The sequence below is a fragment of the Nicotiana tabacum genome, unplaced genomic scaffold, assembly GCF_000715075.1.
Source record: "Nicotiana tabacum cultivar K326 unplaced genomic scaffold, ASM71507v2 Un00016, whole genome shotgun sequence".
In the NCBI taxonomy this organism is placed as follows: domain Eukaryota; kingdom Viridiplantae; phylum Streptophyta; class Magnoliopsida; order Solanales; family Solanaceae; genus Nicotiana; species Nicotiana tabacum.
In genome coordinates, this window is record NW_027438254.1 from 256,895 (window position 1) to 328,983 (window position 72,089).

Here is a 72,089-nt window from a genome sequence, read left to right on the forward strand (position 1 = left end):
CATAGTAACCACCCCGCCATGATCGTTCCTCATTTTTTGCATTTTTCGGCCAGACAACTAGAATTCCGCGCGATTCCCATATTTTTGTGTGTTATAGCCTATGCCTTCCGAGTGGTCCCGGGACCTCCTGACCCCTATCGCCTAAAATTTTTCCGGACTATCAAATACGACCTAAGGAACCATAGTATCCGCCCCGCCATGATCGTTCCTTATGTTTTGTGTTTTTCGGCCAAACAACTAGAATTCCGCGCGTTTCCCATATTTTTGTGTGTTATAGCCCAAGCCTTCCGAGTGGTCCCGGGACCTCTGGACCCCTATCGCCTAAAATGTTTCAGGACTATCAAATACGACCTAAGGAACCATAGTATCCGCCCCGCCATGATCGTTCCTTATTTTTTGCGTTTTTCGGCCAAACAACTAGAATTCCGCGCGATTCCCATATTTTTGTGTATTATAGACCACACCTTCTGAGTGGTCCTGGGACCTCCGGACCCCTATCGCCTAATACTTTTCCGGACTATCAAATACAACCTAAGGAACCATAGTATCTGCCCCGCCATGATCGTTCCTCATTTTTTGTGTTTTTCGGCCAAACAACTAGAATTCCGCGCGATCCCATATTTTTGTGTGTTATAGACCCACGCCTTTCGAGTGGTGCCGGGTCTCCGGACCCCTATCACCTAAAATTTTTCCGGACTATCAAATACGACCTAAGGAACCATAGTATCCGTCCCGCCATGATCGTTCCTCATTTTTTGCATTTTTCGGCCAAACAACTAGAATTTCGCGCAATTCCCATATTTTCGTGTCCTATAGCCCACGCCTTCCAAGTGAACCCGGGAACTCCGGACCCCTATCGCCTAAAATTTTTCCGGACTATCAAATACGACCTAAGGAACCATAGTCACCGTCCAGCCATGATAATTCCTCTTTTGTTGCGTTTTTCGGCCAAAAAACTAGAATTCCGCCGGATTACAATATTTTTGTGTGCTATTGTCCACCCTTCCATGTGGTTCCGGGACCCCAGGGCACCGATTGCCTAAATTTTTTCCGGGCCATCAAATACGACCTAAGGAACCATAGTAACCGCCCCTCCATCATCGTTTCTCATTTTTTGCATATTTCGGCCAAAAAACTAGAATTACGCCCGATTCCCATATTTTCGTGTGCTATACCCACGCCTTCCAAGTGGTCCGGGGACCCACGCATTGCGAGTGGTCCCAAGTGCCGCGGACCCCGATCGCCTAAAATTTTTCCGGGCAATCAAATACGACCTAAGGAACCATAGTATCCTCCCCGCCATGATCGTTCCTTATTTTTTGCATTTTTCGGCCAAACAACTAGAATTCCGCGCGATTCCCATATTTTTGTGTGTTATAGCCCACACCTTCCGAGTGGTCCCGGGACCTCCGGACCACTATTGCCTAAAATATTTCCGGACTATCAAATATGACCTAAGGAACCATAGTCACCGCCCAGCCATGATCTTTCCTAGTTTTTTTCGTTTTTCGGCCAAAAAACTAGAATTCCGCGCGATTCCCATATTTTCGTGTCCTATTGCCCAAGCCTTCCAAGTGAACCCGGGAACTCCGGACCCCTATCGCCTAAAAATTTTCCGGACTATCAAACACGACCTAAGGAACCATAGTCACCGCCTAGCCATGATCATTCCTCATTTGTTGCGTTTTTCGGCCAAAACACTAGAATTCCGCCCGATTACAATATTTTTGTGTGCTATTGCCCACCCTTCCAAGTTGTTCCTGGACCCCCGAACCCCGATCGCCTAAAATTTTTCCGGGCCGTCAAATACGACCTAAGGAACCATAGTAACCGCCCCGCCATCATCGCTTTTAATTTTTTGCATATTTCGGCCAAAAAACTAGAATTACGCCCGATTCCCATATTTTCGTGTGCTATACCCACGCCTTCCAAGTGGTCCGGGGAGCCGCAGACCCCGATCGCCTAAAAGTTTTCCGGACTATCAAATACGTTCTAAGGTACCATAGTCACCGCCCCACCATGATCATTCCAAATGCTTTGCATTTTTCGGCCAAAAAATTAGAACTCCGCGCGATTTGCATATTTTAGTGTGCTATAGCTTACGCCTTCCGAGTGGTCCCGGGAGCCCTGGACCCCGATCGCCTAAAATTTTCTGGGCCATCAAATACGACCTAAGGAACCATAGTCACCGCCCCGCCATGATCGTTCCTCATTTATTGCGGTTTTCGTCCAAAAAACTAGAATTCCGCTCGATTACCATATTTTTGTGTGCTATTGCCCACGCCTTCCGAGTGGGCCAGGCCGCCGGACTCGGATCGCCTAAAAAAATTTCGGGCCATCAATTAGGACCTAAGGAACCATAGTCACCGCCTCGCCATGATCGTTCCTCATTTTTTGCATTTTTTGGCCAAAAAACTAGAATTCCGCGCGATTCCCATATTTTCGTGTCCTATTGCCCAAGCCTTCCAAGTGAACCCGGGAACTCCGGACCCCTATCGCCTAAAAATTTTCCGGACTATCAAATACGACCTAAGGAACCATAGTCACCGCCTAGCCATGATCATTCCTCATTTGTTGCGTTTTTCGGCCAAAACACTAGAATTCCGCCCGATTACAATATTTTTGTGTGCTATTGCCCACCCTTCCAAGTTGTTCATGGACCCCCGAACCCCGATCGCCTAAAATTTTTCCGGGCCGTCAAATACGACCTAAGGAACCATAGTAACCGCCCCGCCATCATCGCTTTTAATTTTTTGCATATTTCGGCCAAAAAACTAGAATTACGCCCGATTCCCATATTTTCGTGTGCTATACCCACGCCTTCCAAGTGGTCCGGGGAGCCGCAGACCCCGATCGCCTAAAAGTTTTCCGGACTATCAAATACGTTCTAAGGTACCATAGTCACCGCCCCACCATGATCATTCCAAATGCTTTGCATTTTTCGGCCAAAAAATTAGAACTCCGCGCGATTTGCATATTTTAGTGTGCTATAGCTTACGCCTTCCGAGTGGTCCCGGGAGCCGTGGACCCCGATCGCCTAAAATTTTCTGGGCCATCAAATACGACCTAAGGAACCATAGTCACCGCCCCGCCATGATCGTTCCTCATTTATTGCGGTTTTCGTCCAAAAAACTAGAATTCCGCTCGATTACCATATTTTTGTGTGCTATTGCCCACGCCTTCCGAGTGGGCCAGGCCGCCGGACTCGGATCGCCTAAAAAAATTTCGGGCCATCAATTAGGACCTAAGGAACCATACTCACCGCCTCGCCATGATCGTTCCTCATTTTTTGCATTTTTTGGCCAAAAAACTAGAATTCCGCCCGATTCCCATATTTTTGTGTGCGAGTGGGTCGGGCCCCCCGGAGCCGGATCACCTAAAAATTTTCCGGACTATCAAATACGACCTAAGGAACCATATTCACCGCCCCGCCATGATCTTTTCTAGTCTTTTGCATTTTTCAGCCAAAAAACTAGAATTTCGCGCGATTTCCATATTTTCGTGTGCTTTAGCCCACGCCTTCCAAGGGGTCCCGGGAACCCCGAACCCCGATCGCCTAAAATTTTTCCGGGCCATCAAATACGACTTAAGGAACCATAGTAACCACCCCGCCATGATCGTTCCTCATTTTTTGCATTTTTCGGCCAGACAACTAGAATTCCGCGCGATTCCCATATTTTTGTGTGTTATAGCCTATGCCTTCCGAGTGGTCCCGGGACCTCCTGACCCCTATCGCCTAAAATTTTTCCGGACTATCAAATACGACCTAAGGAACCATAGTATCCGCCCCGCCATGATCGTTCCTTATGTTTTGTGTTTTTCGGCCAAACAACTAGAATTCCGCGCGTTTCCCATATTTTTGTGTGTTATAGCCCACACCTTCCGAGTGGTCCCGGGACCTCCGGACCCCTATGGCCTAAAATTTTTCCGGACTATCAAATATGACCTAAGGAACCATAGTATCCGCCCCGCCATGATCGTTCCTCATTTTTTGCGTTTTTCGGCCAAACAACTAGAATTCCGCGCGATCCCATATTTTTGTGTGTTATAGCCCACGCCTTCCGAGTGGTCCCGGGTCTCCGGACCCCTATCGCCTAAAATTTTTCTGGACTATCAAATACGACCTAAGGTACCATAGTCACCGCCCCACCATGATCGTTACTCAATTTTTGCGTTTTTCGGCCAAACAACTAGAATTCCGCGCGATTCCCATATTTTTATGTGTTATAGCCCACGCGTTCCGAGTGTTCCCGACACCTCCGGACCCCTATCGCCTAATATTTTTCCGGACTATCAAATAAGACCAAAGGAACCATAGTCACCGCCCTGCCAAGATCTTTCCACATTTTTTGCATGTTACTGAAAATGACCTAGAATTTCGCCTCGATTCCCATATTTTTCTGTGTTATAGCCCACGCCTTCCGAGTGGTCCCGGGACCTCCTGACCCCTTTCGCCTAAAATTTTTCCGGACTATCAAATAAGACCTAAGGAACCATAGTATCCGCCCCGCCATAATCGTTCCTCATTTTTTGCGTTTTTCGGTCAAACATCTAGAATTCCGCGCGATCCCATATTTTTGTGTGTTATAGCCCACGCCTTCTGAGTGGTCCCGGGCCTCCGGACCCCTATCGCCTAAAATTTTTCCGGACTATCAAATACGACCTAAGGAACCATAGTATCCGCCCCGCCATGATCGTTCCTCATTTTTTGCGTTTTTCGGCCAAACAACTAGAATTCCGCGCGATCCCATATTTTTGTGTGTTATAACCCACGCGTTCCGAGTGTTCCCGTATCCTCCGGACCCCTATAGCCTAATATTTTTCCGGACTATCAAATAAGACCAAAGGAACCATAGTCACCGCCCTGCCAAGATCTTTCCACATTTTTTGCATGTTACTGAAAAAGACCTAGAATTTCGCCCGATTCCCATATTTTCGTGTGCTATACCCACGCATTCCGAGTGGTCCCAAGAGCCGCGGACCCCGATCGCCTAAAATTTTTCCGAGAAATAAAATACGACCTAAGGAACCATAGTATCCACCCCGCCATGATCGTTCCTTATTTTTTGTGTTTTTCGGCCAAACAACTAGAATTCCGCGCGATTCCCATATTTTCGTGTGCTATAGCCCACGCTTTCCGAGTGGGTCGTGCCCCCCGAACTCGGATCACCTAAAAAGTTTTTGGGCCATCAAATAAGACCTAAGGAGCCATATTCACCTTCCCGCCATGATCGTTTCTCATTTTTTGCATTTTTGGGCAAAACAACTAGAATTCCGCCGGATTCCCATATTTTCGTGTGCTATACCCATGCCTTACAAGTGGTCCCGCGTCTCCGGACCCCTATCGCCTAATATTTTTCCGGACTATCAAATAAGACCAAAGGAATCATAGTCACCGCCCTGCCAAGATCTTTCCACATTTTTTGCATGTTAATGAAAAAGACCTAGAATTTCGCTCGATTCCCATATTTTCGTGTGCAATACCCACGCATTCCGAGTGGTCCCAAGAGCCGCGGACCCCGATCGCTTAAAATTTTTCCGGGCAATCAAATACGACCTAAGGAACCATAGTATCCGCCCCGCCATGATCGTTCCTTATTTTTTGCGTTTTTCGGCCAAACAACTAGAATTCCGCGCGATTCCCATATTTTTGTGTGTTATAGCCCACACCTTCCGAGTGGTCCCGGGACCTCCGGACCCCTATCGCCTAAAATTTTTCCGGACTATCAAATACGACCTAAGGAACCATAGTATCCGCCCCGCCATGATTGTTCCTCATTTTTTGCGTTTTTCGGCCAAACAACTAGAATTCCGCGCAATCCCATATTTTTGTGTGTTATAACCCACGCCTTCCGAGTGGTCCCGGGTCTCCGGACCCCTATCGCCTAAAATTTTTCCTGACTATCAAATACGAGCTAAGGAACCATAGTATCCGCCCTGCCATGATCGTTACTCAATTTTTGCGTTTCTCGGCCAAACAACTAGAAGTCCGCGTGATTTCCATATTTTCATGTGCTTTAGCCCACGCCTTCCAAGGGGTCCCGGTAACCCCAAACCCCGAACCCCGAACCATTTTTGGGCCATCAAATACGACCTAAGGAACCATAGTAATCACCCCGCCATGATCGTTCCTCATTTTTTGCGTTTTTCGGCCAAACAACGAGAATTCCGCTCGATTCCCATATTTTTCTGTGTTATAGCCCACGCCTTCCGAGTGGTCCCGGGACCTCCTGACCCCTTTCGCCTAAAATTTTTCCGGACTATCAAATACGACCTAAGGAACCATAGAATCCACCCCGTCATGATCGTTACTCAATGTTTGCGTTTTTCGGCCAAACAACTAGAATTTCGCGCGATTCCCATATTTTTGTGTGTTATAGCCCACGCGTTCTGAGTGTTCCCGGGACCTCCAGACCCCTATCGCCTAATATTTTTCCGGACTATCAAATAGGACCAAAGGAACCATAGTCACCGCCCTGCCAAGATCTTTCCACATTTTTTGCATGTTACTGAAAAAGACCTAGAATTTCGCCCGATTCCCATATTTTCGTGTGCTATACCCACGCATTCCGAGTGGTCCCAAGAGCCGCGGACCCCGATCACCTAAAAGTTTTCCGGGCAATCAAATACGACCTAAGGAACCATAGTATCCGCCCCGCCATGATCGTTCCTTATTTTTTGCATTTTTCGGCCAAACAACTAGAATTCCGCGCTATTCCCATATTTTTGTGTGTTAGCCCACACCTTCCGAGTGGTCGCGGGACCTCCGGACCCATATCGCCTAAAATTTTTCCGGACTATCAAATACGAACTAAGGAACCATAGTATCTGCCCCGCCATAATCGTTCCTCATTGTTTGTGTTTTTCGGCCAAACAACTATAATTCCGCGCGATCCCATATTTTTGTGTGTTATAGCCCTCACCTTCCGAGTGGTCCCGGGTCTCCGGACCCCTATCGCTTAAAATTTTTCTGGACTATCAAATACGACCTAAGGAACCATAGAATCCACCCCGTCATGATCGTTACTCAATTTTTGCGTTTTTCGGCCAAACAACTAGAATTCCGCGTGATTCCCATATTTTTGTGTGTTATAGCCCACGCGTTCCGAGTGTTCCCGGGACCTCCGGACCCCTATCGCCTAATATTTTTTCGGACTATCAAATAAGACCAAAGGAACCATACTCACTGCCCTGCCAAGATCTTTCCACATTTTTTGCATGTTGCTCAAAAAGACCTAGAATTTTGCCCGATTCCCTTATTTTCGTGTGCTATACCCACGCATTCCGAGTGGTCCCAAGAGCCGCGGACCCTGATCGCCTAAAATTTTTCCGGGCAATCAAATACGACCTAAGGAACAATAGTATCCGCCTCGCCATGATCGTTCCTTATTTTTTGCATTTTTCGGCCAAACAACTAGAATTCCGCGCTATTCCCATATTTTTGTGTGTTAGCCCACACCTTCCGAGTGGTCCCGGGACCTCCGGACCCCTATTGCCTAAATTTTTTCCGGACTATCAAATACGACCTAAGGAACCATAGTATCCACCCCGCCATGATCGTTCCTCATTTTTTGTGTTTTTCGGCCAAACAACTAGAATTCCGCGCGATCCCATATTTTTGTGTGCCCACGCCTTCCGAGTGGTCCCGGGTCTCCGGACCCCGATCCCCTAAAAATTTTCCGAGCCGTCAAATACGACCTAAGGAACCATAGTAACCACCCCGCCATCATCGTTTCTCATTTTTTGCGTTTTTCGGCCAAACAACTAAAATTCCGCGCGATTCCCATATTTTTGTGTGTTATAGCCCACGCCTTCCGAGTGGTCCCGGGAACTCCGAACCCCTATCGCCTAATATTTTTCCGGACTATCAAATAAGACCAAAGGAACCATAGTCACCGCACTGCCAAGATCTTTCCACATTTTTTGCATGTTACTGAAAAAGACTTAGAATTTCGCCCGATTCCCATATTTTTGTGTGCTATACCCACGCATTCCTAGTGGTCCCAAGAGCCGCGGACCCCGATCGCCTAAAATTTTTCCGAGCAATAAAATACGACCTAAGGAACCATAGTATCCGCCCCGCCATGATCATTCCTTATTTTTTGCGTTTTTCGGCCAAACAACTAGAATTCCGCGCGATTCCCATATTTTCGTGTGCTACAGCCCACGCCTTCCGAGTGGGCCGTGCCCCCCGCACTCGGATCACCTAAAAGGTTTTTGGGCCATCAAATAAAACCTAAGGAACCATATTCACCTTCCCGCCATGATCGTTTCTCATTTTTTGCATTTTTCGGCAAAACAACTAGAATTCCGCCCGATTCCTATATTTTCGTGTGCAATACCCACGCCTTACAAGTGGTCCCGCGTCTCCGGACCCCTATCGCCTAATATTTTTCCGGACTATCAAATAAGATCAAAGGAATCATAGTCACCGCCCTGCCAAGATCTTTCCACATTTTTTGCATGTTACTAAAAAAGACCTAGAATTTCGCTCGATTCCCATATTTTCGTGTGCTATACCCATGCATTCCGAGTGGTCCCAAGAGCCGCGGACCCCGATCGCCTAAAATTTTTCCGGGCAATCAAATACGACCTAAGGAACCATATTATCCGCTCCGCCATGATCGTTCCTTATTTTTTGCGTTTTTCGGCCAAACAACTAGAATTCCGCGCGATTCCCATATTTTTGTGTGTTATAGCCCAAACCTTCCGAGTGGTCCCGGGACCTCCGGACCCCTATCGCCTAAAATTTTTCCGGACTATCAAATACGACCTAAGGAACCATAGTATCCGCCCCGCCATGATCGTTCCTCATTTTTTGCATTTTTTGGCCAAAATACTAGAATTCCTCCCGATTCACATATTTTTGTCTGCTATCGCCCACGCCTTCCGAGTGGGTCGGGTCCCCGGAGCCGGATCGCCTAAAAATTTTTCGGACTATCAAATACGACCTAAGGAAGCATAGTCACCGCCCTGCCATGATCGTTCCTAGTCTTTTGTGTTTTTCAGCCAAAAAATTAGAATTCCCCGCGATTTCCATATTTTTGTGTGCTTTAGCCCACCCCTTCCAAGGGGTCCCGGGAACCCCGAACCCCGATTGCCTAAAAAATTTTCGGGCCATCAAATACGACCTAAGGAACCATAGTATCCGCCCCGCCATGATCGTTCCTCATTTTTTGCATTTTTCGGCCAACCAACTAGAATTCCGCGCAATCTCATATTTTTGTTTGCTATAACCCACGCCTTCCGAGTGGTCTCGGGTCTCCGGACCCCTATCGCCTAAAATTTTTCCGGACTATCAAATAAGACCTAAGGAACCATAGTCACCGCCCAGCCAAGATCGATCCTAGTTTTTTTCGATTTTCGGCCAAAAACCTAGAATTCCGCGCGATTCCCATATTTTCGTGTCCTATAGCCCATGCCTTCCAAGTGAACCCGGGAACTCCGGACCCCTATCTCCTAAAATTTTTCCAGACTATCAAATACGACCTAAGGAACCATAGTCACCGCCCAGCCATTATCATTCCTCATTTGTTGCATTTTACGGCCAAATAACTAGAATTCCGCGCGATTCCCATATTTTTGTGTGTTAGCCCACACCTTCCGAGTGGTCCCGGGACATCCGGACCCCTATCGCCTAAAATATTTCCGGACTATCAAATACGACCTAAGGAACCATAGTATCTACCCCGCCATGATCGTTCCTCATTTTTTGTGTTTTTCGGCCAAACAACTAGAATTCCGCGCGATCCCATATTTTTGTGTGTTATAGCCCACGCCTTCCGAGTGGTCCCGGGTCTCCGGACCCCTATCACCTAAAATTTTTCCGGACTATCAAATACGACCTAAGGAACCATAGTATCTACCCCGCCATGATCGTTCCTCATTTTTTGTGTTTTTCGGCCAAACAACTAGAATTCCGCGCGATTCCCATATTTTTGTGTGTTATAACCCACGCGTTCGAGTGTTCCCGGGACCTCCGGACCCCTATCGCCTAATATTTTTCCGGACTATCAAATAAGACCCAAGGAACCATAGTCACCGCCCTGCCAAGATCTTTCCACATTTTTTGCATGTTACTGAAAAAGACCTAGAATTTCGCGCGATTCCCATATTTTCGTGTGCTATACCCACGCATTCCGAGTGGTCCCAAGAGCCGAGGACCCCGATCGCCTAAAAATTTTCCGGGCAATCAAATACGATCTAAGGAACCATAGTATCCGCCCTGCCATGATCATTCCTTATTTTTTGCGTTTTTCGGCCAAACAACTAGAATTCCGCGCGATTCCCATATTTTCGTGTCCTATTGCCCACGCCTTCCAAGTGAACCCGGGATCTCCGGACCCCTATCGCCTAAAATTTTTCCGGACTATCAAATACGACTTAAGGAACCATAGTCACCACCCAGCCATGATCATTCCTCAATTGTTGAGTTGTTCGGCCAAAAAACTAGAATGCCGCCCGATTACAATATTTTTGTGTGCTATTGCCCCCCCTTCCAAGTGGTTCCGGGACCCCCGGACCCCGATCGCCTAAAATTTTTCCGGGCCGTCAAATACGACCTAAGGAACCATAGTAACCGCCCTGCCAAGATCTTTCAACATTTTTTCGTTGTTACTGAAAAAGACCTTGAATTTCGCCCGATTCCCATATTTTCGTGTGCTATACCCACGCATTTCGAGTGGTCCCAAGAGCCGCGGACCCCGATCGCCTAAAATTTGTCCGGGCAATCAAATACGACCAAAGGAACCATAGTATCCGCCCCGCCATGATCGTTCCTTATGTTTTGCGTTTTTCGGCCAAACAACTAGAATTCCGCGCGATTCCCATATTTTTGTATGTTATAGCCCACCCCTTCCGAGTGGTCCCGGGTCTCCGGACCCCTATCGCCTAAAATTTTTCCGGACTATCAAATACGACCTAAGGAACCATAGTATCCGCCCCGCCATGTTCGTTACTCAATTTTTGCGTTTTTCGGCCAAACAACTAGAATTCCGCGCGATTCCCATATTTTTGTGTGTTATAGCCCACACGTTCCGAGTGTTCCCGGGACCTCCGGACCTCTATCACCTAATATTTTTCTGGACTATCAAATAAGACCAAAGGAACCATAGTCACCGCCCTGCCAAGATCTTTCCACATTTTTTGCATGTTACTGAAAAAGACCTAGAATTTCGCCCGATTCCCATATTTTCGTGTGCTATACCCACGCATTCCGAGTGGTCCCAAGAGCCGCGGACCCCGATCGCCTAAAATTTTTCCGGGCAATCAAATACGACCTAAGGAACCATAGTATCTGCCCCGCCATGATCGTTCCTTATTTTTTGTGTTTTTCGGCCAAACAACTAGAATTCCGCGCGATCCCATATTTTTTGTGTTATAGCCCACGCCTTCCGAGTGGTCCCAAGAGCCGCGGACCCCGATCGCCTAAAATTTTTCCGAGCCGTCAAATACGACCTAAGGAACCATAGTCACCGCCCAGCCATGATAATTCCTCATTTGTTGGGTTTTTCGGCCAAAAAACTAGTTTTCCGCCCGATTACAATAGTTTTGTTTGCTATTGCCCACCCTTCCAAGTGGTTCCGGGACCCCCGGACCCCGATCGCCTAAAATTTTTTCGGGCCGTCAAATACGACCTAAGGAACCTTAGTAACCGCCCCGCCATCATCGTTTCTCATTTTTCGGCCAAAAAACTAGAATTACGCCCGATTCCCATATTTTCGTGTGCTATACCCACGCCTACCAAGTGGTCCGAGGAGCCGCGGACCACGATCGCCTAAAAAATTTTTGGACTATCAAATACGACCTAAGGTACCATAGTCACCGCCCCACCATGATCGTTCCAAATGCTTTGCATTTTTCGGCCAAAAAACTAGAACTCCGAGCGATTTGCATATTTTACTGTGCTATCTATAGCTTACGCCTTCCGAGTGGTCTCGGGAGCCGTGGACCCCGATCGCCTAAAATTTTCTGGGCCATCAAATACGACCTAAGGAACCATAGTCACCGCCCCACCAAGATCTTTCCTCATTTATTGCATTTTTCGGCCAAAAAACTAGAATTCCGCTCGATTACCAAATTTTTGTGTGTTGTTGCCCACGCCTTCCGAGTGGGCCGGGCCGCCGGACTCGGATCGCCTAAAAACTTTTCGGGCCATCAATTAGGACCTAAGGAACCATAGTCACCACCTCGCCATGACCTTTCCTCATTTTTTGCATTTTTTGGCTAAAAAACTAGAATTCCGCCCGATTTCCATATTTTTGTGTGTTATAGCCCACGCCTTCCGAGTGGTCCCGGGTCTACGGACCCCTATCGCCTAAAATTTTTCCGGACTATCAAATACGACCTAAGGAACCATAGTATCCGCCCCGCGATGATCGTTACTTAATTTTTGCATTTTTCGGCCAAAAAACTAGAATTCCGCGCGATTCCCATATTTTTGTGTGTTATAACCCACGCGTTCGAGTGTTCCCGGGACCTCCGGACCCCTATCGCGTAATATTTTTCCGGACTATCAAATAAGACCAAAGGAACCATAGTCACCGCCCTGCCAAGATCTTTCCACATTTTTTGCATGTTACTGAAAAAGACCTAGAATTTCGCCCGATTCCCATATTTTCGTGTGCTATACCCACGCATTCCGAGTGGTCCCAAGAGCCGAGGACCCCGATCGCCTAAAAATTTTCCGGGCAATCAAATACGATCTAAGGAACCATAGTATCCGCCCCGCCATGATTGTTCCTTATTTTTTGCATTTTTCGGCCAAACAACTAGAATTACGCGCGATTCCCATATTTTCGTGTCCTATTGCCCACGGCTTCCAAGTGAACCCGGGAACTCCGGACCCCTATCGCCTAAATTTTTTCCGGACTATCAAATACGACATAAGGAACCATAGTCACCGCCCAGCCATGATCATTCCTCATTTGTTGAGTTGTTCGGCCAAAATACTAGAATTCCGCCCGATTACAATATTTTTGTGTGCTATTGCCCACCCTTCCAAGTGGTTCCGTGACCCCCGAACCCCGATCGCCTAAAATTTTTCCGGGCCGTCAAATACGACCTAAGGAACCATAGTAACCGCCCCGCCATCATCGTTTCTCATTTTTTGCATATTTTGGCCAAAAAACTAGAATTACGCCCGATTCCCATATTTTCATGTGCTATACCCACGCCTTCCAAGTGGTCCGGGGAGCCACGGACCCCGATCGCCTAAAATTTTTCTGGACTATCAAATACGACCTAAGGAACCATAGTCACCGCCCCGCCATGAGCGTTCCTCATTTTTTGCGTTTTTCGGCCAAACAACTAGAATTCCGCTCGATTCCCATATTTTTGTGTGTTATAGCCCACGCCTTCCGAGTGGTCCCGGGTCCTCCTGACCCCTATCGCCTAAAATTTTTCCGGACTATCAAATACGACCTAATGAACAATAGTATCCGCCCCGCCATGATTGTTACTCATTTTTTGCGTTTTTTGGCCAAACAAGTAGAATTCCGCGCGATTCCCATATTTTTGTGTGTTATAGCCCACGCCTTCCGAGTGGTCCGGGGACCTCCGGACCGCTATCGCCTAATATTTTTCCGGACTATCAAATAAGACCAAAGGAACCATAGTCACTTCCCTGCCAAGATCTTTCCACATTTTTGCATGTTACTGAAAAAGACCTAGAATTTCGCCCAATTCCCATATTTTCCTGTGCTATACCCACGCATTGCGAGTGGTCCCAAGAGACGCGGACCCCGATCACCTAAAATTTTTCCGGGAAATCAAATACGACCTAAGGAACCATAGTATCCGCCCCGCCATGATCGTTCCTTATTTTTTGCGTTTTTCGGCCAAACAAATAGAATTCCGCGCGATTCCCATATTTTTGTGTGTTATAGCCCACACCTTCCGAGTGGTCCCGGGACCTCCGGACCCCTATCGCCTAAAATTATTCCAGACTATCAAATACGACCTAAGGAACCATAGTCACCGCCTAGCCATGATCTTTCCTAGTTTTTTCCATTTTTCGGCCAAAAAACTAGAATTCCGCGCGATTCCCATATTTTCATGTCCTATAGCCCACGCCTTCCAAGTGAACCCGGGAACTCCGGACCCATATCGCCTAAAATTTTTCCGGACTATCAAATACGACTTAAGGAACCATAGTCACCGCCCAGCCATGATCATTCCTCATTTGTTGAGTTGTTCGGCCAAAAAACTAGAATTCCGCCCGATTACAATATTTTTGTGTGCTATTGCCCACCCTTCCAAGTGGTTCCGGGACCCCCGGACCCCGATCGCCTAAAATTTTTCCGGGCCGTCAAATACGACCTAAGGAACCATAGTAACCGCCCTGCCAAGATCTTTCAATATTTTTTCGTTGATACTGAAAAAGACCTAGAATTTCGCCCGATTCCCATATTTTCGTGTGCTATACCCACGCCTTCCGAGTGGTCCCAAGAGTCGCGGACCCCGATCGCCTAAAATTTTTCCGGGCCGTCAAATACGACCTAAGGAACCATAATCACCGCCCAGCCATGATCATTCCTCATTTGTTGCGTTTTTGGGCCAAAAAACTAGTTTTCCGCCCGATTACAATATTTTTGTTTGCTATTGCCCACCCTTCCAAGTGGTTCCGGGACCCCCGGACCCCGATCGCCTAAAATTTTTCCGGGCCGTCAAATACGACCTAAGGAACCTTAGTAACCCCCCCGCCATCATCGTTTCTCATTTTTCGGCCAAAAAACTAGAATTACGCCCGATTCCCATATTTTCGTGTGCTATACCCACGCCTTCCAAGTGGTCCGAGGAGCCGCGGACCACGATCGCCTAAAAATTTTTTGGACTATCAAATACGACCTAAGGTACCATAGTCACCGCCCCACCATGATCGTTCCAAATGCTTTGCATTTTTCGGCCAAAAAACTAGAACTCCGAGCGATTTGCATATTTTACTGTGCTATAGCTTACGCCTTCCGAGTGGTCTCGGGAGCCGTGGACCCCGATCGCCTAAAATTTTCCGGGCCATCAAATACGACCTAAGGAACCATCGTCACCGCCCCACCAAGATCTTTCCTCATTTATTGCATTTTTCGGCCAAAAAACTAGAATTCCGCTCGATTACCATATTTTTGTGTGCTGTTGCCCACGCCTTCCGAGTGGGCCGGGCCGCCGGACTCGGATCGCCTAAAAACTTTTCGGGCCATCAATTAGGACGTAAGGAACCATAGTCACCACCTCGCCATGATCGTTCCTCATTTTTTGCATTTTTTGGCCAAAAAACTAGAATTCCGCCCGATTTCCATATTTTTGTGTGTTATAGCCCACGCCTTCCGAGTGGTCCCGGGTCTATGGACCCCTATCGCCTAAAATTTTTCCGGACTATCAAATACGACCTAAGGAACCATAGTATCCGCCCCGCCATGATCGTTACTTAATTTTTGCATTTTTCGGCCAAACAACTAGAATTCCGCGCGATTCCCATATTTTTGTGTGATATAACCCACGCGTTCGAGTGTTCCCGGGACCTCCGGACCCCTATCGCCTAATATTTTTCCGGACTATCAAATAAGACCAAAGGAACCATAGTCATCGCCCTGCCAAGATCTTTCCACATTTTTTGCATGTTACTGAAAAAACCTAGAATTTCGCCCGATTCCCATATTTTCGTGTGCTATACCCACGCATTCCGAGTGGTCCCAAGAGCCGAGGACCCCGATCGCCTAAAAATTTTCCGGGCAATCAAATACGATCTAAGGAACCATAGTATCCGCCCCGCCATGATCGTTCCTTATTTTTTGCGTTTTTCGGCCAAACAACTAGAATTCCGCGCGATTCCCATATTTTCGTGTCCTATTGCCCACGCCTTCCAAGTGAACCCGTGAACTCCGGACCCCTATCGCCTAAAATTTTTTCGGACTATCAAATACGACTTAAGGAACCATAGTCACCACCCAGCCATGAACATTTCTCATTTGTTGAGTTGTTCGGCCAAAATACTAGAATTCCGCCCGATTACAATATTTTTGTGTGCTATTGCCCACCCTTCCAAGTGGTTCCGGGACCCCCGGACCCCGATCGCCTAAAATTTTTCCGGGCCATCAAATACGACCTAAGGAACCATAGTAACCGCCCTGCCAAGATCTTTCCACATTTTTTGCATGTTACTGAAAAAGACCTAGAATTTCGCCCAATTCCCATATTTTCCTGTGCTATACCCACGCATTGCGAGTGGTCCCAAGAGACGCGGATCCCGATCACCTAAAATTTTTCCGGGAAATCAAATACGACCTAAGGAACCATAGTATCCGCCCCGCCATGATCGTTCCTTATTTTTTGCATTTTTCGGCCAAACAAATAGAATTCCTCGCGATTCCCATATTTTTGTGTGTTATAGCCCACACCTTCCGAGTGGTCCCGGGACCTCCGGACCCCTATCGCCTAAAATTATTCCGGACTATCAAATACGACCTAAGGAACCATAGTCACCGCCCAGCCATGATCTTTCCTAGTTTTTTCCATTTTTCGGCCAAAAAACTAGAATTCCGCGCGATTCCCATATTTTCGTGTCCTATAGCCCACGCCTTCCAAGTGAACCCGGGAACTCCGGACCCATATCGCCTAAAATTTTTCCGGACTATCAAATACGACTTAAGGAACCATAGTCACCGCCCAGCCATGATCATTCCTCATTTGTTGAGTTGTTCGGCCAAAAAACTAGAATTCCGCCCGATTACAATATTTTTGTGTGCTATTGCCCACCCTTCCAAGTGGTTCCGGGACCCCCGGACCCCGATCGCCTAAAATTTTTCCGGGCCGTCAAATACGACCTAAGGAACCATAGTAACCGCCCTGCCAAGGTCTTTCAACATTTTTTCGTTGTTAGTGAAAAAGACCTAGAATTTCGCCCGATTCCCATATTTTCGTGTGCTATACCCACGCCTTCCGAGTGGTCCCAAGAGTCGCGGACCCCTATCACCTAAAATTTTTCCGGACTATCAAATACGACCTAAGGAACCATAGTATCCGCCCCGCCATGATCGTTCCTCATGTTTTGCGTTTTTCGGCCAAACAACTAGAATTCCGCGCGATCCCATATTTTTGTGTGTTATAACCCACGCGTTCCGAGTGTTCCCGTATCCTCCGGACCCCTATCGCCTAATATTTTTCCGGACTATCAAATAAGACCAAAGGAACCATAGTCACCGCCCTGCCAAGATCTTTCCACATTTTTTGCATGTTACTGAAAAAGACCTAGAATTTCGCCCGATTCCCATATTTTCGTATGTTATACCCACGCATTCCGAGTGGTCCCAAGAGCCGCGGACCCCGATCGCCTAAAATTTTTTCGGGCAATCAAATACGACCTAGGGAACCATAGTATCTGCCCCGCCATGATCGTTCCTTATTTTTTGTGTTTCTCGGCCAAACAACTAGAATTCCGCGCGATCCCATATTTTTCTGTGTTATAGCCCACGCCTTCCGAGTGGTCCCAAGAGCCGCGGACCCCGATCGCCTAAAATTTTTCCGGGCCGTCAAATACGACCTAAGGAACCATAGTCACCGCCCAGCCATAATCATTCCTCATTTGTTGCGTTTTTCGGCCAAAAACCTAGTTTTCCGCCCGATTACAATATTTTTGTTTGCTATTGCCCACCCTTCCAAGTGGTTCCGAGACCCCCGGACCCCGATCGCCTAAAATTTTTCCGGGCCTTCAAATACGACCTAAGGAACTATAGTAACCGCCCCGCCATAATCGTTTCTCATTTTTTGCATTTTTCAGCCAAAAAACTAGAATTACGCCCGATTCCCATATTTTCGTGTGCTATACCCACGCCTTCCAAGTGGTCCGAGGAGCCGCAGACCACGATCGCCTAAAATTTTTTTGGACTATCAAATACGACCTAAGGTACCATAGTCACCGCCCCACCATGATCGTTCCAAATGCTTAGCATTTTTCGGCCAAAAAACTAGAACTCCGAGCGATTTGCATATTTTACTGTGCTATAGCTTATGCCTTCCGAGTGGTCTCGGGAGCCGTGGACCCCGATCGCCTAAAATTTTCCGGGCCATCAAATATGACCTAAGGAACCATAGTCACCGCCCCGCCAAGATCTTTCCTCATTTATTGCATTTTTCGGCAAAAAAACTAGAATTCCGCTCGATTACCATATTTTTGTGTGCTGTTGCCCACGCCTTCCGAGTGGGCCGGGCCGCCGGACTCGGATCGCCTAAAAACTTTTCGGGTCATCAATTAGGACCTAAGGAACCATAGTCACCACCTCGCCATGATCGTTCTTCATTTTTTGAATTTTTTGGCCAAAAAACTAGAATTCCGCCCGATTCCCATCTTTTTGTGTGCTATCGCCCACGCCTTCCGAGTGGTCCCGGGACCTCCGGACCCCTATCGCATAATATTTTTCCGGACTATCAAATAAGACCAAAGGAACCATAGTCACCGCCCTGCCAAGATCTTTTCACATTTTTTGCATGTAACTGAAAAAGACCTAGAATTTCGCCTGATTCCCATATTTTCGTGTGCTATACCCACGCATTCCGAGTGGTTCCAAGAGCCGCAGACCGCGATCGCCTAAAAGTTTTTCGGGCAATCAAATATGACCTAAGGAACCATAGTATCCGCCCTGCCATGATCGTTGCTCATGTTTTGCGTTTTTCGGCCAAACAACTAGAATTCCGCGCGATTCCCATATTTTTGTGTGTTATAGCCCACACCTTCCGAGTGGTCCCGGGACCTCCGGACCCCTATCGCCTAAAATTTTTTGGACTATGAAATACGACCTAAGGAACCATAATCACCGCCCAACCATGATCGTTCCTAGTTTTTTCCATTTTTCCGCCAAAAAACTAGAATTCCGCGCGATTCCCATATTTTCGTGTCCTATAGCCCACGCCTTCCAAGTGAACCCGGGAACTCCGGACCCCTATCGCCTAAAATTTTTCCGGACTATCAAATACGACCAAAGGAACCATAGTCACCGCCCAGCTATGATCATTCCTCATTTGTTGCGTTTTTCGGCCAAAAAACTAGAATTCCGCCCGATTACAATATTTTTGTTTGCTATTGCCCACCCTTCCAAGTGGTTCCGGGAACCCCGGACCCGATCGCTTAAAATTTTTCCGCGCCGTCAAATACGACCTAAGGAACTATAGTAACCGCCCCGCCATCATTGTTTCTCATTTTTTTCATTTTTCGGCCAAAAAACTAGAATTACACCCGATTCCCATATTTTCGTGTGCTATACCCATGCCTTCCAAGTGGTCCGGGAAGATGCGGACCCCGATCGCCTAAAATTTTTCCGGACTATCAAATACGACCTAAGGTACCATAGTCACCGCCCCACCATGATCGTTCCAAATGCTTTGCATTTTTCGGTCAAAAAACTAGAACTCCGCGCGATTTGCATATTTTAGTGTGCTATAACTTACGCCTTCCGAGTGGTCCCAGGAGCCGTGGACCCCGATCGCCTAAAATTTTTCGGGCCATCAAATACGACCTAAGGAACCATAGTCACTGCCCCGCCATGATCGTTCCTCATTTATTGCGTTTTTCGGCCAAAACACTAGAATTCCGCTCGATTACCATATTTTTGTGTGCTATTGCCCACGCCTTCCGAGTGGGCCGGGGCGCCGGACTCGGATCGCCTAAAATATTTTCGGGACATCTATTAGGACCTAAGGAACCATAGTCACCGCCTCTCCATGATCGTTCCTCATTTTCTGCATTTTTTGGCCAAAAAACTAGAATTCAGCCCGATTTCCATAATTTTGTGTACTACGCCCACGCCTTTCGAGTGGGTCGGGCCCCTCGGAGCCGGATCGCCTAAAAATTTTCCGAACTACCAAATAGGACCTAAGGAACCATAGTAACCACCCCGCCATGATCATTCCTCATTTTTTGCGTTTTTCGGCCAAACAGCTAGAATTCCGCGCGATTCCCATATTTTTGTGTGATATAGCCCACGCCTTCCGAGTGGTCCCGGGTCTCCGGACCCCTATCGCCTAAAATTTTTCCGGACTATCAAATAAGACCTAAGGAACCATAATCAATGCCCAGCCATGATCGTTCCCAGTTTTTTCTATTTTTCGGCCTAAAAACTAGAATTCCGTGCGATTCCCATATTTTCGTGTCCTATAGCCCACGCCTTCCAAGTGAACCCTGGAACTCCGGACCCCTATCGCCTAAAATTTTTCTGGACTATTAAATACGACCTAAGGAACCAAAGTCACCGCCCAGCCATGATCATTCCTCATTTGTTGCGTTTTTCGGCCAAACAACTAGAATTCCGCCCGATTACAATATTTTTGTGTGCTATTGCCCACCCTTCCAAGTGGTTCCGGGACCCCCGGACCCCGATCGCTTAAAATTTTTCCGAGCCGTCAAATACGACCTAAGGAACCATAGTAACCGCCCCGCCATCATCGTTTCTCATTTTTTGCATTTTTCGGCCAAAAAACTAGAATTACGCCCGATTCCCATATTTTCGTGTGCTATACCCACGCCTTCCAAGTGGTCCGGGGAGCCGCGGACCCCGATCGCCTAAAATTTTTCCGGACTATCAAATACGACTTAAGGTACTATAGTCACCTCCCCACCATGATCGTTCCAAATACTTTGCACTTTTCGGCCAAAAAACTAGAACTCCGCGCGATTTGCATATTTTAGTGTGCTATAACTTACGCCTTCCGAGTGGTCCCAGGAGCCGTGGACCCCGATCGCCTAAAATTTTCCGGGCCATCAAATACGACCTAAGGAACCATAGTCACCGCCCCGCCATGATCGTTCCTCATTTATTGCGTTTTTCGGCCAAAAAACTAGAATTCCGCTCGATTACCATATTTTTGTGTGCTATTGCCCACGCCTTCTGAGTGGGCCGGGCCGCCGGACTCGGATCGCCTAACAAATATTCGGGCCATAAATTAGGACCTAAGGAACCATAGTCACCGCCTCGCCATGATTGTTCCTCATTTTTTGCATTTTTTGGCCAAAAAACTAGAATTCCTCCGATTCCCATATTTTTGTGTGCTATCGCCCACGCCTTCCGAGTGGGTCGGGGCCCCCGGAGCCGGATCGCCTAAAAATTTTCCGGACTATCAAATACGACCTAAGGAACCATAGTTAACGCCCCGCCATGATCGTTCCTAGTCTTTTGCGTTTTTCAGCCAAAAAATTAGAATTCCGCGCGATTTCCATATTTTCGTGTGCTTTAGCCCACGCCTTCCAAGGGGTCCCGGGAACCCCGAACCCTGAACCCCGATCGCCTAAAAATTTTTCGGGCCATCAAATACGACCTAAGGAACCATAGTAACCACCCCGCCATGATCGTTCCTCATTTTTTGCGTTTTTCGGCAAAACAACTAGAATTCCGCGCGATTCCCATTTTTTTGTGTGTTATAGCCCACGCCTTCCGAGTGTTCACGGGACCTCCTGACCGCTATCGCCTAAAATTTTTCCGGACTATCAAATACGACCTAAGGAACTATAGTATCTGCCTCGCCATGATCGTTCCTCATTTTTTGCATTTTTTGGCCAAATAACTAGAATTCCGCGCGATTCCCATATTTTTGTGTGTTATAGCCCACGCCTTCCGAGTTGTCCCGGGACCTCCTGACCCCTATCGCCTAAAATTTTTTCGGACTATCAAATACAACCTAAGGAACCATAGTATCCGCCCCACCATGATCGTTCCTCATTTTTTGCATTTTTCGGCCAAACAACTAGAATTCCGCGCGATTCCCATATTTTTGCCCAAGCCTTCCGAGTGGTCCCGGGACCTCCGGACCCCTATCGCCTAATATTTTTCCGGACTATCAAATAAGACCAAAGGAACCATAGTCACTGCCCTGTCAAGATCTTTCCACATTTTTTGCATGTTACTGAAAAAGACCTAGAATTTTGCCCGATTCCCATATTTTCGTGTGCTATACCCACGCATTCCGAGTGGTCCCAAGAGCCGCGGACCCCGATCGCCTAAAAATTTTCCAGGCAATCAAATACGACCTAAGGAACAATAGTATCCGTCCCGCCATGATCGTTCCTTATTTTTTGCATTTTTCGGCCAAACAACTAGAATTCCGCGCGATTGCCATATTTTTGTGTGTTATAGCCCACACCTTCCGAGTGGTCCCGGGACCTCCGGACCCCTATTGCCTAAAATTTTTCCGGACTATCAAATATGACCTAAGGAACCATAGTATCCGCCCCGCCATGATCGTTCCTCATTTTTTGTGTTTTTCGGCCAAACAACTAGAATTCCGCGCGATCCCATATTTTTGTGTGTTATAGCCCACGCCTTCCGAGTGGTCCCGGTTCTCCGGACCCCTATCGCCTAAATTTTTTCCGGACTATCAAATAAGACCTAAGGAACCATAATCAATGCCCAGACATGATCGTTCCCAGTTTTTTCTATTTTTCGGCCTAAAAACTAGAATTCCGTGCGATTCCCATATTTTCGTGTCCTATAGCCCACGCCTTCCAAGTGAACCCTGGAACTCCGGACCCCTATCGCCTAAAATTTTTCCGGACTATCAAATACGACCTAAGGAACCAAAGTAACCGCCCAGCCATGATCATTCCTCATTTGTTGCGTTTTTCGGCCAAAAACCTAGAATTCCGCCCGATTACAATATTTTTGTGTGCTATTGCCCACCCTTCCAAGTGGTTCCGGGACCCTCGGACCCCGATCGCTTAAAATTTTTCCGAGCCGTCAAATACGACCAAAGGAACCATAGTAACCGCCCCGCCATCATCGTTTCTCATTTTTTGCATTTTTCGGCCAAAAAACTAGAATTACGCCCGATTCCCATATTTTCGTGTGCTATACCCACGCCTTCCAAGTGGTCCGGGGAGCCGCGGACCCCGATCGCCTAAAATTTTTCCGGACTATCAAATACGACTTAAGGTACTATAGTCACCGCCCCACCATGATCGTTCCAAATACTTTGCACTTTTCGGCCAAAAAACTAGAACTCCGCGCGATTTGCATATTTTAGTGTGCTATAGCTTACGCCTTCCGAGTGGTCCCGGGAGCCGTGGACCCCGATCGCCTAAAATTTTCCGGGCCATCAAATATGACCTAAGGAACCATAGTCACCGCCCCGCCATGATCGTTCCTCATTTATTGCGTTTTTTGGCCAAAAAACTAGAATTCCGCTCGATTACCATATTTTTGTGTGCTATTGCCCACGCCTTCCGAGTGGGCCGGGCCGCCGGTCTCGGATTGCCTAAAAACTTTTCGGGCTATCAATTAAGACCTAAGGAACCATAGTCACCGCCCCGCCATGATCGTTGCTCATTTTTTGTGTTTTTCGGCCAAACAACTAGAATTCCGCGCGAACCCATATTTTTGTGTGTTATAGCCCACGCCTTCCGAGTGGTCCCGGGTCTCCGGACCCCTATCGCCTAAATTTTTTCCAGACTGTCAAATAAGACCTAAGGAACAATAGTCACCGCCCAGCCATGATCGTTCCTAGTTTTTTCTGTTTTTCGGCCAAAAGACTAGAATTCCTCGCGATTCCCATATTTTCGTGTCCTATGGCCCACGCCTTCCAAGTGAACCCGGGAACTCCGGACCCCTATCGCCTAAACTTTTTCCGGACTATCAAATACGACCTAAGGAACCATAGTCACCGCCCAGCCATGATCATTCCTCATTTGTTGCGTTTTTCGGCCAAACAACTAGAATTCCGCCCGATTACAATACTTTTGTGTGCTATTGCCCACCCTTCCAAGTGGTTCCGGGACCCCCGGACCCTGATCGCTTAAAATTTTTCCGGGCCGTCAAATACGACCTAAGGAACCATAGTAACCGCCCCGCCATCATCGTTTCTCGTTTTTTGCATTTTTCGGCAAAAAAACTAGAATTACGCCCGATTCCCATATTTTCGTGTGCTATACCCACGCCTTCCAAGTGGTCCGGGGAGCCGCGGACCCCGATCGCCTAAAATTTTTCCGGACTATCAAATACGACCTAAGGTACCATAGTCACCGCCCCACCATGATCGTTCCAAATGCTTTGCATTTTTCGGCCAAAAAACTAGAACTCCGTGCGATTTGCATATTTTAGTGTGCTATAGCTTACGCCTTCCGAGTGGTCCCGGGAGCCGTGGACCCCGATCGCCTAAAATTTTCCGGGCCATCAAATATGACCTAAGGAACCATAGTCACCACCCCGCCATGATCGTTCCTCATTTATTGCGTTTTTCGGCCAAAAAACTAGAATTCCGCTCGATTACCATATTTTTGTGTGCTATTGCCCACGCCTTCCGAGTGGGCCGGGCCGCCGGTCTCGGATTGCCTAAAAACTTTTCGGGCTATCAATTAAGACCTAAGGAACCATAGTCACCGCCCCGCCATGATCGTTCCTCATTTTTTGTGTTTTTCGGCCAAACAACTAGAATTCCGCGCGAACCCATATTTTTGTGTGTTATAGCCCACGCCTTCCGAGTGGTCCCGGGTCTCCGGAGCCGGATCGCCTAAATTTTTTCCGGACTATCAAATAAGACCTAAGGAACCATAGTCACTGCCCAGCCATGATCGTTCCTAGTTTTTTCTGTTTTTCGGCCAAAAGACTAGAATTCCTCGCGATTCCCATATTTTCGTGTCCTATGGCCCACGCCTTCCAAGTGAACCCGGGAACTCCGGACCCCTATCGCCTAAAATTTTTTCGGACTATCAAATACGATCTAAGGAACCATAGTCACCGCCCAGCCATGATCATTCCTCATTTGTTGCATTTTTCGGCCAAACAACTAGAATTCCGCCCGATTACAATATTTTTGTGTGCTATTGCCCACCCTTCCAAGTGGTTCCGGGACCCCGGACCCCGATCGCTTAAAATTTTTCCGGGCTGTCAAATACGACCTAAGGAACCATAGTAACCGCCCCGCCATCATCGTTTCTCATTTTCTGCATTTTTCGGCCAAAAAACTAGAATTACGCCCGATTCCCATATTTTCGTGTGCTATACCCACGCCTTCCAAGTGGTCCGGGGAGCCGCGGACCCCGATCGCCTAAAATTTTTCCGGACTATCAAATACGACCTAAGGTACCATAGTCACCACCCCACCATGATCGTTCCAAATGCTTTGCATTTTTCGGCCAAAAAACTAGAACTCCGCGCGATTTGCATATTTTAGTGTGCTATAGCTTACGCCTTCCGAGTGGTCCCGGGAGCCGTGAACCCCGATCGCCTAAAATTTTCCGGGCCATCAAATATGACCTAAGGAACCATAGTCGCTGCCCCGCCATGATCGTTCCTCATTTATTGCGTTTTTCGGCCAAAAAACTAGAATTCTGCTCGATTACCATATTTTTGTGTGCTATTGCCCACGCCTTCCGAGTGGGCCGGGCCACCGGTCTCGGATCGCCTAAAAAATTTTCGGGCCATCAATTAAGACCTAAGGAACCATAGTCACCGCCTCGCCATGATCGTTCCTCATTTTTTGCATTTTTTGGCAAAAAAACTAGAATTCTGCCCGATTCCCATATTTTTGTGTGCTATCGCCCACGCCTTCCGAGTGGGTCGGGCCCCCCGGAGCCGGATCGCCTAAAAATTTTTCGGACTATCAAATACGACCTAAGGAACCATAGTCACCGCCCGCCATGATCGTTCCTAGTCTTTTGCGTTTTTCAGCCAAAAAACTAGAATTTCGCGCGATTTCCATATTTTCGTGTGCTTTAGCCCACGTCTTCCAAGGGGTCCCGGGAACCCCGAACCCCGATCGCCTAAAAATTTTTCGGGCCATCAAATACGACCTAAGGAACCATAGTAACCACCCCGCCAATGATCGTTCCTCATTTTTTGTGTTTTTCGGCCAAACAACTAGAATTCCGCGCGATTCCCATATTTTTGTGTGTTATAGCCCACGCCTTCCGAGTGGTCCCGGGACCTCCGGACCCCTATCGCCTAAAATTTTTCCGAACTATCAAATACGACCTAAGGAACCATAGTATCCGACCCACCATGATCGTTCCTCATTTTTTGCGTTTTTCGGCCAAACAACTAAAATTCCGCGCGATTCCCATATTTTTGTGTGTTATATCCCACGCCTTCCGAGTGGTCCCGGGACCTCCGGACCCCTATCGCCTAATATTTTTCCGGACTATCAAATAAGACCAAAGGAACCATAGTCACTGCCCTGCCAAGATCTTTCCACATTTTTTGCATGTTACTGAAAAAGACCTAGAATTTCGCCCGATTCCCTTTTTTTCGTATGCTATACCCACGCATTCCGAGTGGTCCCAAGAGCCGCTGACCCCGATCGCCTAAAATTTTTCCTGTCAATCAAATACGACCTAAGGAACTATAGTATCCTCCCCGCCATGATCGTTCCTTATTTTTTGCGTTTTTTGTCCAAACAACTAGAATTCCGCGCGATTCCCATATTTTTGTGTGTTATGGCCCACACCTTCCGAGTGGTCCCGGGACCTCCGGACCCCTATCGCCTAAAATTTTTTCGGACTATCAAATACGACCTAAGGAACCATAGTATCCGCCCCGCCATGATCGTTCCTCATTTTTTGCGTTTTTCGGCCAAACAAATAGAATTCCGCGCGATTCCCATATTTTTGTGTGTTATAGCCCACGCCTTCCGAGTGGTCCCGGGACCTCCTGACCCCTATCGCCTAAAATTTTTCCGGACTATCAAATACGACCTAAGGAACCATAGTATCCGACCCACCATGATCGTTCCTCATTTTTTGCGTTTTTCGGCCAAACAACTAGAATTCCGCGCGATTCCCATATTTTTGTGTGTTATATCCCACGCCTTCTGAGTGGTCCCGGGACCTCCGGACCCCTATCGCCTAATATTTTTCCGGACTATCAAATAAGACCAAAGGAACCATAGTCACATTCCTGCCAAGATCTTTCCACATTTTTTGCATGTTACTGAAAAAGACCTAGAATTTCGCTCGATACCCATTTTTTCGTATGCTATACCCACGCATTCCGAGTGGTCCCAAGAGCCGCTGACCCCGATCGCCTAAAATTTTTCCTGGCAATCAAATACGACCTAAGGAACTATAGTATCCGCCCCGCCATGATCGTTCCTTATTTTTTGCGTTTTTTGTCCAAACAACTAGAATTTCGCTCGATTCCCATATTTTTGTGTGTAATGGCCCACACCTTCCGAGTGGTCCCGGGACCTCCGGACCCCAATCGCCTAAAATTTTTCCGGACTATCAAATACGACCTAAGGAACCATAGTATCCGCACCGCCATGATCGTTCCTCATTTTTTGTGATTTTCGGCCAAACAACTAGAATTCCGCGCGATCCCATATTTTTGTGTGTTATAGCCCACGCCTTCCGAGTGGTCCCGGGTCTCCAGACCCCTATCGCCTAAAATTTTTCCAGGCAATCAAATACGACCTAAGGAACCATATTATCCGCTCCGCCATGATCGTTCCTTATTTTTTGCGTTTTTCGGCCAAACAACTAGAATTCCGCGCGATTCCCATATTTTTGTGTGTTATAGCCCAAACCTTCCGAGTGGTCCCGGGACCTCCGGACCCCTATCGCCTAAAATTTTTCCGGACTATCAAATACGACCTAAGGAACCATAGTATCCGCCCCGCCATGATCGTTCCTCATTTTTTGCATTTTTTGGCCAAAATACTAGAATTCCTCCCGATTCACATATTTTTGTCTGCTATCGCCCACCCTTCCAAGTGGTTCCGGGACCCACTGACCCCGATCGCCTAAAATTTTTCCGGGCCGTCAAATACGACCTAAGGAACCATAGTAACCACCTCGCCATGATCGTTCCTCATTTTTTGCATTTTTCGGCCAAACAACTAGAATTCCGCGCGATTCCCATATTTTTGAGTGTTATAGCCCACGCCTTCCGAGTGGTCCCGGGACCTCCTGACCCCTATCGCCTATTTTTTTTCCGGACTATCAAATACGACCTAAGGAACCATAGTATCCGCCCCGCCATGATCGTTCCTCATTTTTTGCATTTTTCGGCCAAACAACTAGAATTTCGCGCGATTCCCCTATTTTTGTGTGTTATAGCCCACGCCTTTCCGAGCGGTCCCGGGTCTCCGGACCCCTATCGCCTAATATTTTTCCGGACTATCAAATAAGACCAAAGGAACCATAGTCACCGCCCTGCCAAGATCTTTCCAAATTATTTGCATGTTACTGAAAGAGACCTAGAATTTCGCCCGATTCCCATATTTTCGTGTGCTATACCCACGCATTCTGAGTGGTCCCAAGAGCCGCGGACCCCGATCGCCTAAAATTTTTCCGGGCAATCAAATATGACCTAAGGAACCATAGTATCCGCCCCACCATGATCGTTCCTTATTTTTTGCGATTTTCGGCCAAACAACTAGAATTCCGCGCGATTCCCATATTTTTGTGTGTTATAGCCCACACCTTCCGAGTGGTCCCGGGACCTCCGGACCCCTATCGCCTAAAAATTTTCCGGACTATCAAATACGACCTAAGGAACCATAGTATCCACCCCGCCATGATCGTTCCTCATTTTTTGTGTTTTTCGGCCAAACAACTAGAATTCCGTGCGATCCCATATTTTTGTATGTTATAGCCCACGCCTTCCGAGTGGTCCCGGGTCTCTGGACCCCTATCGCCTAAAATTTTTTCGGACTATCAAATACGACCTAAGGAACCATAGTCACCGCCCCGCCATGATCGTTCCTCATTTTTTGCGTTTTTCGGCCAAACAACTAGAATTCCGCGCGATTCCCATATTTTTGTGTGTTATAGCCCACGCCTTCCGAGTGGTCCCGGGACCTCCTGACCCCTATCGCCTAAAATTTTTCCGGACTATCAAATACGACCTAAGGAACCATAGTATCCGACCCACCATGATCGTTCCTCATTTTTTGCGTTTTTCGGCCAAACAACTAGAATTCCGCGCGATTCCCATATTTTTGTGTGTTATAGCCCACGCCATCCGAGTGGTCCCGGGAACTCCGGACCCCTATCGCCTAAAATTTTTCCGGACTATCAAATACGACCTAAGGAACCATAGTATCCACCCCGCCATGATCGTTCCTCATTTTTTGTGTTTTTCGGCCAAACAACTAGAATTCCGTGCGATCCCATATTTTTGTGTGTTATAGCCCACGCCTTCCGAGTGGTCCCGGGTCTCTGGACCCCTATCGCCTAAATTTTTTTCGGACTATCAAATATGACCTAAGGAAACATAGTCACCGCCCCGCCATGATCGTTCCTCATTTTTTACATTTTTCGTCCAAACAACTAGAATTCTGCGCGATTCCCAAATTTTTGGCCACGCCTTCCGAGTGGTCCCGGGAACTCCGGACCCCTATCGCCTAAAATTTTTCCGTACTATCAAATACGACCTAAGGAACCATAGTATCCGCCCCGCCATGATCGTTCCTCATTTTTTGCGTTTTTCGGCCAAACAATTAGAATTTCGTGCGATTCCCATATTTTTGTGTGTTATAGCCCACGCCTTCCGAGTGGTCCCAGGACCTCCGGACCCCTATCGCCTAATATTTTTCTGGACTATCAAATAAGACCTAAGGAACCATAGTCACCGCCCTGTCAAGATCTTTCCACATTTTTTGCATGTTACTGAAAAAGACCTAGAATTTTGCCCGATTCCCATATTTTTGTGTGCTATGCCCACGCATTCTGAGTGGTCCCAAGAGCCGCGGACCCCGATCGCCTAAAATTTTTTCGGGCAATCAAATACAACCTAAGGAACCATAGTATCCGCCCTGCCATGATCGTTCCTTATTTTATGCGATTTTCGGCCAAACAACTAGAATTCCGCGCGATTCCCATATTTTTGTGTGTTATAGCCCACACCTTCCGAGTGGTCCCGGGACCTCCGGACCCCTATCGCCTAAATTTTTTCCGGACTATCAAAAATGACCTAAGGAACCATAGTATCCACCCCGCCATGATCGTTCCTCATTTTTTGTGTTTTTCGGCCAAACAACTAGAATTCCGTGCGATCCCAAATTTTTGTGTGTTATAGCCCACGCCTTCCGAGTGGTCCCGGGTCTCTGGACCCCTATCGCCTAAAATTTTTCCGGACAATCAAATAAGAAATAAGGAACCATAGTAACCACCCAGCCATGATCATTCCTAGTTTTTTCTATTTTTCGGCCAAAAAACTAGAATTCCGCGCGATTCCCATATTTTCGTGTCCTATAGCACACGCCTTCCAAGTGAACGCGGGATCTCCGGACCCCTATCGCCTAAAATTTTTCCGGACTATCAAATACGACCTAAGGACCCATAGTATCCGCCCCGCCATGATCGTTCCTCATTTTTTGCGTTTTTCGGCAAAACAACTAGAATTTCGCGCGATTCCCATATTTTTGTGTGTTATAGCCCACGCCTTCCGAGTGGTCCCGGGACCTCCGGACCCCTATCGCCTAATATTTTTCTGGACTATCAAATAAGACCTAAGGAACCATAGTCACCACCCTGTCAAGACTATTCCACATTTTTTGCATGTTACTGAAAAAGACCTAGAATTTCGCCCGATTCCCATATTTTCGTGTGCTATTGCCCACGCCTTCCGAGTGGTCCCAAGAGCCGCGGACCCCGATCGCCTAAAATTTTTCCTGGCAATCAAATACGACCTATGGAACCATAGTATCCGTCACACCATGATCGTTCCTTATTTTTTGCATTTTTCGGCCAAACAACTAGAATTCCGCGCGATTCCCATATTTTTGTGTGTTATAGCCCACACCTTCCTAGTGGTCCCAGGACCTACGGACCCCTATCGCCTAAAATTTTTCCGGACTATCAAATACGACCTAAGGAACCATAGTATCTGCCCCGCCATAATCGTTCCTCAATTTTTTTGTTTTTCGGCCAAACAACTAGAATTCCACACGATTCCCATATTTTTGTGTGTTATTGCCCACGCCTTCCGAGTGGTCCCGGGACCTTCGGACCCCTATCGCCTAATATTTTTCCGGACTATCAAATAAGATCAAAGGAACCATAGTCACCGCCCTGCCAAGATCTTTCCACATTTTTTGCGTGTTACTGAAAAAGACCTAGAATTTCGCCCGATTCCCATATTTTCGTGTGCTATACCCACGCATTCCGAGTGGTCCCGGGAGCCGCGGACCCCGATCGCCTAAAAATTTTCCGGGCCATCAAATACGACCTAAGGAACAATAGTATCCGCCCCGCCATGATCGTTCCTCATTTTTTGCGTTTTTCGGCCAAACAACTTGAATTCCGCGCGATTCCCATATTTTTGCGTGTTATAGCCCACGCCATCCGAGTGGTCCCGGGAACTCCGGACCCCTATCGCCTAAAATTTTTCCGGACTATCAAATACGACCTAAGGAACCATAGTATCCACCCCGCCATGATCGTTCCTCATTTTTTGTGTTTTTCGGCCAAACAACTAGAATTCCGTGCGATCCCATATTTTTGTGTGTTATAGCCCACGCCTTCCGAGTGGTCCCGGGTCTCTGGACCCCTATCGCCTAAATTTTTTTCGGACTATCAAATATGACCTAAGGAAACATAGTCACCGCCCCGCCATGATCGTTCCTCATTTTTTGCGTTTTTCGTCCAAACAACTAGAATTCCGCGCGATTCCCATATTTTTGGCCACGCCTTCCGAGTGGTCCCGGGAACTCCGGACCCCTATCGCCTAAAATTTTTCCGTACTATCAAATACGACCTAAGGAACCATAGTATCCGCCCCGCCATGATCGTTCCTCATTTTTTGCGTTTTTCGGCCAAACAACTAGAATTTCATGCGATTCCCATATTTTTGTGTGTTATAGCCCACGCCTTCCGAGTGGTCCCAGGACTTCCGGACCCCTATCGCCTAATATTTTTCTGGACTATCAAATAAGACCTAAGGAACCATAGTCACCGCCCTGTCAAGATCTTTCCACATTTTTTGCATGTTACTGAAAAAGACCTAGAATTTCGCCCGATTCCCATATTTTTGTGTGCTATGCCCACGCATTCTGAGTGGTCCCAAGAGCCGCGGACCCCGATCGCCTAAAATTTTTTCGGGCAATCAAATACAACCTAAGGAACCATAGTATCCGCCCCGCCATGATCGTTCCTTATTTTATGCGATTTTCGGCCAAACAACTAGAATTCCGCGCGATTCCCATATTTTTGTGTGTTATAGCCCACACCTTCCGAGTGGTCCCGGGACCTCCGGACCCCTATCGCCTAAATTTTTTCTGGACTATCAAAAATGACCTAAGGAACCATAGTATCCACCCCGCCATGATCGTTCCTCATTTTTTGTGTTTTTCGGCCAAACAACTAGAATTCCGTGCGATCCCAAATTTTTGTGTGTTATAGCCCACGCCTTCCGAGTGGTCCCGGGTCTCTGGACCCCTATCGCCTAAAATTTTTCCGGACAATCAAATAAGAAATAAGGAACCATAGTAACCACCCAGCCATGATCATTCCTAGTTTTTTCTATTTTTCGGCCAAAAAACTAGAATTCCGCGCGATTCCCATATTTTCGTGTCCTATAGCACACGCCTTCCAAGTGAACGCGGGATCTCCGGACCCCTATCGCCTAAAATTTTTCCGGACTATCAAATACGACCTAAGGACCCATAGTATCCGCCCCGCCATGAGCGTTCCTCATTTTTTGCGTTTTTCGGCAAAACAACTAGAATTTCGCGCGATTCCCATATTTTTGTGTGTTATAGCCCACGCCTTCCGAGTGGTCCCGGGACCTCCGGACCCCTATCGCCTAATATTTTTCTGGACTATCAAATAAGACCTAAGGAACCATAGTCACCACCCTTTCAAGATCTTTCCACATTTATTGCATGTTACTGAAAAAGACCTAGAATTTCGCCCGATTCCCATATTTTCGTGTGCTATTGCCCACGCCTTCCGAGTGGTCCCAAGAGCCGCGGACCCCGATCGCCTAAAATTTTTCCTGGCAATCAAATACGACCTAAGGAACCATAGTATCCGTCACACCATGATCGTTCCTTATTTTTTGCATTTTTCGGCCAAACAACTAGAATTCCGCGCGATTCCCATATTTTTGTGTGTTATAGCCCACACCTTCCTAGTGGTCCCAGGACCTACGGACCCCTATCGCCTAAAATTTTTCCGGACTATCAAATACGACCTAAGGAACCATAGTATCCGCCCCGCCATGATCGTTCCTCATTTTTTGTGTTTTTCGGCCAAACAACTAGAATTCCGCGCGATCCCATATTTTTGTGTGTTATATAGCCCACGCCTTACGAGTGGTCCTGGGTCTCCGGACCCCTATCACCTAAAATTTTTCCGGACTATCAAATAAGACCTAAGGAACCATAGTCACCGCCCAGCCATGATCGTTCCTAGTTTTTTCTATTTTTCGGCCAAAAAACTAGAATTCCGCGCGATTCCCATATTTTCGTGTCCTATAGCCCACGCCTTCCAAGTGAACCCGGGAAATCCGGACCCCTATCGCCTAAAATTTTTCCGGACTATCAAATACGACCTAAGGAACCATAGTCACCGCCCAGCCATGATCATTCCTCATTTGTTGCGTTTTTCGGCCAAAAAACTAGAATTCCGGCCGATTACAATATTTTTGTGTGCTATTGCCCACCCTTCCAAGTGGTTCCGGGACCCACTGACCCCGATCGCCTAAAATTTTTTCGGGCCGTCAAATACGACCTCATGAACCATAGTAACCACCTCGCCATGATCGTTCCTCATTTTTTGCATTTTTCGGCCAAACAACTAGAATTCCGCGCGATGCCCATATTTTTGTGTGTTATAGCCCACGCCTTCCGAGTGGTCCCGGGACCTCCTGACCCCTATTGCCTAAAATTTTTCCGGACTATCAAATACGACTTAAGGAACCATAGTATCCGCCCCGCCATGATCGTTCCTCATTTTTTGCATTTTTCGGCCAAACAACTAGAATTTCGCGCGATTCCCATATTTTTGTGTGTTATAGCCCACGCCTTCCGAGTGGTCCCGGGACCTCCGGACCCCTATCGCCTAATATTTTTCCGGACTATCAAATAAGACCAAAGGAACCATAGTCACCGCCCTGTAGAGATCTTTCCACATTTTTTGCATGTTACTGAAAAAGACCTAGAATTTCGCCCGATTCCCATATTTTCGTGTGCTATACCCACGCATTCCGAGTGGTCCCAAGAGCCGCGGACCCCGATCGCCTAAAATTTTTCCTGGCAATCAAATACGACCTAAGGAACCATAGTATCCGTCACACCATGATCGTTCCTTATTTTTTGCATTTTTCGGCCAAACAACTAGAATTCCGCGCGATTCCCATATTTTTGTGTGTTATAGCCCACACCTTCCTAGTGGTCCCAGGACCTACGGACCCCTATCGCCTAAAATTTTTCCGGACTATCAAACACGACCTAAGGAACCATAGTATCCGCCCCGCCATAATCGTTCCTCAATTTTTTTGTTTTTCGGCCAAACAACTAGAATTCCACACGATTCCCATATTTTTGTGTGTTATTGCCCACGCCTTCCGAGTGGTCCCGGGACCTTCGGACCCCTATCGCCTAATATTTTTCCGGACTATCAAATAAGATCAAAGGAACCATAGTCACCGCCCTGCCAAGATCTTTCCACATTTTTTGCGTGTTACTGAAAAAGACCTAGAATTTCGCCCGATTCCCATATTTTCGTGTGCTATACCCACGCATTCCGAGTGGTCCCGGGAGCCGCGGACCCCGATCGCCTAAAAATTTTCCGGGCCATCAAATATGACCTAAGGAACAATAGTATCCGCCCCGCCATGATCGTTCCTCATTTTTTGCGTTTTTCGGCCAAACAACTTGAATTCCGCGCGATTCCCATATTTTTGCGTGTTATAGCCCACGCCATCCGAGTGGTCCCGGGAACTCCGGACCCCTATCGCCTAAAATTTTTCCGGACTATCAAATACGACCTAAGGAACCATAGTATCCACCCCGCCATGATCTTTCCTCATTTTTTGTGTTTTTCGGCCAAACAAATAGAATTCCGTGCGATCCCATATTTTTGTGTGTTATAGCCCACGCCTTCCGAGTGGTCCCGGGTCTCTGGACCCCTATCGCCTAAATTTTTTTCGGACTATCAAATATGACCTAAGGAAACATAGTCACCGCCCCGCCATAATCGTTCCTCATTTTTTGCATTTTTCGTCCAAACAACTAGAATTCCGCGCGATTCCCATATTTTTGGCCACGCCTTCCGAGTTGTCCCGGGAACTCCGGACCCCTATCGCCTAAAATTTTTCCGTACTATCAAATACGACCTAAGGAACCATAGTATCCGCCCCGCCATGATCGTTCCTCATTTTTTGCGTTTTTCGGCCAAACAACTAGAATTTCGTGCGATTCCCATATTTTTGTGTGTTATAGCCCACGCCTTCCGAGTGGTCCCAGGACCTCCGGACCCCTATCGCCTAATATTTTTCTGGACTATCAAATAAGACCTAAGGAACCATAGTCACCGCCCTGTCAAGATCTTTCCACATTTTTTGCATGTTACTGAAAAAGACCTAGAATTTCGCCCGATTCCCATATTTTTGTGTGCTATGCCCACGCATTCTGAGTGGTCCCAAGAGCCGCGTACCCCGATCGCCTAAAATTTTTTCGGGCAATCAAATACAACCTAAGGAACCATAGTATCCGCCCCGCCATGATCGTTCCTTATTTTATGCGATTTTCGGCCAAACAACTAGAATTCCGCGCGATTCCCATATTTTTGTGTGTTATAGCCCACACCTTCCGAGTGGTCCCGGGACCTCCGGACCCCTATCGCCTAAATTTTTTCCGGACTATCAAAAATGACCTAAGGAACCATAGTATCCACCCCGCCATGTTCGTTCCTCATTTTTTGTGTTTTTCGGCCAAACAACTAGAATTCCGTGCGATCCCAAATTTTTGTGTGTTATTGCCCACGCCTTCCGAGTGGTCCCGGGTCTCTGGACCCCTATCGCCTAAAATTTTTCCGGACAATCAAATAAGAAATAAGGAACCATAGTAACCACCCAGCCATGATCATTCCTAGTTTTTTCTATTTTTCGGCCAAAAAACTAGAATTCCGCGCGATTCCCATATTTTCGTGTCCTATAGCACACGCCTTCCAAGTGAACGCGGGATCTCCGGACCCCTATCGCCTAAAATTTTTCCGGACTATCAAATACGACCTAAGGACCCATAGTATCCGCCCCGCCATGATCGTTCCTCATTTTTTGCGTTTTTCGGCAAAACAACTAGAATTTCGCGCGATTCCCATATTTTTGTGTGTTATAGCCCACGCCTTCCGAGTGGTCCCGGGACCTCCGGACCCCTATCGCCTAATATTTTTCTGGACTATCAAATAAGACCTAAGGAACCATAGTCACCACCCTGTCAAGATCTTTCCACATTTTTTGCATGTTACTGAAAAAGACCTAGAATTTCGCCCGATTCCCATATTTTCGTGTGCTATTGCCCACGCCTTCCGAGTGGTCCCAAGAGCCGCGGACCCCGATCGCCTAAAATTTTTCCTGGCAATCAAATACGACCTAAGGAACCATAGTATCCGTCACACCATGATCGTTCCTTATTTTTTGCATTTTTCGGCCAAACAACTAGAATTCCGCGCGATTCCCATATTTTTGTGTGTTATAGCCCACACCTTCCTAGTGGTCCCAGGACCTACGGACCCCTATCGCCTAAAATTTTTCCGGACTATCAAATACGACCTAAGGAACCATAGTATCCGCCCCGCCATGATCGTTCCTCATTTTTTGTGTTTTTCGGCCAAACAACTAGAATTCCGCGCGATCCCATATTTTTGTGTGTTATATAGCCCACGCCTTACGAGTGGTCCTGGGTCTCCGGACCCCTATCACCTAAAATTTTTCCGGACTATCAAATAAGACCTAAGGAACCATAGTCACCGCCCAGCCATGATCGTTCCTAGTTTTTTCTATTTTTCGGCCAAAAAACTAGAATTCCGCGCGATTCCCATATTTTCGTGTCCTATAGCCCACGCCTTCCAAGTGAACCCGGGAAATCCGGACCCCTATCGCCTAAAATTTTTCCGGACTATCAAATACGACCTAAGGAACCATAGTCACCGCCCAGCCATGATCATTCCTCATTTGTTGCGTTTTTCGGCCAAAAAACTAGAATTCCCGGCCGATTACAATATTTTTGTGTGCTATTGCCCACCCTTCCAAGTGGTTCCGGGACCCACTGACCCCGATCGCCTAAAATTTTTTCGGGCCGTCAAATACGACCTCATGAACCATAGTAACCACCTCGCCATGATCGTTCCTCATTTTTTGCATTTTTCGGCCAAACAACTAGAATTCTGCGCGATGCCCATATTTTTGTGTGTTATAGCCCACGCCTTCCGAGTGGTCCCGGGACCTCCTGACCCCTATTGCCTAAATTTTTTCCGGGCAATCAAATACGACCTAAGGAACCATAGTATCCGCCCCGCCATGATCGTTCCTTCTTATTTGCGATTTTTGGCCAAACAACTAGAATTCCGCGCGATTCCCATATTTTTGTGTGTTATAGCCCACACCTTCCGAGTGGTCCCGGGACCTCCGGACCCCTATCGCCTAAAATTTTTCCGGACTATCAAATATGACCTAAGGAAACATAGTATCCACCCCGCCATGATCGTTCCTCATTTTTTGTGTTTTTCGGCCAAACAACTAGAATTCCGCGCGATTCCCATATTTTTGTGTGTTATAGCCCACGCCTTCTGAGTGGTCCCGGGTCTCTGGACCCCTATCGCCTAAAATTTTTCCGGACTATCAAATAAGACCTAAGGAACCATAGTCACCGCCCAGCCATGATCGTTCCTAGTTTTTTGCATTTTTCGGCCAAACAACTAGAATTCCGCGCGATTCCCATATTTTTGTGTGTTATATCCCACGCCTTCCGAGTGGTCCCGGGACCTCCGGACCCCTATCGCCTAATATTTTTCCGGACTATCAAATAAGACAAAAGGAACCATTGTCACCGCCCTGCCAAGATCTTTCCAAATTATTTGCATGTTACTGAAAAAGACCTAGATTTTCGCCCGATTCCCATATTTTCGTGTGCTATACCCACGCATTCCGAGTGGTCCCAAGAGCCGCAGACCCCGATCGCCTAAAACTTTTCCGGGCAATCAAATACGACCTAAGGAACCATAGTACCCGCCCCTCCATGATCGTTCCTTATTTTTTGCATTTTTCGGCCAAACAACTAGAATTCTGCGCGATTCCCATATTTTTGTGTGTTATAGCCAACACCTTCCAAGTGGTCCCGGGACCTCCGGACCCCTATCGCCTAAAATTTGTCCGGACTATCAAATACGACCTAAGGAACCATAGTATCCTCCCCGCCATGATCGTTCCTCATTTTTTGTGTTTTTCGGCCAAACAACTAGAATTCCGTGCGATCCCATATTTTTGTGTGTAATAGCCCACGCCTTCTGAGTTGTCTCGGGTCTCCGGACCCCTATAGCCTAAAATTTTTCCGGACTATCAAATAAGACCTAAGGAACCATAGTCACTGCCCAGCCATGATCGTTCCTATTTTTTTCTATTTTTCGGCCAAAAAACTAGAATTCCGCGCGATTCCCATATTTTCGTGTCCTATAGCCCATGCCTTCCAAGTGAACCCGGGAACTCCGGACCCCTATCGCCTAAAATTTTTCCGGACTATCAAATACGACTTAAGGAACCATAGTCACTGCCCAGCCATGATCATTCCTCATTTGTTGCGTTTTTCGGCCAAAAAACTAGAAATTCCGCCTGATTACAATATTTTTGTGTGCTATTGGCCACCCTTCCAAGTGGTTCCGGGACCCCCGGACCCCGATCGCCTAAAATTTTTCCGGGCTGTCAAATACGACCTAAGGAACCATAGTAACCACCCCGCCATCATCGTTTCTCATTTTTTGCAGATTTTGGCCAAAAAACTAGAATTACGCCCGATTCCCATATTTTCGTGTGCTATACCCACGCCTTCCAAGTGGTCCGGGGAGCCGCGGACCTCGATCGCCTAAAATTTTTCCGGACTATCAAATACGACCTAAGGTACCATAGTCAGTGCCCCACCATGATCGTTCCAAATGCTTTGCATTTTTCGGCCAAAAAACTAGAACTCCGCGCGATTTGCATATTTTAGTATGCTATAGCTTACGCCTTCCGAGTGGTCCTGGGAGCCGTGGACCCCGATCGCCTAAAAATTTTTGGGCCATCAAATATGACCTAAGGAACCATAGTCACCGCCCCACCATGATCGTTCCTCATTTATTGCGTTTTTCGGCCAAAAAACTAGAATTCTGCTCGATTACCATATTTTTGTGTGTTATTGCCCCCGCCTTCCGAGTGGGCCGGGCCGCCGGACTCGGATCGCCTAAAAAATTTTCGGGCCATCAATTAAGACCTAAGGAACCATAGTCACCGCCTCGCCATGATCGTTCCTCCTTTTTTGCATTTTTTTGCCAAAAAACTAGAATTCTGCCCGATTCCCATATTTTTGTGTGCTATCGCCCACGCCTTCCGAGTGGGTCGGGCCCCCCGGAGCCGGATCGCCTAAAAATTTTCCGGACTATCAAATAAGACCAAAGGAACCATAGTCACAGCCCTGTCAAGATCTTTCCACATTTTTTGCATGTTACTGAAAAAGACCTAGAATTCCGCGCGATTCCCATATTTTTGTGTGTTATAGCCCACGCCTTTCGAGTCGTCCCGGGACCTCCTAACCCCTATCGCCTATAATTTTTCCGGACTATCAAATACGACCGAAGGAACCATAGTATCCGGCCCGCCATGATCGTTCCTCATTTTTTGCGTTTTTCGGCCAAACAACTAGAATTCCGCGCGATTCCCACATTTTTGTGTGTTATATCCCACGCCTTCCGAGTGGTCCCGGGACCTCCGGACCCCTATCGCCTAAAATTTTTCCGGACTATAAAATACGACCTAAGGAACCATAGTATCCGCCCCGCTATGATCGTTCCTCATTTTTTGTGTTTTTCGGCCAAACAACTAGAATTCCGCGCGATCCCATATTTTTGTGTGTTATAGCCCACGCCTTCCGAGTGGTCCCGGGTCTCCAGACCCCTATCGCCTAAATTTTTTACGGACTACCAAATAAGACCTAAGGAACCATAGTCACCACCCAGCCATGATCGTTCTTTGTTTTTTCTGTTTTTCGGCCAAAAAACTAGAATTCCGCGCGATTCCCATATTTTCGTGTCCTATAGCCCACGCCTTCCAAGTGAACCCGGGAACTCCAGACCCCTATCGCCTAAAATTTTTCCGGACTATCAAATACGACCTAAGGAACCATAGTCACCGCCCAACCATGATCATTCCTCATTTGTTGCGTTTTTCGGCCAAAAAACTAGAATTCCGCCCGATTACAATATTTTTGTGTGCTATTGCCCACCCTTCCAAGTGGTTCCGGGACCCCCGGACCCCGATCGCCTAAAATTTTTTCGGGCCGTCAAATACGACCTAAGGAACCATAGTAACCGCCCCGCCATCATCGTTTCTCATTTTTTGCATTTTTCGGCCAAAAAACTAGAATTACGCCCGATTCCCATATTTTCGTGTGCTATACCCACGCCTTCAAATTGGTCCGGGGAGCCACGGACCCCGATCGCCTAAAATTTTTCCAGACTATCAAATACGACCTAAGGTACCATAGTCACTGCCCCACCATGATCGTTCCAAATGCTTTGTATTTTTCGGCCAAAAAACTAGAACTCCGCGCGATTTTCATATTTTAGTGTGCTATAGCTTACGCCTTCCGAGTGGTCCCGGGAGCCGTGGACCCCGATCGCCTAAAATTTTCCGGGCCATCAAATATGACCTAAGGAACCATAGTCACCGCCCCGCCATGATCGTTCCTCATTTATTGCGTTTTTCGGCCAAAAAACTAGAATTCCGCTCGATTACCATATTTTTGTGTGCTATTGCCCACGCTTTCAGAGTGGGCCGGGCCGCCGGTCTCGGATCGCCTAAAAAATTTTCGGGCCATCAATTAAGACCTAAGGAACCATAGTCACTGCCTCGCCATGATCGTTCCTCATTTTTTGCATTTTTTGGCCAAAAAACTAGAATTCCGCCCGATTTTCATATTTTAATGTGCTATCGCCCACGCCTTCTGAGTGGGTCGGGCCCCGCAGAGCCGGATCGCCTAAAAATTTTCCGGACTGTCAAATACGACCTATGGAACCATAGTCACCACCCCGCTATCATCGTTCCTAGTCTTTTGCATTTTTCAGCCAAAAAACTAGAATTTCGCGCGATTTCCATATTTTCGTGTGCTTTAGCCCACGCCTTCCAAGGGGTCCCGGGAACCCCGAACCCCGATCGCCTAAAAATTTTCCGGGCCATCAAATACGACCTAAGGAACCATAGTAACCACCCCGCCATGATCGTTCCTCATTTTTTGCGTTTTTCGGCCAAACAACTAGAATTCCGCGCGATTCCCATATTTTTGTGTGTTACAGCCCACGCCTTGCGAGTGGTCCCGGGACCTCCTGACCCCTATCGCATAAAATTTTTTCGGACTATCAAATATGACCTAAGGAACCATAGTATCCGCCCCGCCATGATCGTTCCTCATTTTTTGCATTTTTTGGCCAAACAATTAGAATTCCGCACGATTTCTATATTTTTGTGTGTTATAGCCCACGCCTTCCGAGTGGTCCCGGGACCTCCGGACCCCTATCGTCTAATATTTTTCCGGACTATCAAATAAGACCTAAGGAACCATAGTCACCGCCCTGTCAAGATCTTTCCACATTTTTTGCATGTTACTGAAAAAGACCTAGAATTTCGCCCGATTCCCATATTTACGTGTGCTATTGCCCACGCCTTCCAAGTGGTCCCAAGAGCCGCGGACCCCGATCGCCTAAAATTTTTGCGGGCAATCAAATACGACCTAAGGAACCATAGTATCTTCCACGCCATGATCGTTCCTTATTTTTTGCATTTTTCGGCAAACAACTAGAATTCTGCGCGATTCCCATATTTTTGTTTTTTATAGCCCACACATTCCGAGTGGTCCCGGGACCTCCGGACCCCTATCGCCTAAAATTTTTCCGGACTATCAAATATGACCTAAGGAACCATAGTATCCGCCCCGCCATGGTCGTTCCTCATTTTTGTCATTTTTCGGCCAAACAACTAGAATTCCGCGCGATCCCATATTTTTGTGTGTTATATAGCCCACGCCTTCCGAGTGGTCCCGGGTCTCCGGACCCCTATCGCCTAAAAATTTTCCGGACTATCAAATAAGACCTAAGGAACCATAGTCACCGCCCAGCCATGATCGTTCCTAGTTTTTTCTGTTTTTCGGCAAAAAAACTAGAATTCCGCGCGATTCCCATAATTTCGTGTCCTATAGCCCACGCCTTCCAAGTGAACCCGGGAACTCCGGACCCCTATCGCCTAAAATTTTTCCAGACTATCAAATACGACCTAAGGAACCATAGTCACCGCCCAGCCATGATCATTCCTCATTTGTTGCGTTTTTCGGCCAAAAAACTAGAATTCCGCCCGATTACAATATTTTTGTGTGCTATTGCCCACCCTTCCAAGTGGTTCCGGGACCCACTAACCCCGATCGCCTAAAATTTTCCGGGCCATCAAATATGACCTAAGGAACCATAGTCACCACCCCGCCATGATCGTTCCTCATTTATTGCGTTTTTCGGCCAAAAAACTAGAATTCCGCTCGATTACCATATTTTTGTGTGCTATTGCCCACGCCTTCAGAGTGGGCCGGGCCGCCGGTCTCGGATCGCCTAAAAAGTTTTCGGGCCATCAATTAAGACCTAAGGAACCATAGTCACCGCCTCGCCATGATCGTTCCTCATTTTTTGCATTTTTTGGCCAAAAAACTAGAATTCCGCCCGATTCCCATATTTTTGTGTGCTATCGCCCACGCCTTCCGAGTGGGTCGGGCCCCCGGAGCCGGATCGCCTAAAAATTTTCTGGACTATCAAATACGACCTAAGGAACCATAGTCACCGCCCCGCCATAATCGTTCCTAGTCTTTTGCGTTTTTCATCCAAAAAACTAGAATTTCGCGCGATTTCCATATTTTCGTGTGCTTTAGCCCACGCCTTCCAAGGGGTCCCGGGAACCCCGAACCTCGATCGCCTAAAAAATTTCCGGGCCATCAAATACAACCTAAGGAACCATAGTAACCACCTCGCCATGATCGTTCCTCATTTTTTGCGTTTTTCGGCCAAACAACTAGAATTCCGCGCGATTCCCATATTTTTGTGTGTTATAACCCACGCCTTCCGAGTGGTCCCGGGACCTCCTGACCCCTATCGCCTAAATTTTTTCTGGACTATCAAATATGACCTAACGAACCATAGTATCCGCCCCGCCATGATCGTTCCTCATTTTTTGCATTTTTCGGGCAAACAACTAGAATTCCGCGCGATTCCCATATTTTTGTGTGTTATAGCCCACGCCTTCCGAGTGGTCCCGGGACCTCCGGACCCCTATCGTCTAATATTTTTCCGGACTATCAAATAAGACCTAAGGAACCATAGTCACCGCCCTGTCAAGATCTTTCCACATTTTTTGCATGTTACTGAAAAAGACCTAGAATTTCGCCCGATTCCCATATTTACGTGTGCTATTGCCCACGCCTTCCGAGTGGTCCCAAGAGCCGCGGACCCCGATCGCCTAAAATTTTTCCGGGCAATCAAATACGACCTAAGGAACCATAGTATCTTCCACGCCATGATCGTTCCTTATTTTTTGCATTTTTCGGCAAACAACTAGAATTCCGCGCGATTCCCATATTTTTGTTTTTTATAGCCCACACATTCCGAGTGGTCCCGGGACCTCCGAACCCCTATCGCCTAAAATTTTTCCGGACTATCAAATATGACCTAAGGAACCATAGTATCCGCCCCACCATGATCGTTCCTCATTTTTTGTGTTTTTCGGCCAAACAACTAGAATTCCGCGCGTTCCCATATTTTTGTGTGTTATATAGCCCACGCCTTCCGAGTGGTCCCGGGTCTCCGGACCCCTATCGCCTAAAATTTTTCTGGACTATCAAATAAGACCTAAGGAACCCTAGTCACCGCCCAGCCATGATCGTTCCTAGTTTTTTCTATTTTTCGGCAAAAAAACAAGAATTCCGCGCGATTCCCATAATTTCGTGTCCTATAGCCCACGCCTTCCAAGTGAACCCGGGAACTCCGGACCCCTATCGCCTAAAATTTTTCCGGACTATCAAATACGACCTAAGGAACCATAGTCACCGCCCAGCCATGATCATTCCTCATTTGTTGCATTTTTCGGCCAAAAAACTAGAATTCCGCCCGATTACAATATTTTTGTGTGCTATTGCCCACCCTTCCAAGTGGTTCCGGGACCCACTAACCCCGATCGCCTAAAATTTTTTCGGGCCGTCAAATACGACCTAAGGAACCATAGTAACCACCTCGCCATGATCGTTCCTAATTTTTTTCATTTTTCGGCCAAACAACTAGAATTCCGCGCGATTCCAATATTTTTGTGTGTTATAGCCCACGCCTTCCGAGTGGTCCCGGGACCTCCTGACCCCTATCGCCTAAAATTTTTCCGGACTATCAAATATGACCTAAGGAACCATAGTATCCGCCCCGCCATGATCGTTCCTCATTTTTTGCATTTTTCGGGCAAACAACTAGAATTCCGCGCGATTCCCATATTTTTGTGTGTTATAGCCCACGCCTTCCGAGTGGTCCCGGGACCTCCGGACCCCTATCGTCTAATATTTTTCCGAACTATCAAATAAGACCTAAGGAACCATAGTCACCGCCCTGTCAAGATCTTTCCACATTTTTTGCATGTTACTGAAAAAGACCTAGAATTTCGCCCGATTCCCATATTTACGTGTGCTATTGCCCACGCCTTCCGAGTGGTCCCAAGAGCCGCGGACCCCGATCGCCTAAAATTTTTCCGGGCAATCAAATACGACCTAAGGAACCATAGTATCTTCCACGCCATGATCGTTCCTTATTTTTTGCATTTTTCGGCAAACAACTAGAATTCCGCACGATTCCCATATTTTTGTTTTTTATAGCCCACACATTCCGAGTGGTCCCGGGACCTCCGAACCCCTATCGCCTAAAATTTTTCCGGACTATCAAATATGACCTAAGGAACCATAGTATCCGCCCCACCATGATCGTTCCTCATTTTTTGTGTTTTTCGGCCAAACAACTAGAATTCTGCGCGTTCCCATATTTTTGTGTGTTATATAGCCCACGCCTTCCGAGTGGTCCCGGGTCTCCGGACCCCTATCGCCTAAAATTTTTCTGGACTATCAAATAAGACCTAAGGAACCCTAGTCACCGCCCAGCCATGATCGTTCCTAGTTTTTTCTATTTTTCGGCAAAAAAACTAGAATTCCGCGCGATTCCCATAATTTCGTGTCCTATAGCCCACGCCTTCCAAGTGAACCCGGGAACTCCGGACCCCTATCGCCTAAAATTTTTCCGGACTATCAAATACGACCTAAGGAACCATAGTCACCGCCCAGCCATGATCATTCCTCATTTGTTGCATTTTTCGGCCAAAAAACTAGAATTCCGCCCGATTACAATATTTTTGTGTGCTATTGCCCACCCTTCCAAGTGGTTCCGGGACCCACTAACCCCGATCGCCTAAAATTTTTTCGGGCCGTCAAATACGACCTAAGGAACCATAGTAACCACCTCGCCATGATCGTTCCTCATTTTTTTCATTTTTCGGCCAAACAACTAGAATTCCGCGCGATTCCCATATTTTTGCGTGTTATAGCCCACGCCTTCCGAGTCGTCCCGGGACCTCCTGACCCCTATCGCCTAAAATTTTTCCGGACTATCAAATACAACCTAAGGAACCATAATATCCGCCCCGCCATGATCGTTCCTCATTTATTGCGTTTTTCGGCCAAACAACTAGAATTCCGCGCGATTCCCATATTTTTGTGTGTTATATCCCACGCCTTCCGAGTGGTCCCGGGACCTCCGGACCCCTATCGCCTAATATTTTTTTGGACTATCAAATAAGACCAAAGGAACTATAGTCACCGCCCTGCCAAGATCTTTCCAAAGTTTTTGCATGTTACTGAAAAAGACCTAGAATTTCGCCCGATTCCCATATTTTCGTGTGCTATACCCACGCATTCCGAGTGGTCCCAAGAGCAGCGGACCCCGATCGCCTAAATTTTTTCTGGGCAATCAAATACGACCTAAAGAACCATAGTATCCGCCCCGCCATGACCGTTCTTTATTTTTTGCATTTTCGGCCAAACAACTAGAGTTCCGCGCGATTCCCATATTTTTGTGTGTTATAGCCCTCACCTTCTGAGTGGTCCCGGGACCTCCGGATCCCTATCGACTAAAATTTTTCCGGACTATCAAATACGACCTAAGGAACCATAGTTTCCGCCCCGCCATGATCGTTCCTCATTTTTTGTGTTTTTCGGCCAAACAACTAGAATTCCACGCGATCCCATATTTTCCCACGCCTTCCGAGTGGTCCCGGGTCTCCAGACCCCTATCGCCTAAAATTTTTCTGGACTATAAAATAAGACCTAAGGAACCATAGTCACCGCCCAGCAATGATCGTTCCTAGTTTTTTCTATTTTTCGGCCAAAAATATAGAATTTCGCGCGATTCCCATATTTTCATGTCCTATAGGCCACGCCTTCCAAGTGAACCCAGGAACTCCGGACCCCTATCGCCTAAAAATTTTCCGGACTATCAAATACGACCTAAGGAACCATAGTCACTGCCAAGCCATGATCATTCCTCATATGTTGCGTTTTTCGGCCAAAAAACTAGAATTCTGCCTAATTACAATGTTTTTGTGTGCTATTGCCCACCCTTCCAAGTGGTTCCGGTACCCCCGGACCCCGATCGCCTAAAATTTTTCCGGGCCGTCAAATACGACCTAAGGAACCATAGTAACCGCCCCGCCATCATCGTTTCTCATTTTTTGCATTTTTCGGCCAAAAAACTAGAATTACGCCCGATTCCCATATTTTCGTGTGCTATACCCACGCCTTCCAAGTGGTCCGGGGAGCCACGGACCCCGATCGCCTAAACTTTTTCCGGACTATCAAATACGACCTAAGGTACCATAGTCACCGCCCCACCATGATCGTTCCAAATGCTTTGCATTTTTCGGCCAAAAACTAGAACTCCGCGCGATTTGCATATTTTAGTGTGCTATATAGCTTACGCTTTCCGAGTGGTCCCGGGAGCCGTGGACCCCGATCGCCTAAAATTTTTCGGGCCATCAAATATGACCTAAGGAACCATAGTCACCGCCCCGTCATGATCATTCCTCATTTATTGCGTTTTTCGGCCAAAAAACTAGAATTCCGCTCGATTACCATATTTTTGTGTGCTATTGCCCACGCCTTCCGAGTGGGCCGGGCCGCCGGTCTCGGATCGCCTAAAAATTTTTCGGCCCATCAATTAAGACCTAAGGAACCATAGTCACCGCCTCGCCATGATCGTTCCTCATTTTTTGCATTTTTTGACCAAAGAACTAGAATTCCGCCCGATTCCCATATTTTTGTGTGCTATCGCCCACGCCTTCCGAGTGGGTCGGGCCCCCCGGAGCCGGATCGCCTAAAAATTTTCCAGACTATCAAATATGACCTAAGGAACCATAGTAACCGCCCCGCCATGATCGATCCTAGTCTTTTGCATTTTTCAGCCAAAAAACTAGAATTTCGCGCGATTTCCATATTTTCGTGTGCTTTAGCCCACGCCTTCCAAGGGGTCCCAGGAACCCCGAACCCCGATCGCCTAAAAATTGTTCGGGCCATCAAATACGACCTAAGGAACCATAGTAACCACCCCGCCATGATCGTTCCTCATCTTTTGCGTTTTTCGGCCAAACAACTAGAATTCCGCGCGATTCCCATATTTTTGTGTGTTATAGCCCACGCCTTCCGAGTGGTCCCGGGACCTCCTGACCCCTATCGCCTAAAATTTTTCCGGACTATCAAATACGACCTAAGGAACCATAGTATCCGCCCCGCCATGATCGTTCCTCATTTTTTGTGTTTTTCGGCCAAAAAACTAGAATTCCGCTCGATTACCATATTTTTGTGTGCTATTACCCACGCCTTCCGAGTGGGCCGGGCCTCCGGACTCGGATCGTCTAAAAAATTTTCGGGCCATCAATTAGGACCTAAGGAACCATAGTCACCGCCTCACCATGATCGTTCCTCATTTTTTGCATTTTTTGGCCAAAAAACTAGTATTCCGCCCGTTTCCCATATTTTTGTGTGCTTTCGCCCACGCCTTCCGAGTGGGTCGGGCCCCCCGGAGCCGAATCGCCTAAAAATTTTTCGGACTATCAAATACGACCTAAGGAACCATAGTCACCACCCCGCCATGATCGTTCCTAGTTTTTCGTCCAAAAAACTAGAATTCCGCGCGATTCCTATATTTTCGTGTCCTATAGCCCACGCCTTCCAAGTGAACCCGGGAACTCCGGACCCCTATCGTCTAATATTTTTCCGGACTATCAAATAAGACCTAAGGAACCATAGTCACCGCCCCGCCATGATCGATCCTAGTCTTTTGCGTTTTTCAGCCAAAAAACTAGAATTTCGTGCGATTTCCATATTTTCGTGTGCTTTAGCCCACGCCTTTCAAGGGGTCCCAGGAACCCCGAACCCCGATCGCCTAAAAATTTTCCTGACTATCAAATACGACCTAAGGAACCATAGTATCCGCCCCGCCATGATCGTTCCTCATTTTTTGCGTTATTCAGCCAAACAACTAGAATTCCGCGCGATTCCCATATTTTTGTGTGTTATAGCCCACGCCTTCCGAGTGGTCCCGGGACCTCCTGACCCCTATCGCCTAAAAATTTTCCGGACTATCAAATACGACCTAAGGAACCATAGTATCCGCCCCGCCATGATCGTTCCTCATTTTTTGCGTTTTTGGGCCAAAAAACTAGAATTCCGCTCGATTACCATATTTTTGTGTGCTATTACCCACGCCTTCCGAGTGGGCCGGGCCTCCGGACTCGGATTGCCTAAAAAATTTTCGGGCCATCAATTAGGACCTAAGGATTCATAGTCACCGCCTCGCAATGATCGTTCCTCATTTTTTGCATTTTTTGGCCAAAAAACTAGTATTCCGCCCGTTTCCCATATTTTTGTGTGCTTTCGCCCACGCCTTACGAGTGGGTCGAGCCCCCCGGAGCCGGATCGCCTAAAAATTTTCCGCACTATCAAATACGACCTAAGGAACCATAGTCACCACCCCGCCATGATCGTTCCTAGTTTTTCGGCCAAAAAACTAGAATTCCGCGCGATTCCTATATTTTCGTGTCCTATAGCCCACGCCTTCCAAGTGAACCCGGGAACTCCGGACCCCTATCGCCTAATATTTTTCCGGACTATCAAATAAGACCTAAGGAACCATAGTCACCGCCCCGCCATGATCGATCCTAGTCTTTTGCGTTTTTCAGCCAAAAAACTAGAATTTCGTGCGATTTCCATATTTTCGTGTGCTTTAGCCCACGCCTTCCAAGGGGTCCCAGGAACCCCGAACCCCGATCGCCTAAAAATTTTCCTGACTATCAAATACGACCTAAGGAACCATAGTATCCGCCCCGCCATGATCGTTCCTCATTTTTTGCGTTATTCAGCCAAACAACTAGAATTCCGCGCGATTCCCATATTTTTGTGTGTTATAGCCCACGCCTTCCGAGTGGTCCCGGGACCTCCTGACCCCTATCGTCTAAAAATTTTCCGGACTATCAAATACGACCTAAGGAACCATAGTATCCGCCCCGCCATGATCGTTCCTCATTTTTTGCGTTTTTCGGCCAAAATACTAGAATTCCGCTCGATTACCATATTTTTGTGTGCTATTACCCACGCCTTCCGAGTGGGCCGGGCCGCCGGACTCGGATTGCCTAAAAAAATTTTGGGCCATCAATTAAGACCTAAGGAACCATAGTAACCACCCCGCCATGATCGTTCCTCATCTTTTGCGTTTTTCGGCCAAACAACTAGAATTCCGCGCGATTCCCATATTTTTGTGTGTTATAGCCCACGCCTTCCGAGTGGTCCCGGGACCTCCTGACCCCTATCGCCTAAAATTTTTCCGGACTATCAAATACGACCTAAGGAACCATAGTATCCACCCCGCCATGATCGTTCCTCATTTTTTGCGTTTTTCGGCCAAAAACTAGAATTCCGCTCGATTACCATATTTTGTGTGCTATTACCCATGCCTTCCGAGTGGGCCGGGCCGCCGGACTCGGATCGCCTAAAAAAATTTCGGGCCATCAATTAGGACCTAAGGAACCATAGTCACCACCTCGCCATGATCGTTCCTCATTTTTTGCATTTTTTGGCCAAAAAACTAGTATTCCGCCCGTTTCCCATATTTGTGTGTGCTATCGCCCACGCCTTCCGAGTGGGTCGAGCCCCCCGGAGCCGGATAGCCTAAAAATTTTCCGCACTATCAAATACGACCTAAGGAACCATAGTCACCACCCCGCCATGATCGTTCCTAGTTTTTCGGCCAAAAAACTAGAATTCCGCGCGATTCCCATATTTTCGTGTCCTATAGCCCACGCCTTCCAAGTGAACCCGGGAACTCCGGACCCCTATCGCCTAATATTTTTCCGGACTATCAAATAAGACCTAAGGAACCATAGTCACCGCCCCGCCATGATCGATCCTAGTCTTTTGCGTTTTTCAGCCAAAAAACTAGAATTTCGTGCGATTTCCATATTTTCGTGTGCTTTAGCCCACGCCTTCCAAGGTGTCCCAGGAACCCCGAACCCCGATCGCCTAAAAATTTTCCTGACAATCAAATATGACCTAAGGAACCATAGTATCCGCCCAGCCATGATCGTTCCTCATTTTTTGCGTTATTTAGCCAAACAACTAGAATTCCGCGCGATTCCCATATTTTTGTGCGTTATAGCCCACGCCTTCCGAGTGGTCCCGGGACCTCCTGACCCCTATCGCCTAAAAATTTTCCGGACTATCAAATACGACCTAAGGAACCATAGTATCCACCCCGCCAAGATCGTTTCTCATTTTTTGCGTTTTTCGGCCAAAAAACTAGAATTTCGCTCGATTACCATATTTTTGTGTGCTATCACCCACGCCTTCCGAGTGGGCCAGGCCGCCGGACTCGGATTGCCTAAAAAATTTTGGGCCATCAATTAAGACCTAAGGAACCATAGTCACCGCCTCGCCAAGATCGTTCCTCATTTTTTGCATTTTTTGGCCAAAAAACTAGAATTCCGCCCGATTTCCATATTTTTGTGTGCTATCGCCCACGCCTTCCGAGTGGGTCGGGCCCCCCGGAGCCGGATCGCCTAAAAATTTTTCGGACTATCAAATACGACCTAAGGAACCATAGTCACTGCCCCGCCATGATCGATCCTAGTCTTTTGCGTTTTTCAGCCAAAAAACTAGAATTTCGCGCGATTTCCATATTTTCGTGTGCTTTAGCCCATGCCTTCCAAGGGGTCCCGGGAACCCCGAACCCCGATCGCCTAAAAATTTTCAGGGCCATCAAATACGACCTATGGAACCATAGTAACCACCCTGCCACGATCGTTCCTCATATTTTGCGTTTTTCGGCCAAACAACTAGAATTCCGCGCGATTCCCATATTTTTGTGTGTTATCTATCGCCCACGCCTTCCGAGTGGTCCCGGGACCTCCTGACCCCTATCGCCTAAAATTTTTCCGGACTATCAAATACGACCTAAGGAACCATAGTATCCGCCCCGCCATGATCGTTCCTCATTTTTTGCATTTTTCGGCCAAAAAACTAGAATTCCGCTCGATTACCATATTTTTGTGTGCTATTACCCACGCCTTCCGAGTGGGCCGGGCCGCCGGACTCGGATCGCCTAAAAAAATTTCGGGCCATCAATTAGGACCTAAGGAACCATAGTCACCGCCTCGCCATGATCGTTCCTAGTTTTTCGGTCAAAAAACTAGAATTCCGCGCGATTCCCATATTTTCATGTCCTATAGCCCACGCCTTCCATGTGAACCCGGGAACTCCGGACCCCTATCGCCTAATATTTTTTCGGACTATCAAATAAGACCTAAGGAACCATAGTCACCGCCCCGCCATGATCGATCCTAGTCTTTTGCGTTTTTCAGCCAAAAAACTAGAATTTCGTGCGATTTCCATATTTTCGTGTGCTTTAGCCCACGCCTTCCAAGGGGTCCCAGGAACCCCGAACCCCGATCGCCTAAAAATTTTCCTGACTATCAAATACGACCTAAGGAACCATAGTATCCGCCCAGCCATGATCGTTCCTCATTTTTTGCGTTATTCAGCCAAACAACTAGAATTCCGCGCGATTCCCATATTTTTGTGTGTTATAGCCCACGCCTTCCGAGTGGTCCCGGGACCTCCTGACCCCTATCGCCTAAAAATTTTCCGGACTATCAAATACGACCTAAGGAACCATAGTATCCACCCCGCCATGATCGTTCCTCATTTTTTGTGTTTTTCGGCCAAAAAACTAGAATTCCGCTCGATTACCATATTTTTGTGTGCTATTACCCACGCCTTCCGAGTGGGCCGGGCCTCCGGACTCGGATCGCCTAAAAAATTTTCGGGCCATCAATTAGGACCTAAGGAACCATAGTCGCCGCCTCGCCATGATCGTTCCTCATTTTTTGCATTTTTTGGCCAAAAAACTAGTATTCCGCCCGTTTCCCATATTTTTGTGTGCTTTCGCCCACGCCTTCCGAGTGGGTCGAGCCCCCCGGAGCCGGATCGCCTAAAAATTTTCCGCACTATCAAATACGACCTAAGGAACCATAGTCACCACCCCGCCATGATCGTTCCTAGTTTTTCGGCCAAAAAACTAGAATTCCGCGCGATTCCTATATTTTCGTGTCCTATAGCCCACGCCTTCCAAGTGAACCCGGGAACTCCGGACCCCTATCGCCTAATATTTTTCCGGACTATCAAATAAGACCTAAGGAACCATAGTCACCTCCTCGCCATGATCGTTCCTCATTTTTTGCATTTTTTGGCCAAAGAACTAGAATTCCGCCCGTTTCCCATATTTTTGTGTGCTATCGCCCACGCCTTCCGAGTGGGTCGAGCCTCCCTGAGCCGGATCGCCGAAAAACTTTCCGGTCTATCAAATACGACCTAAGGAACCATAGTCACCACCCCGCCATGATCGTTCCTAGTTTTTCGGCCAAAAAACTAGAATTCCGCGCGATTCCCATATTTTCGTGTCCTATAGCCCACGCCTTCCAAGTGAACCCGGGAACTCCGGACCCCTATCGCCTAATATTTTTCCGGACTATCAAATAAGACCTAAGGAACCATAGTCACCGCCCCGCCATGATCGATCCTAGTCTTTTGCGTTTTTCAGCCAGAAAACTAGAATTTCGTGCGATTTCCATATTTTCGTGTGCTTTAGCCCACGCCTTCCAAGGGGTCCCGGGAACCCCGAACCCCGATCGCCTAAAATTTTTCCGGACTATCAAATACGACCTAAGGAACCATAGTATCCGCCCCACCATGATCGTTCCTCATTTTTTGCGTTTTTCGGAAAAAAAACTAGAATTCCGCTCGATTACCATATTTTTGTGTGCTATTACCCACGCCTTCCGAGTGGGCCGGGCCGCCGGACTCGGATCGCCTAAAAAATTTGTGGGCCATCACTTAAGACCTAAGGAACCATAGTCACCGCCTCGCCATGATCGTTCCTCATCTTTTGCATTTTTTGGCCAAAAAACTAGAATTCCACCCGATTTCCATATTTATGTGTGCTATCGCCCACGCCTTCTGAGTGGGTCGGGCCCCCCGGAGCCGGATCGCCTAAAAATTTTCCGGACTATCAAATACGACCTAAGGAACCATAGTCACCGCCCCGCCATCATCGTTCCTAGTCTTTTGCGTTTTTCAGCCAAAAAACTAGAATTTCGCGCGATTTCCATATTTTCGTGTGCTTTAGCCCACGCTTTCCAAGGGGTCCCGGGAACCCCGAACCCCGATCGCCTAAAAATTTTCAGGGCCATCAAATACGACCTAAGGAACCATAGTAACCACCCTGCCATGATCGTTCCTCATTTTTTGCGTTTTTCGGCCAAACAACTAGAATTCCGCACGATTCCCATATTTTTGTGTGTTATTGCCCACGCCTTCCGAGTGGTCCCGTGACCTCCTGACCCCTATCGCCTAAAATTTTTCCGGACTATCAAATACGACCTAAGGAACCATAGTATCCGCCCCGCCATGATCGTTCCTCATTTTTTGCGTTTTTCGGCCAAAATACTAGAATTCCGCTCGATTACCATATTTTTGTGTGCTATTACCCACGCCTTCCGAGTGGGCCGGGCCGCCGGACTCGGATTGCCTAAAAAAATTTTGGGCCATCAATTAAGACCTAAGGAACCATAGTAACCACCCCGCCATGATCGTTCCTCATCTTTTGCGTTTTTCGGCCAAACAACTAGAATTCCGCGCGATTCCCATATTTTTGTGTGTTATAGCCCACGCCTTCCGAGTGGTCCCGGGACCTCCTGACCCCTATCGCCTAAAATTTTTCCGGACTATCAAATACGACCTAAGGAACCATAGTATCCACCCCGCCATGATCGTTCCTCATTTTTTGCGTTTTTCGGCCAAAAAACTAGAATTCCGCTCGATTACCATATTTTTGTGTGCTATTACCCATGCCTTCCGAGTGGGCCGGGCCGCCGGACTCGGATCGCCTAAAAAAATTTCGGGCCATCAATTAGGACCTAAGGAACCATAGTCACCACCTCGCCATGATCGTTCCTCATTTTTTGCATTTTTTGGCCAAAAAACTAGTATTCCGCCCGTTTCCCATATTTGTGTGTGCTATCGCCCACGCCTTCCGAGTGGGTCGAGCCCCCCGGAGCCGGATAGCCTAAAAATTTTCCGCACTATCAAATACGACCTAAGGAACCATAGTCACCACCCCGCCATGATCGTTCCTAGTTTTTCGGCCAAAAAACTAGAATTCCGCGCGATTCCCATATTTTCGTGTCCTATAGCCCACGCCTTCCAAGTGAACCCGGGAACTCCGGACCCCTATCGCCTAATATTTTTCCGGACTATCAAATAAGACCTAAGGAACCATAGTCACCGCCCCACCATGATCGATCCTAGTCTTTTGTGTTTTTCAGCCAAAAAACTAGAATTTCGTGCGATTTCCATATTTTCGTGTGCTTTAGCCCACGCCTTCCAAGGGGTCCCAGGAACCCCGAACCCCGATCGCCTAAAAATTTTCCTGACAATCAAATATGACCTAAGGAACCATAGTATCCGCCCAGCCATGATCGTTCCTCATTTTTTGCGTTATTTAGCCAAACAACTAGAATTCCGCGCGATTCCCATATTTTTGTGCGTTATAGCCCACGCCTTCCGAGTGGTCCCGGGACCTCCTGACCCCTATCGCCTAAAAATTTTCCGGACTATCAAATACGACCTAAGGAACCATAGTATCCACCCCGCCAAGATCGTTTCTCATTTTTTGCGTTTTTCGGCCAAAAAACTAGAATTTCGCTCGATTACCATATTTTTGTGTGCTATCACCCACGCCTTCCGAGTGGGCCAGGCCGCCGGACTCGGATTGCCTAAAAAATTTTGGGCCATCAATTAAGACCTAAGGAACCATAGTCACCGCCTCGCCAAGATCGTTCCTCATTTTTTGCATTTTTTGGCCAAAAAACTAGAATTCCGCCCGATTTCCATATTTTTGTGTGCTATCGCCCACGCCTTCCGAGTGGGTCGGGCCCCCCGGAGCCGGATCGCCTAAAAATTTTTCGGACTATCAAATACGACCTAAGGAACCATAGTCACTGCCCCGCCATGATCGATCCTAGTCTTTTGCGTTTTTCAGCCAAAAAACTAGAATTTCGCGCGATTTCCATATTTTCGTGTGCTTTAGCCCATGCCTTCCAAGGGGTCCCGGGAACCCCGAACCCCGATCGCCTAAAAATTTTCAGGGCCATCAAATACGACCTATGGAACCATAGTAACCACCCTGCCACGATCGTTCCTCATATTTTGCGTTTTTCGGCCAAACAACTAGAATTCCGCGCGATTCCCATATTTTTGTGTGTTATCTATCGCCCACGCCTTCCGAGTGGTCCCGGGACCTCCTGACCCCTATCGCCTAAAATTTTTCCGGACTATCAAATACGACCTAAGGAACCATAGTATCCGCCCCGCCATGATCGTTCCTCATTTTTTGCATTTTTCGGCCAAAAAACTAGAATTCCGCTCGATTACCATATTTTTGTGTGCTATTACCCACGCCTTCCGAGTGGGCCGGGCCGCCGGACTCGGATCGCCTAAAAAAATTTCGGGCCATCAATTAGGACCTAAGGAACCATAGTCACCGCCTCGCCATGATCGTTCCTCATTTTTTGCATATTTTGGCCCAAAAACTAGAATTCCGGCCGTTTCCCATATTTTTGTGTGCTATCGCCTACGCCTTCCGAGTGGGTCGAGCCCCCCGGAGCCGGATCGCCTAAAAATTTTCTGGACTATCAAATACGACCTAAGGAACCATAGTCACCACCCCACCATGATCGTTCCTAGTTTTTCGGCCAAAAAACTAGAATTCCGCGCGATTCCCATATTTTCGTGTCCTATAGCCCACGCCTTCCAAGTGAACCCGGGAACTCCGGACCCCTATCGCCTAATATTTTTCCGGACTATCAAATAAGACCTAAGGAACCATAGTCACCGCCCCGCCATGATCGATCCTAGTCTTTTGCGTTTTTCAGCCAAAAAACTAGAATTTCGTGCGATTTCCATATTTTCGTGTGCTTTAGCCCATACCTTCCAAGGGGTCCCGGGAACCCCGATCGCCTAAAAATTTTCCTGACTATCGAATAAGACCTAAGGAACCATAGTATCCACCCCGCCATGGTCGTTCCTCATTTTTTGCGTTATTCAGCCAAACAACTAGAATTCCGCGCGATTCCCATATTTTTGTGTGTTATAGCCCACGCCTTCCGAGTGGTCCCGGGACCTCCTGACCCCTATTGCCTAAAAATTTTCCGGACTATCAAATACGACCTAAGGAACCATAGTATCCGCCCCGCCATGATCATTCCTCATTTTTTGCGTTTTTGGGCCAAAAAACTAGAATTCCGCTCGATTACCATATTTTTGTGTGCTATTACCCACGCCTTCCGAGTGGGCCGGGCCTCCGGACTCGGATCGCCTAAAAAATTTTCGGGCCATCAATTAGGACCTAAGGATTCATAGTCACCGCCTCGCAATGATCGTTCCTCATTTTTTACATTTTTTGGCCAAAAAACTAGTATTCCGCCTGTTTCCCATATTTTTGTGTGCTTTCGCCAACGCCTTACGAGTGGGTCGAGCCCCCCGGAGCCGGATCGCCTAAAAATTTTCCGCACTATCAAATACGACCTAAGGAACCATAGTCACCACCCCGCCATGATCGTTCCTAGTTTTTCGGCCAAAAAACTAGAATTCCGCGCGATTCCCATATTTTCGTGTCATATAGCCCACACCTTCCAAGTGAACCCGGGAACTCCGGACCCCTATCGCCTAATATTTTTTCGGACTATCAAATAAGACCTAAGGAACCATAGTCACCGCCCCGCCATGATCGATCCTAGTCTTTTGCGTTTTTCAGCTAAAAAACTAGAATTTCGTGCGATTTCCATATTTTCGTGTGCTTTAGCCCACGCCTTCCAAGGGGTCCCAGGAACCCCGAACCCCGATCGCCTAAAAATTTTCCTGACTATCAAATACGACCTAAGGAACCATAGTATCCGCCCCGCCATGATCGTTCCTCATTTTTTGCGTTATTCAGCCAAACAACTAGAATTCCGCGCGATTCCCATATTTTTGTGTGTTATAGCCCACGCCTTCCGAGTGGTCCCGGGACCTCCTGACCCCTATCGTCTAAAAATTTTCCGGACTATCAAATACGACCTAAGGAACCATAGTATCCGCCCCGCCATGATCGTTCCTCATGGTTTGCGTTTTTCGGCCTAAAAACTAGAATTCCGCTCGATTACCATATTTTTGTGTGCTATTACCCACGCCTTCCGAGTGGGCCGGGCCGCCGGACTCGGATCGCCTAAAAAATTTCGGGCCATCAATTAGGACCTAAGGAACCATAGTCACCGCCTCGCCATGATCGTTCCTCATTTTTTGCATATTTTGGCCCAAAAACTAGAATTCCGGCCGTTTCCCATATTTTTGTGTGCTATCGCCTACGCCTTCCGAGTGGGTCGAGCCCCCCGGAGCCGGATCGCCTAAAAATTTTCCGGACTATCAAATACGACCTAAGGAACCATAGTCACCACCCCGCCATGATCGTTCCTAGTTTTTCGGCCAAAAAACTAGAATTCCGCGCGATTCCCATATTTTCGTGTCCTATAGCCCACGCCTTCCAAGTGAACCCGGGAACTCCGGACCCCTATCGCCTAATATTTTTCCGGACTATCAAATAAGACCTAAGGAACCATAGTCACCGCCCCGCCATGATCGATCCTAGTCTTTTGCGTTTTTCAGCCAAAAAACTAGAATTCCGTGCGATTTCCATATTTTCGTGTGCTTTAGCCCACACCTTCCAAGGGGTCCCGGGAACCCCGATTGCCTAAAATTTTTCCTGACTATCGAATAAGACCTAAGGAACCATAGTATCCGCCCCGCCATGATCGTTCCTCATTTTGTGCGTTTTTCGGCCAAACAACTAGAATTCCGCGCGATTCCCATATTTTTGTGTGTTATAGCCCACGCCTTCCGAGTGGTCCCGGGACCTCTGGACCCCTATCGCCTAAAATTTTTCCGGACTATCAAATACGACCTAAGGAACCATAGTATCCGCCTCACCATGATCGTTCCTCATTTTTTGCATTTTTCGGAAAAAAAACTAGAATTCCGCTCGATTACCATATTTTTGTGTGCTATTACCCCCGCCTTCCGAGTGGGCCGGGCCGCCGGACTCAGATCGCCAAAAAAATTTTTGGGCCATCAATTAAGACCTAAGGAACCATAGTCACCGCCTCGCCATGATCGTTCCTGATTTTTTGCATTTTTTGGCCAAAAAACTAGAATTCCGCCCGATTTGCATATTTTTGTGTGCTATCGCCCACGCCTTCTGAGTGGGTCGGGCCCCCCGGAGCCGGATCGCCTAAAAATTTTCCGGACTATCAAATACGACCTAAGGAACCATAGTCACCGCCCCGCCATCATCGTTCCTAGTCTTTTGCATTTTACAGCCAAAAAACTAGAATTTCGCGCGATTTCCATATTTTCGTGTGCATTAGACCACGCCTTCCAAGGGGTGCCGGGAACCCCGAACCCCGATCGCCTAAAATTTTTCCGGACTATCAAATACGACCTAAGGAACCATAGTATCCGCCCCACCATGATCGTTCCTCATTTTTTGCTTTTTTCAGAAAAAAACTAGAATTCCGCTTGATTACCATATTTTTGTGTGCTATTACCCACGCCTTCCGAGTGGGCCGGGCCGCCGGACTCGGATCGCCTAAAAAATTTGTGGGCCATCAATTAAGACCTAAGGAACCATAGTCACCACCTCGCCATGATCGTTCCTCATCTTTTGCATTTTTTGGCCAAAAAACTAGAGTTCCACCCGATTTCCATATTTATGTGTGCTATCGCCCACGCCTTCTGAGTGGGTCGGGCCCCCCGGAGCCGGATCGCCTAAAAATTTTCCGGACTATCAAATACGACCTAAGGAACCATAGTCACCGCCCCGCCATCATCGTTCCTAGTCTTTTGCGTTTTTCAGCCAAAAAACTAGAATTTCGCGCGATTTCCATATTTTCGTGTGCTTTAGCCCACGCCTTCCAAGGGGTCCCGGGAACCCCGAACCCCGATCGCCTAAAAATTTTCAGGGCCATCAAATACGACCTAAGGAACCATAGTAACCACCCTGCCATGATCGTTCCTCATTTTTTGCTTTTTTCGGCCAAACAACTAGAATTCCGCACGATTCCCATATTTTTGTGTGTTATTGCCCACGCCTTCCGAGTGGTCCTGGACCTCCTGACCCCTATCGCCTAAAATTTTTCCGGACTATCAAATACGACCTAAGGAACCATAGTATCCGCCCCGCCATGATCGTTCCTCATTTTTTGCGTTTTTCGGCCAAAAAACTAGAATTCCGCTCGATTACCATATTTTTGTGTGCTATTACCCACGCCTTCCGAGTGGGCCGGGCCGCCGGACTCGGATTGCCTAAAAAACTTTCGGGCCATCAATTAGGACCTAAGGAACCATAGTCACCGCCTCGCCATGATCGTTCCTCATTTTTTGCATATTTTGGCCAAAAAACTAGAATTCCGCCCGTTTCCAATATTTTTGTGTGCTATCGCCCACGCCTTCCGAGTAGGTCGAGCCCCCCGGAGCCGAATCGCCTAAAAATTTTCCTGACTATCAAATACGACCTAAGGAACCATAGTCACCACCCCGCCATGATCGTTCCTAGTTTTTCGGCCAAAAAACTAGAATTCCGCGCGATTTCCATATTTTCGTGTCCTATAGCCCACGCCTTCCAAGTGAACCCGGGAACTCCGGACCCCTATCGCCTAATATTTTTCCGGACTATCAAATAAGACCTAAGGAACCATAGTCACCGCCCCGCCATGATCGATCCTAGTCTTTTGCGTTTTTCAGCCAAAAAACTAGAATTTCGTGCGATTTTCATATTTTCGTGTGCTTTAGCCCACACCTTCCAAGGGGTCCCGGGAACCCCGATCGCCTAAAATTTTTCCTGACTATCAAATAAGACCTAAGGAACCATAGTATCCGCCCCGCCATGATCGTTCCTTATTTTTTGCGTTTTTCGGCCAAACAACTAGAATTCCGCGCGATTCCCATATTTTTGTGTGTTATAGCCCACGCCTTCCGAGTGGTCCCGGGACCTCCGGACCCCTATCGCCTAAAATTTTTCCGGACTATCAAATACGACCTAAGGAACCATAGTATCCGCCTCACCATGATCGTTCCTCATTTTTTGCGTTTTTCGGAAAAAAAACTAGAATTCCGCTCGATTACCATATTTTTGTGTGCTATTACCCACGCCTTCCGAGTGGGCCGGGCCGCCGGACTCGGATCGCCAAAAAAATTTTTGGGCCATCAATTAAGACCTAAGGAACCATAGTATCCGCCTCGCCATGATCGTTCCTCATTTTTTGCATTTTTCGGCCAAACAACTAGAATTCCGCGCGATTCCCATATTTTCGTGTCCTATAGCCCACGCCTTCCAAGTGAACCCCGGAACTCCGGACCCCTATCGCCTAATATTTTTCCGGACTATCAAATAAGACCTAAGGAACCATAGTCACCGCCCCGCCATGATCGATCCTAGTCTTTTGCATTTTTCAGTCAAAAAACTAGAATTTCGCGCGATTTCCATATTTTCGTGTGCTTTAGCCCACGCCTTCCAAGGGGTCCCGGGAACCCCGAACCCCGATCGCCTAAAAATTTTCAGGGCCATCAAATACGACCTAAGGAACTATAGTAACCACCCTGCCATGATCGTTCCTCATTTTTTGCATTTTTCGGCCAAACAACTAGAATTCCGCGCGATTCCCATATTATTGTGTGTTATAGCCCACGCCTTCCGAGTGGTCCCGGGACCTCCTGACCCCTATCGCCTAAAATTTTTCCGGACTATCAAATAAGACCTAAGGAACCATAGTCACCGCCTCGCCATGATCGTTCCTCATTTTTTATCTTTTTTGGCCAAACAACTAGAATTCCGCGCGATTCCCATATTTTTGTGTGTTATAGCCCACGCCTTCCGAGTGGTCCCGGGACCTCCTGACCCCTATCGCCTAAAATTTTTCCGGACTATCAAATACGACCTAAGGATCCATAGTATCCGCCTCACCATGATCGTTCCTCATTTTTTGCGTTTTTCGGAAAAAAAACTCGAATTCCGCTCGATTACCATATTTTTGTGTGCTATTACCCACGCCTTCCGAATGGGCCGGGCCGCCGGACTCGGATCGCCAAAAAAATTTTTGGGCCATCAATTAAGACCTAAGGAACCATAGTCACCGCCTCGCCATGATCGTTCCTCATTGTTTGCATTTTTTGGCCAAAATACTAGAATTCCGCCTGATTTCCATATTTTTGTGTGCTATCGCCCACGCCTTCTGAGTGGGTCGGGTCCCCCGGAGCCGGATCGCCTAAAAATTTTTCGGACTATCAAATACGACCTAAGGAACCATAGTCACCGCCGCCATCATCGTTCCTAGTCTTTTGCATTTTTCAGCCAAAAAACTAGAATTTCGCGCGATTTCCATATTTTCGTGTGCTTTAGCCCACGCCTTCCAAGGGGTCCCGGGAACCCCGAACCCCGATCGCCTAAAAATTTTCAGGGCCATCAAATACGACCTAAGGAACCATAGTAACCACCCTGCCATGATCGTTCCTCATTTTTTGCATTTTTCGGCCAAACAACTAGAATTCCGCGCGATTCCCATATTATTGTGTGTTATAGCCCACGCCTTCCGAGTGGTCCCGGGACCTCCTGACCCCTATCGCCTAAAATTTTTCCGGACTATCAAATAAGACCTAAGGAACCATAGTCACCGCCTCGCCATGATCGTTCCTCATTTTTTATCTTTTTTGGCCAAACAACTAGAATTCCGCGCGATTCCCATATTTTTGTGTGTTATAGCCCACGCCTTCCGAGTGGTCCCGGGACCTCCTGACCCCTATCGCCAAAATTTTTCCGGACTATCAAATACGACCTAAGCAACCATAGTATCAGGCCCGCCATGATCATTCCTCATTGTTTGCGTTTTTCGGCAAAAAAACTAGAATTCCGCTCGATTTCCATATTTTTGTGTGCTATCGCCCACGCCTTCTGAGTGGGCCGGGCCCCCCGAAGCCGGATCGCCTAAAAATTTTCCGGTCCGTCAAATACGACATAAGGAACCATGGTAATCACCCCACCATGATCGTTCCTCATTTTTTGTGTTTTTCGGCCAAAGAACTAGAATTCTGCGCGATCCCATATTTTTGTGTGTTATAGCCCACGCCTTCGAGTGGTCCCAGGTCTCCTGACCCCTATCGCCTAAAATTTTTCCGGACTATCAAATAAGACCTAAGGAACCATAGTCACCGCCCAACCATGATCGTTCCTAGTTTTTTCTGTTTTTTGGCCAGACAACTAGAATTTCGCGCGATTCCCATATTTTTGTGTGTTATAGCCCACACCTTCCGAGTGGTCCCGGGACCTCAGGACCCCTACCGCCTAAAATTTTTCCGGACTATTAAATTCGACTTAAGATACCATAGTCACCGCCCCACCATGATCGTTCCAAATGCTTTGCATTTTCCGGCCAAAAAACTAGAACTCCGCGCGATTTGCATATTTTAGTGTGCTATAGCTTACGCCTTCCGAGTGGTCCCGGGAGCCGTGGACCCCGATCGCCTAAAATTTTTCAGGCCATCAAATATGACCTAAGGAACCATAGTCACCGCCCCGCCATGATCGTTCCTCATTTATTGCATTTTTCGGCCAAAAAACTAGAATTCCGCTCGATTACCATATTTTTGTGTGCTATTGCCCATGCCTTACAAGTGGTCCCGGGTCTCTGGACCCCTATCGCCTAAAATTTTTCCGGACTATCAAATAAAACCTAAGGAACCATAGTCACCGCCCAGCCATGATCGTTCCTTAGTTTTTGCGTTTTTCGGCCAAACAACTAGAATTCCGCGCGATTCCCATATTTTTGTGTGTTATAGCCCACACCTTCCGAGAGGTCCCGGGACCTCAGGACCCCTATCGCCTAAAATTTTTCCGGACTATCAAATACGACCTAAGATACCATAGTCACCGCCCCACCATCATCGTTCCAAATGCTTTGCATTTTTCGGCCAAAAAACTAGAACTCCGCGCGATTTGCATATTTTAGTGTGCTATAGCTTACGCCTTCCGAGTGGTCCCGGGAGCCGTGGACCCCGATCGCCTAAAATTTTCCGGGCCATCAAATATGACCTAAGGAACCATAGTCACCGCCCCGCCATGATCGTTCCTCATTTATTGCGTTTTTCGGCCAAAAAACTAGAATTTCGCTCGATTACCATATTTTTGTGTGCTATTGCCCACGCCTTCCGAGTGGGCCGGGCCGCCTGTCTCGGATCGCCTAAAAAATTTTCGGGCCATCAATTAGGACCTAAGGAACCATAGTCACCGCCTCGCCATGATCGTTCCTCATTTTTTGCATTTTTTGGCCAAAAAACTAGTATTCCGCCCGTTTCCCATATTTTTGTGTGCTATCGCCCACGCCTTCCGAGTGGGTCGAGCCCCCCGGAGCCGGATCGCCTAAAAATTTTCCGGACTATCAAATACGACCTAAGGAACCATAGTCACCACCCCGCCATCATCGTTCCTAGTTTTTCGGCCAAAAAACTAGAATTCCGCGCGATTCCCATATTTTCGTGTCCTATAGCCCACGCCTTCCAAGTGAACCCGGGAAGTCCGGACCCCTATCGCCTAATATTTTTCCGGACTATCATATACGACCTAAGGAACCATAGTCACCGACCCGCCATGATAGTTCCTCATTTTTTGCGTTTTTCGGCCAAACAACTAGAATTTCGCGCGATTTCCATATTTTCGTGTGCTTTAGCCCACGCCTTCCAAGGGGTCCCGGGAACCCCGAACCCCGATCGCCTTAAAATTTTCCGGGACATCGAATACGACCTAAGGAACCATAGTAACCACCCCGCCATGATCGTTCCTCATTTTTTGCATTTTTCGGCCAAATAACTAGAATTCCGCGCGATTCCCATATTTTTGTGTGTTATAGCCCACGCCTTCCGAGTGGTCCCGGGACCTCCTGACCCCTATCACCTAAAATTTTTCCTGACTATCAAATACGACCTAAGGAACCATAGTATCGGCCCCGCCATGATCGTTCCTCATTTTTTGCGTTTTTCGGCCAAACAACTAGAATTCCGCGCGATTCCCATATTTTTGTGTGTTATTGCCCACGCCTTCCGAGCGGTCCCGGGACCTCCGGACCCCTACCGCCTAATATTTTTCCGGACTATCAAATAAGACCTAAGGAACCATAGTCACCGCCCCTCCATGATCGTTCCTCATTTATTGCGTTTTTCGGCCAAAAACTAGAATTCCGCTCAATTACCATATTTTTGTGTGCTATTGCCCCCGCCTTCCGAGTGGTCCCGGGACCTCCTGACCCCTGTCGCCTAAAATTTTTCCGGACTATCAAATACGACCTAAGGAACCATAGTATCTGCCACGCCATGATCGTTCCTCATTTTTTGCGTTTTTCGGCCAAACAACTAGAATTTCGCACGATCCCATATTTTTGTGTGTTATAGCCCACGCTTTCCGAGTGGTCCCGGGTCTCCGGACCCCTATCGCTTAAAATTTTTCCGGACTATCAAATAAGACCTAAGGAACCATAGTCACCGCCCAGCCATGATCGTTCCTAGTTTTTTCCGTTTTTCGGCCAAAAAACTAGAATTTCGCGCGATTCCCATATTTTCGTGTCTTATAGCCCACGCCTTCCAAGTGAACCTGGGAACTCCGGACCCCTATCGCTTAAAATTTTCCGGACTATCAAATACGACCTAAGGAACCATAGTCACCGCCCAGCCATGATCATTCCTCATTTGTTGCGTTTTTCGGCCAAAAAACTGGAATTCCGCCCGATTACAATTGTTTTGTGTGCTATTGCCCACCCTTCCAAGTGGTTCCGGGACACCCGGACCCCGATCGCCTAAAATTTTTCCGGGCCGTCAAATACAACCTAAGGAACCATAGTAACCGCCCCGCCATCATCGTTTCTCATTTTTTGCAATTTTCGGCCAAAAACCTAGAATTACGCCCGATTCCCATATTTTCGTGTGCTATACCCACGCCTTCCAAGTGGTCCGGAGAGCCGCGGACCCCGATCGCCTAAAATTTTTCCGGACTATCAAATACGACCTAAGGTACCATAGTCACTGCCACACCATGATCGTTCCAAATGCTTTGCATTTTTTGGCGAAAAAACTAGAACTCTGCGCGATTTGCATATTTTAGTGTGCTATAGCTTACGCCTTCCGAGTGGTCCCGGATGCCGTGGACCCCGATCGCCTAAAATTTTCCGGGCCATCAAATATGACCTAAAGAACCATAGTCACCGCCCCGCCATGATCGTTCCTCATTTATTGCATTTTTCGGCCAAAAAACTAGAATTTCGCTCGATTACCATATTTTTGTGTGCCATTGCCCACGCCTTCTGAGTGGGCCGGGCCGCCGGACTCGGATCACCTAAAAAATTTTCGGGCCATCAATTAGGACCTAAGGAACCATAGTAACCACCCCGCCATGATCGTTCCTTATTTTTTGCATTTTTCGGCCAAATAACTAGAATTCCGCGCGATTTCCATATTTTCGTGTGCTTTAGCCCACGCCTTCCAAGGGGTCCCGGGAACCCCGAACCCCGATCGCCTTAAAATTTTCCGGGACATCGAATACGACCTAAGGAACCATAGTAACCACCCCGCCATGATCGTTCCTCATTTTTTGCATTTTTCGGCCAAACAACTAGAATTCCGCACGATTCCCATATTTTTGTGTGTTATAGCCCACACCTTCCGAGAGGTCCCGGGACCTCAGGACCCCTATCGCCTAAAATTTTTCCGGACTATCAAATACGACCTAAGATACCATAGTCACCGCCCCACCATGATCGTTCCAAATGCTTTGCATTTTTCGGCCAAAAAACTAGAATTCCGCGCGATTTGCATATTTTAGTGTGCTATAGCTTACGCCTTCCGAGTGGTCCCGGGAGCCGTGGACCCCGATCGCCTAAAATTTTCCGGGCCATCAAATATGACCTAAGGAACCATAGTCACCGCCCCGCCATGATCGTTCCTCATTTATTGCGTTTTTCGGCCAAAAAACTAGAATTCCGCTCGATTACCATATTTTTGTGTGCTATTGCCCACGCCTTCCGAGTGGGCCGGGCCGCCGGTCTCGGATCGCCTAAAAAATTTTCGGGCCATCAATTAGGACCTAAGGAACCATAGTCACCGCCTCGCCATGATCGTTCCTCATTTTTTGCATTTTTTGGCCAAAAAACTAGTATTCCGCCCGTTTCCCATATTTTTGTGTGCTATCGCCCACGCCTTCCGAGTGGGTCGAGCCCCCCGGAGCCGGATCGCCTAAAAATTTTCCGGACTATCAAATACGACCTAAGGAACCATAGTCACCACCCCGCCATGATCGTTCCTAGTTTTTCGGCCAAAAAACTAGAATTCCGCGCGATTCCCTTATTTTCGTGTCCTATAGCCCACGCCTTCCAAGTGAACCCGGGAACTCCGGACCCCTATCGCCTAATATTTTTCCGGACTATCATATACGACCTAAGGAACCATAGTCACCGACCCGCCATGATCGTTCCTAGTCTTTTGCGTTTTTCAGCAAAAAACTAGAATTTCGCGCGATTTCCATATTTTCGTGTGCTTTAGCCCACGCCTTCCAAGGGGTCCCGGGAACCCCGAACCCCGATCACCTTAAAATTTTCCGGGACATCGAATACGACCTAAGGAACCATAGTAACCACCCCGCCATGATCGTTCCTCATTTTTTCTATTTTTCGGCCAAATAACTAGAATTCCGCGCGATTCCCATATTTTTGTGTGTTATAGCCCACGCCTTCCGAGTGGTCCCGGGACCTCCTGACCCCTATCACCTAAAATTTTTCCTGACTATCAAATACGACCTAAGGAACCATAGTATCAGCCCCGCCATGATCGTTCCTCATTTTTTGCATTTTTCGGCCAAACAACTAGAATTCCGCGCGATTCCCATATTTTTGTGTGTTATTGCCCACGCCTTCCGAGTGGTCCCGGGACCTCCGGACCCCTACCGCCTAATATTTTTCCGGACTATCAAATAAGACCTAAGGAACCATAGTCACCGCCCCTCCATGATCGTTCCTCATTTATTGCGTTTTTCGGCCAAAAACTAGAATTCCACTCAATTACCATATTTTTGTGTGCTATTGCCCACGCCTTCCGAGTGGTCCCGGGACCTCCTGACCCCTATTGCCTAAAATTTTTCCGAACTATCAAATACGACCTAAGGAACCATAGTATCTGCCACGCCATGATCGTTCCTCATTTTTTGCGTTTTTCGGCCAAACAACTAGAATTTCGCGCGATCCCATATTTTTGTGTGTTATAGCCCACGCCTTCCGAGTGGTCCCGGGTCTCCGGACCCCTATCGCCTAATATTTTTCCGGACTATCAAATAAGACCTAAGGAACCATAGTCACTGCCCAGCCATGATCGTTCCTAGTTTTTTCCGTTTTTCGGCCAAAAAACTAGAATTCCGCGCGATTCCCATATTTTCGTGTCTTATAGCCCACGCCTTCCAAGTGAACCTGGGAACTCCGGACCCCTATCGCTTAAAATTTTCTAGACTATCAAATACGATCTAAGGAACCATAGTCACCGCCCAGCCATGGTCATTCCTCATTTGTTGCGTTTTTCGGCCAAAAAACTGGAATTCCGCCCGATTACAATTGTTTTGTGTGCTATTGCCCACCCTTCCAAGTGGTTCCGGGACCCCCGGACCCCGATCGCCTAAAATTTTTCCGGGCCGTCAAATACGACCTAAGGAACCATAGTAACTGCCCCGCCATCATCGTTTCTCATTTTTTGCAATTTTCGGCCAAAAACCTAGAATTACGCCCGATTCCCATATTTTCGTGTGCTATACCCACACCTTCCAAGTGGTCCGGAGAGCCGCGGACCCCGATCGCCTAAAATTTTTCCGGACTATCAAATACGACCTAAGGTACCATAGTCACCGCCACACCATGATCGTTCCAAATGCTTTGCATTTCTTGGCGAAAAAACTAGAACTCTGCGCGATTTGCATATTTTAGTGTGCTATAGCTTACGCCTTCCGAGTGGTCCCGGATGCCGTGGACCCCGATCGCCTAAAATTTTCCGGGCCATCAAATACGACCTAAAGAACCATAGTCACCGCCCCGCCATGATCGTTCCTCATTTATTGCATTTTTTGGCCATAAAACTAGAATTCCGCCCGATTCCCATATTTTTGTGTGCTATCGCCCACGCCTTCAGAGTGGGTCCGACCCCCCAGAGCCGGATCGCCTAAAAATTTTCCGGACTATTAAATACCACCTAAGGAACCATAGTCACCGCCCCGCCAAGATCGTTCCTAGTTTTTTGCGTTTTTCAGCCAAAAAACTAGAATTCCGCGCGATTTCCATATTTTCGTGTGCTTTAGCCCACGCCTTCCAAGGAGTCCTGGGAACCCCGAACTCCGATCGCCTAAAAATTTTCCGGGCCATCAAATACGACCTAAGGAACCATAGTAACTACCCCGCCATGATCATTCTTCATTTTTTGCGTTTTTCGGCCAAACAACTAGAATTCCGCGCGATTCCCATATTTTTGTGTGTTACAGCCCACACCTTCCGAGTGGTCCCGGGACCTCAGAACCCCTATCGCCTAAAATTTTTCCGGACTATCAAATATGACCTAAGGTACCATAGTCACCGCCCCACCATGATCGTTCCAAATGCTTTGCATTTTTCGGCCAAAAAACTAGAACTCCGCGCGATTTGCCTATTTTAGTGTGCTATAGCTTACGCCTTCTGAATGGTCCCGGGAGCCGTGGACCCCGATCGCCTAAAATTTTCCGGGCCATCAAATATGACCTAAGGAACCATAGTCACCACCCCGCCATGATCGTTCCTCATTTATTGCGTTTTTTGGCGAAAAAACTAGAATTTTGCCCTATTCCCATATTTTTGTGTGCTATCGCCCACGCCTTCCGAGTGGGTCGGGCTCCCCGGAGCCGGATCGCCTAAAAATTTTCCAGACTATGAAATACGACATAAGGAACCATAGTCACCGCCCCGCCATGATCGTTCCTAGTCTTTTGCATTTTTCAGCCAAAAAACTAGAATTTCGGGCGATTTTCATATTTTCGTGTGCTAAAGCCCACGCCTTCCAAGGGGTCCTGGGAACCCAGAACCCCGATCGCCTAAAAATTTTCCGGGCCATCAAATACGACCTAAGGAACCATAGTAACCACACCGCCATGATCGTTCCTCATTTTTTGCGTTTTTCGGCCAAACAAGTAGAATTTCGCGCGATTCCCATATTTTTGTGTGTTATAGCCCACGCCTTCCGTGTGGTCCCGGGACCTCCTGACCCCTATCGCCTAAAATTTTTTCGGACTATCATATACGACCTTAGGAACCATAGTATCCGCCCTGCCATGATCGTTCCTCATTTTTTGCGTTTTTCGGCCAAACAACTAGAATTCCACGCGATTCCCATATTTTTGTATCTTTTAGCCCACGCCTTCCGAGTGGTCCCGGGACCTCCGGACCCCTATCGCCTAATATTTTTCCGGACTATCAAATAAGACCTAAGGAACCATAGTCACCGCCCCGCCATGATCGTTCCTCATTTTTTGCGTTTTTCGGAAAAAAAACTCGAATTCCGCTCGATTACCATATTTTTGTGTGCTATTACCCACGCCTTCCGAATGGGCCGGGCCGCCGGACTCGGATCGCCAAAAAAATTTTTGGGCCATCAATTAAGACCTAAGGAACCATAGTCACCGCCCTGTCAAGATCTTTCCACATTTTTGGCTTGATACTGAAAAAGACCTAGAATTTCGCCCGATTCCCATATTTTTGTGTGCTATACCCACGCATTCTGAGTGGTCCCAAGAGCCGCGGACCCAGATCGCCTAAAATTTTTCCGGGCAATCAAATACGACCTAAGGAAACATAGTATCCGCCCCGCCATGATCGTTCCTTATTTTTTGCGTTTTTCGGCCAAACAACTAGAATACCGCGCGATTCCCATATTTTTATGTGTTATAGCCCACACCTTCCGAGTGGTCCCGGGACCTCCTGACCCCTATCGCCTAAAATTTTTCCGGACTATCAAATAAGACATAAGGAACCATAGTCACCGCCCAGCCATGATCGTTCCTAGTTTTTTCTGTTTTTCGGCCAAAAAACTAGAATTCCGCGCGATTCCCATATTTTCGTGTCCAATAGCCCACGCCTTCCAAGTGAACCCGGGAACTCCGGACCCCTATCGCCTAAAATTTTTCCGGACTATCAAATAAGACCTAAGGAACCATAGTCACCTTCCCGCCATGATCGTTTCTCATTTTTTTCATTTTTCGGCCAAACAACTAGAATTTAGCCCGATTCTCATATTTTTTTGTGCTATACCCACGCCTTCCGAGTGGTCCCGGGACCTCCGGACCCCTATCGCCTAATATTTTTCCGGACTATCAAATAAAACCTAAGGAACCATAGTCACCGCCCAGCCATGATCGTTCCTTAGTTTTTGCGTTTTTCGGCCAAACAACTAGAATTCCGCGCGATTCCCATATTTTTGTGTGTTATAGCCCACACCTTCCGACTGGTCCCGGGACCTCAGGACCCCTATCGCCTAAAAATTTTCTGGACTATCAAATAAGACCAAAGGAACCATAGTCACCGCCCTGTCAAGATCTTTCCACATTTTTAGCATATTACTGAAAAAGACCTAGAATTTCGCCCGATTCAAATATTTTCGTGTGCTATACCCACGCATTCTAAGTGGTCCCAAGAGCCGCGGACCCCTATCGCCTAAAATTTTTCCGGACTATCAAATACGACCTAATGAACCATAGTATCCGCCCCGCCATGATCGTTCCTCATTTTTTTATGTTTTTCGGCCAAACAACTAGAATTCCGCGCGATCCCATATTTTTGTGTGTTATATCCCACGCCTTCCGAGTGGTCCCGGGTCTCCGGACCCCTATCGCCTAAATTTTTTCCGGACTATCAAATAAGACCTAAGGAACAATAGTCAACTCCCAGCCATGATCGTTCCTAGTTTTTTCTGTTTTTCGGCCAAAAACTAGAATTCCGCGCGATTCCCATATTTTCGTGTCCTATAGCCCACGCCTTCCAAGTGAACCCGGGAACTCCGGACCCCTATCGCCTAAAATTTTTCCGGACTATCAAATATGACCTAAGGAACCAAAGTCACCGCCCAGCCATGATCATTCCTCATTTGTT